Raw genomic sequence first — 70121 nt, 5'->3', positions numbered from 1 at the left:
TCTAATTTTGTGTCAAAAAGCAGTTTGGTCGTAGGTTGAGTGGAAAGGGGAATTAGGCCCTGTTTCTGAGGTGCATTTTTGCCATTGGCGTACATTGGCTTCCTGCAAGGTAGCTGTATTGCATGTTTTTGGGAAGCTATTTGGGGGTATTTTCGATATTTGGGAGTGGGTTTAGGGGTCTGGGAGCACTGCTGGGAAGGTCTAATTTTGTGTCAAAAAGCAGTGTGGTCGTAGGTTGAGGAGAAAGGGGAATTAGGCCCTGTTTCAGAGGTGCATTTTTGCCATTGGCTTACATTGGCGGCCTGCAAGGTAGCTGTATTGCATGTTTTTAGGAAGCTATTTGGGGGTGTTTTAGATATTTGGGAGTGGTTTTATGGGTCGGGGAGCACTGATGGGAAGGTCTAATTTTGTGTCAAAAAGCAGTTTGGTCGTAGGTTGAGGTGAAAGGGGAATTAGGCCCTGTTTCAGCTGTGCATTTTTGCCATTGGATTAAATTGGCGGCCTGCAAGGTAGCTGTATTGCATGTTTTTGGGACGCTATTTGTGGGTGTTCTAGATTTATGGGAGTGGGTTTAGGGGTCTGGGAGCACTGCTGTGAAGGTCTAATTTTGTGTCAAAAAGCAGTTTGATGGTAGGTTGAGGGGAAAGGGGAATTAGGCCATGTTTCTGAGGTGCATTTTTGCCATTGGCTTACATTGACGGCCTGCAAGGTAGCTGTATTGCGTGTTTTTTGGGGCTATTTGGGGGTGTTTTATATTTTTGGGGTGGGTTTACGGGTCTGGGAGCACTTCTGGGAAGGTCTAATTTTGTGTCAAAAATCAGTTTGGTCGTAGGTTGAGAAGAAAAGGGAATTAGGCCATGTTTCTGAGGTGCATTTTTGCCATTGGATTACATTGGTGGCCTGCAAGGTAGCTGTATTGCATGTTTTTGGGACGCTATTTGGGGGTGATCTAGATTTATGGGAGTGGGTTTAGGGGTCTGGGAGTACTGCTGGGAAGGTCTAATTTTGTGTCAAAAAGCAGTTTGGTCATAGGTTGAGTGGAAAGGGGAATTAGGCCCTGTTTCTGAGGTGCATTTTTGCCTTTGGCGTACATTGGCTTCCTGCAAGGTAGCTGTATTGCAAGTTTTTGGGAAGCTATTTGGGGGTATTTTCGATATTTGGGAGTGGGTTTAGGGGTCTGGGAGCACTACTGGGAAGGTCTAATTTTGTGTCAAAAAGCAGTTTGGTCGTACATTGAGGGGAAAGGGGAATTAGGCCCTGTTTCTGAGGTGCTTTTTTGACATTGGCTTACAGTGGCGGCCTGCAAGGTAGCTGTATTGCATGTTTTTAGGAAGCTATTTGGGGGTGATCTAGATTTATGGGAGTGGGTTTAGGGGTCTGGGAGCACTCCTGGGAAGGTCTGATTTTGTGTCAAAAAGCAGTTTGGTCCTAGGTTGAGGGCAAAGGGGAATTAGTCCCTGTTTCTGAGGTGCATTTTTGCCACTGGATTACATTGGCGGCCTGCAAGGTAGCTGTATTGCATGTTTTTGTGACGCTATTTGGGGGTGTTCTAGATTTATGGGAGTGGGTTTAGGGGTCTGGGAGCACTTCTGGGAAGGACTAATTTGGGGTCAAAAAGCAGTTTGGTCGTAGGTTGAGGAGAAAGGGGAATTAGGCCCTGTTTCAGAGGTGCATTTTTGCCATTGGATTAAATTGGCGGCCTGCAAGGTAGCTGTATTGCATGTTTTTGGGAAGCTACTTCGGGGTAATCTAGATATTTGGGAGTGGGTTTAGGCATCTGGGAGCACTGCTGGGAAGGTCTAATTTTATGTCAAAAAGCAGTTTGGTCGTAGGTTGAGGAGAAAGGGGAATTAGGCTCTGTTTCTGAGGTGCATTTTTTCTATTGGCTTACATTGGCGGCCTGCATGGTAGCAGTATTGCGTGTTTTTTGGGGCTATTTGGGGGTGTTCTATATTTTTGGGGTGGGTTTACGGGTCTGGGAGCACTTCTGGGAAGGTCTAATTTTGTGTCAAAAATCAGTTTGGTCGTAGGTTGAGAAGAAAAGGGAATTAGGCCATGTTTCTGAGGTGCATTTTTGCCATTGGATTACATTGGTGGCCTGCAAGGTAGCTGTATTGCATGTTTTTGGGACGCTATTTGGGGGTGTTCTAGATTTATGGGAGTGGGTTTAGGGGTCTGGGAGCACTGCTGGGAAGGTCTAATTTTGTGTCAATAAGCAGTTTGGTCGTAGGTTGAGTGGAAAGGGGAATTAGGCCCTGTTTCTGAGGTGCATTTTTGCCATTGGCGTACATTGGCTTCCTGCAAGGTAGCTGTATTGCATGTTTTTGGGAAGCTATTTGGGGGTATTTTCGATATTTGGGAGTGGGTTTAGGGGTCTGGGAGCACTGCTGGGAAGGTCTAATTTTGTGTCAAAAAGCAGTGTGGTCGTAGGTTGAGGAGAAAGGGGAATTAGGCCCTGTTTCAGAGGTGCATTTTTGCCATTGGCTTACATTGGCGGCAAGCAAGGTAGCTGTATTGCATGTTTTTAGGAAGCTATTTGGGGGTGTTTTAGATATTTGGGAGTGGGTTTATGGGTCTGGGAGCACTGATGGGAAGGTCTAATTTTGTGTCAAAAAGCAGTTTGGTCGTAGGTTGAGGTGAAAGGGGAATTAGGCCCTGTTTCAACTGTGCATTTTTGCCATTGGATTAAATTGGCGGCCTGCAAGGTAGCTGTATTGCATGTTTTTGGGACGCTATTTGTGGGTGTTCTAGATTTATAGAAGTGGGTTTAGGGGTCTGGGAGCACTGCTGTGAAGGCCTAATTTTGTGTCAAAAAGCAGTTTGGTGGTAGGTTGAGGGGAAAGGGGAATTAGGCCCTATTTCTGAGGTGCATTTTTGCCATTGGCTTACATTGACGGCCTGCAAGGTAGCTGTATTGCGTGTTTTGGGGCTATTTGGGGGTGTTTTATATTTTTGGGGTGGGTTTACGGGTCTGGGAGCCCTTCTAGGAAGGTCTAATTTTGTGTCAAAAATCAGTTTGGTCGTAGGTTGAGAAGAAAAGGGAATTAGGCCATGTTTCTGAGGTGCATTTTTGCCATTGGATTACATTGGTGGCCTGCAAGGTAGCTGTATTGCATGTTTTTGGGACGCTATTTGGGGGTGTTCTAGATTTATGGGAGTGGGTTTAGGGGTCTGGGAGTACTGCTGGGAAGGTCTAATTTTGTGTCAAAAAGCAGTTTGGTCGTAGGTTGAGTGGAAAGGGGAATTAGGCCCTGTTTCTGAGGTGCATTTTTGCCATTGGCGTACATTGGCTTCCTGCAAGGTAGCTGTATTGCATGTTTTTGGGAAGCTATTTGGGGGTATTTTCGATATTTGGGAGTGGGTTTAGGGGTCTGGGAGCACTGCTGGGAAGGTCTAATTTTGTGTCAATAAGCAGTTTGGTCGTAGGTTGAGTGGAAAGGGGAATTAGGCCCTGTTTCTGAGGTGCATTTTTGCCATTGGCGTACATTGGCTTCCTGCAAGGTAGCTGTATTGCATGTTTTTGGGAAGCTATTTGGGGGTATTTTCGATATTTGGGAGTGGGTTTAGGGGTCTGGGAGCACTGCTGGGAAGGTCTAATTTTGTGTCAAAAAGCAGTGTGGTCGTAGGTTGAGGAGAAAGGGGAATTAGGCCCTGTTTCAGAGGTGCATTTTTGCCATTGGCTTACATTGGCGGCAAGCAAGGTAGCTGTATTGCATGTTTTTAGGAAGCTATTTGGGGGTGTTTTAGATATTTGGGAGTGGGTTTATGGGTCTGGGAGCACTGATGGGAAGGTCTAATTTTGTGTCAAAAAGCAGTTTGGTCGTAGGTTGAGGTGAAAGGGGAATTAGGCCCTGTTTCAACTGTGCATTTTTGCCATTGGATTAAATTGGCGGCCTGCAAGGTAGCTGTATTGCATGTTTTTGGGACGCTATTTGTGGGTGTTCTAGATTTATAGAAGTGGGTTTAGGGGTCTGGGAGCACTGCTGTGAAGGCCTAATTTTGTGTCAAAAAGCAGTTTGGTGGTAGGTTGAGGGGAAAGGGGAATTAGGCCCTATTTCTGAGGTGCATTTTTGCCATTGGCTTACATTGACGGCCTGCAAGGTAGCTGTATTGCGTGTTTTGGGGCTATTTGGGGGTGTTTTATATTTTTGGGGTGGGTTTACGGGTCTGGGAGCCCTTCTAGGAAGGTCTAATTTTGTGTCAAAAATCAGTTTGGTCGTAGGTTGAGAAGAAAAGGGAATTAGGCCATGTTTCTGAGGTGCATTTTTGCCATTGGATTACATTGGTGGCCTGCAAGGTAGCTGTATTGCATGTTTTTGGGACGCTATTTGGGGGTGTTCTAGATTTATGGGAGTGGGTTTAGGGGTCTGGGAGTACTGCTGGGAAGGTCTAATTTTGTGTCAAAAAGCAGTTTGGTCGTAGGTTGAGTGGAAAGGGGAATTAGGCCCTGTTTCTGAGGTGCATTTTTGCCATTGGCGTACATTGGCTTCCTGCAAGGTAGCTGTATTGCATGTTTTTGGGAAGCTATTTGGGGGTATTTTCGATATTTGGGAGTGGGTTTAGGGGTCTGGGAGCACTGCTGGGAAGGTCTAATTTTGTGTCAAAAAGCAGTGTGGTCGTAGGTGGAGGAGAAAGGGGAATTAGGCCCTGTTTCAGAGGTGCATTTTTGCCATTGGCTTACATTGGCGGTCTGCAAGGTAGCTGTATTGCATGTTTTTAGGAAGCTATTTGGGGGTGTTTTAGATATTTGGGAGTGGGTTTATGGGTCTGGGAGCACTGATGGGAAGGTCTAATTTTGTGTCAAAAAGCAGTTTGGTCGTAGGTTGAGGAGAAAGGGGAATTAGGCCCTGTTTCTCAGGTGCATTTTTTCTATTGGCTTACATTGGCGGCCTGCATGGTAGCAGTATTGCGTGTTTTTTGGGGCTATTTGGGGGTGTTCTATATTTTTGGGGTGGGTTTACAGGTCTGGGAGCCCTTCTGGGAAGGTCTAATTTTGTGTCAAAAAGCAGTTTGGTCGTAGGTTGAGGGGAAAGGGGAATTAGGCCATGTTTCTGAGGTGCATTTTTGCCATTGGATTACATTGGTGGCCTGCAAGGTAGCTATATTGCATGTTTTTGGGACGCTATTTGGGGGTGTTCTAGATTTATGGGAGTGGGTTTAGGGGTCTGGGAGTACTGCTGGGAAGGTCTAATTTTGTGTCAAAAAGCAGTTTGGTCGTAGGTTGAGTGGAAAGGGGAATTAGGCCCTGTTTCTGAGGTGCATTTTTGCCATTGGCGTACATTGGCTTCCTGCAAGGTAGCTGTATTGCATGTTTTTGGGAAGCTATTTGGGGGTATTTTCGATATTTGGGAGTGGGTTTAGGGGTCTGGGAGCACTGCTGGGAAGGTATAATTTTGTGTCAAAAAGCAGTGTGGTCGTAGGTGGAGGAGAAAGGGGAATTAGGACCTGTTTCAGAGGTGCATTTTTGCCATTGGCTTACATTGGCGGTCTGCAAGGTAGCTGTATTGCATGTTTTTAGGAAGCTATTTGGGGGTGTTTTAGATATTTGGGAGTGGGTTTATGGGTCTGGGAGCACTGATGGGAAGGTCTAATTTTGTGTCAAAAAGCAGTTTGGTCGTAGGTTGAGGAGAAAGGGGAATTAGGCCCTGTTTCTGAGGTGCATTTTTTCTATTGGCTTACATTGGCGGCCTGCATGGTAGCAGTATTGCATGTTTTTGGGACGCTATTTGGGGGTGTTCTAGATTTATGGGAGTGGGTTTAGGGGTCTGGCAGCACTGCTGGGAAGGTCTAATTTTGTGTCAAAAAGCAGTTTGGTCGTAGGTTGAGTGGAAAGGGGAATTAGGCCCTGTTTCTGAGGTGCATTTTTGCCATTGGCGTACATTGGCTTCCTGCAAGGTAGCTGTATTGCATGTTTTTGGGAAGCTATTTGGGGGTATTTTCGATATTTGGGAGTGGGTTTAGGGGTCTGGGAGCACTGCTGGGAAGGTCTAATTTTGTGTCAAAAAGCAGTGTGGTCGTAGGTTGAGGAGAAAGGGGAATTAGGCCCTGTTTCAGAGGTGCATTTTTGCCATTTGCTTACATTGGCGGCCTGCAAGGTAGCTGTATTGCATGTTTTTAGGAAGCTATTTGGGGGTGTTTTAGATATTTGGGAGTGGTTTTATGGGTCGGGGAGCACTGATGGGAAGGTCTAATTTTGTGTCAAAAAGCAGTTTGGTCGTAGGTTGAGGTGAAAGGGGAATTAGGCCCTGTTTCAGCTGTGCATTTTTGCCATTGGATTAAATTGGCGGCCTGCAAGGTAGCTGTATTGCATGTTTTTGGGACGCTATTTGTGGGTGTTCTAGATTTATGGGAGTGGGTTTAGGGGTCTGGGAGCACTGCTGTGAAGGTCTAATTTTGTGTCAAAAAGCAGTTTGATGGTAGGTTGAGGGGAAAGGGGAATTAGGCCATGTTTCTGAGGTGCATTTTTGCCATTGGCTTACATTGACGGCCTACAAGGTAGCTGTATTGCGTGTTTTTTGGGGCTATTTGGGGGTGTTTTATATTTTTGGGGTGGGTTTACGGGTCTGGGAGCACTTCTGGGAAGGTCTAATTTTGTGTCAAAAATCAGTTTTGTCCTAGGTTGAGAAGAAAAGGGAATTAGGCCATGTTTCTGAGGTGCATTTTTGCCATTGGATTACATTGGTGGCCTGCAAGGTAGCTGTATTGCATGTTTTTGGGACGCTATTTGGGGGTGTTCTAGATTTATGGGAGTGGGTTTAGGGGTCTGGGAGTACTGCTGGGAAGGTCTAATCTTGTGTCAAAAAGCAGTTTGGTCGTAGGTTGAGTGGAAAGGGGAATTAGGCCCTGTTTCTGAGGTGCATTTTTGCCATTGGCGTACATTGGCTTCCTGCAAGGTAGCTGTATTGCATGTTTTTGGGAAGCTATTTGGGAGTATTTTCGATATTTGGGAGTGGGTTTCGGGGCCAGGGAGCACTGCTGGGAAGGTCTAATTTTGTGTCAAAAAGCAGTGTGGTCGTAGGTGGAGGAGAAAGGGGAATTAGGCCCTGTTTCAGAGGTGCATTTTTGCCATTGGCTTACATTGGCGGTCTGCAAGGTAGCTGTATTGCATGTTTTTAGGAAGCTATTTGGGGGTGTTTTAGATATTTGGGAGTGGGTTTATGGGTCTGGGAGCACTGATGGGAAGGTCTAATTTTGTGTCAAAAAGCAGTTTGGTCGTAGGTTGAGGAGAAAGGGGAATTAGGCCCTGTTTCTGAGGTGCATTTTTGCCATTGGCTTACATTGACGGCCTGCAAAGTAGCTGTATTGCATGTTTTTTGGGGCTATTTGGGGGTGTTCTATATTTTTGGGGTGGGTTTACAGGTCTGGGAGCCCTTGTGGGAAGGTCTAATTTTGTGTCAAAAAGCAGTTTGGTCGTAGGTTGAGGGGAAAGGGGAATTAGGCCCTGTTTCTGAGGTGCATTTTTGCCATTGGCTTACATTGACGGCCTGCAAGGTAGCTGTATTGCATGTTTTTTGGGGCTATTTGGGGGTGTTTTATATTTTTGGGGTGGGTTTACGGGTCTGGGAGCACTTCTGGGAAGGTCTAATTTTGTGTCAAAAATCAGTTTGGTCGTAGGTTGAGAAGAAAAGGGAATTAGCCCATGTTTCTGAGGTGCATTTTTGCCATTGGATTACATTGGTGGCCTGCAAGGTAGCTGTATTGCATGTTTTTGGGAAGCTATTTGGGTGTATTTTCGATATTTGGGAGTGGGTTTAGGGGTCTGGGAGCACTGCTGGGAAGGTCTAATTTTGTGTCAAAAAGCAGTGTGGTCGTAGGTGGAGGAGAAAGGGGAATTAGGACCTGTTTCAGAGGTGCATTTTTGCCATTAGCTTACATTGGCGGTCTGCAAGGTAGCTGTATTGCATGTTTTTAGGAAGCTATTTGGGGGTGTTTTAGATATTTGGGAGTGGGTTTATGGGTCTGGGAGCACTGATGGGAAGGTCTAATTTTGTGTCAAAAAGCAGTTTGGTCGCAGGTTGAGGAGAAAGGGGAATTAGGCCCTGTTTCTGAGGTGCATTTTTTCTATTGGCTTACATTGGCGGCCTGCATGGTAGCAGTATTGCGTGTTTTTTGGGGCTATTTGGGGGTGTTCTATAGTTTTGGGGTGGGTTTACAGGTCTGGGAGCCCTTCTGGGAAGGTCTAATTTTGTGTCAAAAAGCAGTTTGGTCTTAGGTTGAGGTGAAAGGGGAATTAGGCCCTGTTTCTGCTGTGCATTTTTGCCATTGGATTACATTGACGGCCTGCAAGGTAGCTGTATTGCATGTTTTTGGCAACATATTTGGAGATGTTATAGATTTTTGGGAGTGGGTTTATGGGTCTGGGAGCACTGCTGGGAAGGTCTAATTTTGTGTCAGAAAGCAGTTTGGTTGTAGGTTGAGGGGAAAGGGGAATTAGGCCCTGTTTCTGAGGTGCATTTTTGCCATTGGATTACATTTAGTGGCCTGCAAAGTAGCTGTATTGCATGTTTTTGGAAAGCAATTTGGGGGTGTTCTAGACTTTTGGGAGTGGATTTATGGATCTGGGAGTACTGCTGAGAAGGTCTAATTTTGTGTCAAAAAGCAGTTTGGTCGTAGGTTGAGGGGAAAGGGGAAATAGGCCCTGTTTCTGAGGTGCATGTTTGCCATTGACTAACATTGGCGTCATGCATGGTACCAGTATTGCATGTTTTTGGGAAGCTATTTGGGGGTGTTCTAGATTTTTGGGAGTGGGTTTATGGGTCTGGGAGCACTGCTGGGAAGGTCTAATTTTGTGTCAAAAAGCAGTGTGGTCGTAGGTTGAGGGGAAAGGGGAATTAGGCCTTGTTTCTGAGGTGCATTTTTGCCATTGGCTTACATTGACGGCCTGCAAGGTAGCTGTATTGCATGTTTTTGGCAAGATATTTGGAGATGTTATAGATTTTTGGGAGTGGGTTTATGGGTCTGGGAGCACTGCTGGGAAGGTCTAATTTTGTGTCAGAAAGCAGTTTGGTTGTAGGTTGAGGGGAAAGGGGAATTAGGCCCTGTTTCTGAGGTGCATTTTTGCCATTGGATTACATTTAGTGGCCTGCAAAGTAGCTGTATTGCATGTTTTTGGAAAGCAATTTGGGGGTGTTCTAGATTTATGGGAGTGGGTTTAGGGGTCTGGGAGCACTGCTGGGAAGGTCTAATTTTGTGTCAAAAAGCAGTTTGGTGGTAGGTTGAGGGGAAAGGGGAATTAGGCCCTGTTTCTGAGGTGCATTTTTGCCATTGGCTTACATTGACGGCCTGCAAGGTAGCTGTATTGCGTGTTTTTTGGGGCTATTTGGGGGTGTTCTATAGTTTTTGGGGTGGGTTTACGGTCTGGGAGCACTTCTGGGAAGGTCTAATTTTGTGTCAGAAAGCAGTTTGGTTGTAGGTTGTGGGGAAAGGGGAATTAGGCCCTGTTTCTGAGGTGCATTTTTGCCACTGGATTACATTTAGTGGCCTGCAAGGTAGCTGTATTGCATGTTTTTGGGACGCTATTTGGGGGTGTTCTAGATTTATGGGAGTGGGTATAGGGGTCTGGGAGCACTGCTGGGAAGGTCTAATTTTGTGTCAAAAATCAGTTTGGTCGTAGGTTGAGGGGAAAGGGGAATTAGGCCCTGTTTCTGAGGTGCATTTTTGCCACTGGATTACATTGGCGGCCTGCAAGGTAGCTGTATTGCATGTTTTTGGGACGCTATTTGGGGGTGTTCTAGATTTATGGGAGTGGGTTTAGCGGTCTGGGAGCACTTCTGGGAAGGACTAATTTGGGGTCAAAAAGCAGTTTGGTCGTAGGTTGAGGAGAAAGGGGAATTAGGCCCTGTTTCTGAGGTGCATTTTTTTTATTGGCTTACATTGGCGGCCTGCATGGTAGAAGTATTACATGTTTTTTGGGGCTATTTGGGGGTGTTCTATATTTTTGGGATGGGTTTACGGGTCTGGGAGCACTTCTGGGAAGGTCTAATTTTGTGTCAAAAAGCAGTTTGGTCGTAGGTTGAGGGGAAAGGGGATTTAGACCCTGTTTCTGAGGTGCATTTTTGCCATTGGCGTACATTGGCGGCCTGCAAGGTAGCTGTATTGCATGTTTTTGGGAAGCTACTTGGGGGTGTTTTAGATATTTGGGAGTGGGTTTAGGCATCTGGGAGCACTGCTGGGAAGGTCTAATTTTGTGTCAAAAAGCAGTGTGGTTGTAGGTTGAGGAGAAAGGGGAATTAGGCCCTGTTTCAGAGGTGCATTTTTGCCATTGGCTTACATTGGCGGCCTGCAAGGTAGCTGTATTGCATGTTTTTAGGAAGCTATTTGGGGGTGTTTTAGATATTTGGGAGTGGGTTTATGGGTCTGGGAGCACTGATGGGAAGGTCTAATTTTGTGTCAAAAAGCAGTTTGGTCGTAGGTTGAGGTGAAAGGGGAATTAGGCCCTGTTTCAGCTGTGCATTTTTGCCATTGGATTAAATTGGCGGCCTGCAAGGTAGCTGTATTGCATGTTTTTGGGACGCTATTTGTGGGTGTTCTAGATTTATGGGAGTGGGTTTATTGGTCTGGGAGCACTGCTGGGAAGGTCTAATTTTGTGTCAAAAAGCAGTGTGGTTGTAGGTTGAGGAGAAAGGGGAATTAGTCCCTGTTTCTGAGGTGCTATTTGTGGGTGTTCTAGATTTATGGGAGTGGGTTTAGGGGTCTGGGAGCACTGATGGGAAGGTCTAATTTTGTGTCAAAAAGCAGTGTGGTTGTAGGTTGAGGAGAAAGGGGAATTAGGCCCTGTTTCAGAGGTGCATTTTTGCCATTGGCTTACATTGGCGGCCTGCAAGGTAGCTGTATTGCATGTTTTTAGGAAGCTATTTGGGGGTGTTTTAGATATTTGGGAGTGGGTTTATGGGTCTGGGAGCACTGATGGGAAGGTCTAATTTTGTGTCAAAAAGCAGTTTGGTCGTAGGTTGAGTGGAAAGGGGAATTAGTCCCTGTTTCTGAGGTGCATTTTTGCCACTGGATTACATTGGCGGCCTGCAAGGTAGCTGTATTGCATGTTTTTGGGACGCTATTTGGGGGTGTTCTAGATTTATGGGAGTGGGTTTAGGGGTCTGGGAGCACTTCTGGGAAGGACTAATTTGGGGTCAAAAAGCAGTTTGATCGTAGGTTGAGGAGAAAGGGGAATTAGGCCCTGTTTCTGAGGTGCATTTTTTCTATTGGCTTACATTGGCGGCCTGCATGGTAGAAGTATTACATGTTTTTTGGGGCTATTTGGGGGTGATCTAGATTTATGGGAGTGGGTTTAGGGGTCTGGGAGCACTGCTGGGAAGGTCTGATTTTGTGTCAAAAAGCAGTTTGGTCCTAGGTTGAGGGCAAAGGGGAATTAGTCCCTGTTTCTGAGGTGCATTTTTGCCACTGGATTACATTGGCGGCCTGCAAGGTAGCTGTATTGCATGTTTTTGTGACGCTATTTGGGGGTGTTCTAGATTTATGGGAGTGGGTTTAGGGGTCTGGGAGCACTTCTGGGAAGGACTAATTTGGGGTCAAAAAGCAGTTTGGTCGTAGGTTGAGGAGAAAGGGGAATTAGGCCCTGTTTCAGAGGTGCATTTTTGCCATTGGATTAAATTGGCGGCCTGCAAGGTAGCTGTATTGCATGTTTTTGGGAAGCTACTTGGGGGTGTTCTAGATATTTGGGAGTGGGTTTAGGCATCTGGGAGCACTGCTGGGAAGGTCTAATTTTATGTCAAAAAGCAGTTTGGTCGTAGGTTGAGGAGAAAGGGGAATTAGGCTCTGTTTCTGAGGTGCATTTTTTCTATTGGCTTACATTGGCGGCCTGCATGGTAGCAGTATTGCGTGTTTTTTGGGGCTATTTGGGGGTGTTCTATATTTTTGGGGTGGGTTTACGGGTCTGGGAGCACTTCTGGGAAGGTCTAATTTTGTGTCAAAAATCAGTTTGGTCGTAGGTTGAGAAGAAAAGGGAATTAGGCCATGTTTCTGAGGTGCATTTTTGCCATTGGATTACATTGGTGGCCTGCAAGGTAGCTGTATTGCATGTTTTTGGGACGCTATTTGGGGGTGTTCTAGATTTATGGGAGTGGGTTTAGGGGTCTGGGAGCACTGCTGGGAAGGTCTAATTTTGTGTCAATAAGCAGTTTGGTCGTAGGTTGAGTGGAAAGGGGAATTAGGCCCTGTTTCTGAGGTGCATTTTTGCCATTGGCGTACATTGGCTTCCTGCAAGGTAGCTGTATTGCATGTTTTTGGGAAGCTATTTGGGGGTATTTTCGATATTTGGGAGTGGGTTTAGGGGTCTGGGAGCACTGCTGGGAAGGTCTAATTTTGTGTCAAAAAGCAGTTTGGTCGTAGGTTGAGGAGAAAGGGGAATTAGGCCCTGTTTCTGAGGTGCATTTTTTCTATTGGCTTACATTGGCGGCCTGCATGGTAGCAGTATTGCATGTTTTTGGGACGCTATTTGGGGGTGTTCTAGATTTATGGGAGTGGGTTTAGGGGTCTGGCAGCACTGCTGGGAAGGTCTAATTTTGTGTCAAAAAGCAGTTTGGTCGTAGGTTGAGTGGAAAGGGGAATTAGGCCCTGTTTCTGAGGTGCATTTTTGCCATTGGCGTACATTGGCTTCCTGCAAGGTAGCTGTATTGCATGTTTTTGGGAAGCTATTTGGGGGTATTTTCGATATTTGGGAGTGGGTTTAGGGGTCTGGGAGCACTGCTGGGAAGGTCTAATTTTGTGTCAAAAAGCAGTGTGGTCGTAGGTTGAGGAGAAAGGGGAATTAGGCCCTGTTTCAGAGGTGCATTTTTGCCATTTGCTTACATTGGCGGCCTGCAAGGTAGCTGTATTGCATGTTTTTAGGAAGCTATTTGGGGGTGTTTTAGATATTTGGGAGTGGTTTTATGGGTCGGGGAGCACTGATGGGAAGGTCTAATTTTGTGTCAAAAAGCAGTTTGGTCGTAGGTTGAGGTGAAAGGGGAATTAGGCCCTGTTTCAGCTGTGCATTTTTGCCATTGGATTAAATTGGCGGCCTGCAAGGTAGCTGTATTGCATGTTTTTGGGACGCTATTTGTGGGTGTTCTAGATTTATGGGAGTGGGTTTAGGGGTCTGGGAGCACTGCTGTGAAGGTCTAATTTTGTGTCAAAAAGCAGTTTGATGGTAGGTTGAGGGGAAAGGGGAATTAGGCCATGTTTCTGAGGTGCATTTTTGCCATTGGCTTACATTGACGGCCTACAAGGTAGCTGTATTGCGTGTTTTTTGGGGCTATTTGGGGGTGTTTTATATTTTTGGGGTGGGTTTACGGGTCTGGGAGCACTTCTGGGAAGGTCTAATTTTGTGTCAAAAATCAGTTTTGTCCTAGGTTGAGAAGAAAAGGGAATTAGGCCATGTTTCTGAGGTGCATTTTTGCCATTGGATTACATTGGTGGCCTGCAAGGTAGCTGTATTGCATGTTTTTGGGACGCTATTTGGGGGTGTTCTAGATTTATGGGAGTGGGTTTAGGGGTCTGGGAGTACTGCTGGGAAGGTCTAATCTTGTGTCAAAAAGCAGTTTGGTCGTAGGTTGAGTGGAAACGGGAATTAGGCCCTGTTTCTGAGGTGCATTTTTGCCATTGGCGTACATTGGCTTCCTGCAAGGTAGCTGTATTGCATGTTTTTGGGAAGCTATTTGGGAGTATTTTCGATATTTGGGAGTGGGTTTCGGGGCCAGGGAGCACTGCTGGGAAGGTCTAATTTTGTGTCAAAAAGCAGTGTGGTCGTAGGTGGAGGAGAAAGGGGAATTAGGCCCTGTTTCAGAGGTGCATTTTTGCCATTGGCTTACATTGGCGGTCTGCAAGGTAGCTGTATTGCATGTTTTTAGGAAGCTATTTGGGGGTGTTTTAGATATTTGGGAGTGGGTTTATGGGTCTGGGAGCACTGATGGGAAGGTCTAATTTTGTGTCAAAAAGCAGTTTGGTCGTAGGTTGAGGAGAAAGGGGAATTAGGCCCTGTTTCTGAGGTGCATTTTTGCCATTGGCTTACATTGACGGCCTGCAAAGTAGCTGTATTGCATGTTTTTTGGGGCTATTTGGGGGTGTTCTATATTTTTGGGGTGGGTTTACAGGTCTGGGAGCCCTTGTGGGAAGGTCTAATTTTGTGTCAAAAAGCAGTTTGGTCGTAGGTTGAGGGGAAAGGGGAATTAGGCCCTGTTTCTGAGGTGCATTTTTGCCATTGGCTTACATTGACGGCCTGCAAGGTAGCTGTATTGCATGTTTTTTGGGGCTATTTGGGGGTGTTTTATATTTTTGGGGTGGGTTTACGGGTCTGGGAGCACTTCTGGGAAGGTCTAATTTTGTGTCAAAAAGCAGTTTGGTCGTAGGTTGAGGGGAAAGGGGAATTAGGCCCTGTTTCTGAGGTGCATTTTTGCCATTGGATTACATTGGTGGCCTGCAAGGTAGCTGTATTGCATGTTTTTGGGAAGCTATTTGGGTGTATTTTCGATATTTGGGAGTGGGTTTAGGGGTCTGGGAGCACTGCTGGGAAGGTCTAATTTTGTGTCAAAAAGCAGTGTGGTCGTAGGTGGAGGAGAAAGGGGAATTAGGACCTGTTTCAGAGGTGCATTTTTGCCATTAGCTTACATTGGCGGTCTGCAAGGTAGCTGTATTGCATGTTTTTAGGAAGCTATTTGGGGGTGTTTTAGATATTTGGGAGTGGGTTTATGGGTCTGGGAGCACTGATGGGAAGGTCTAATTTTGTGTCAAAAAGCAGTTTGGTCGCAGGTTGAGGAGAAAGGGGAATTAGGCCCTGTTTCTGAGGTGCATTTTTTCTATTGGCTTACATTGGCGGCCTGCATGGTAGCAGTATTGCGTGTTTTTTGGGGCTATTTGGGGGTGTTATATAGTTTTGGGGTGGGTTTACAGGTCTGGGAGCCCTTCTGGGAAGGTCTAATTTTGTGTCAAAAAGCAGTTTGGTCTTAGGTTGAGGTGAAAGGGGAATTAGGCCCTGTTTCTGCTGTGCATTTTTGCCATTGGATTACATTGACGGCCTGCAAGGTAGCTGTATTGCATGTTTTTGGCAAGATATTTGGAGATGTTATAGATTTTTGGGAGTGGGTTTATGGGTCTGGGAGCACTGCTGGGAAGGTCTAATTTTGTGTCAGAAAGCAGTTTGGTTGTAGGTTGAGGGGAAAGGGGAATTAGGCCCTGTTTCTGAGGTGCATTTTTGCCATTGGATTACATTTAGTGGCCTGCAAAGTAGCTGTATTGCATGTTTTTGGAAAGCAATTTGGGGGTGTTCTAGACTTTTGGGAGTGGATTTATGGATCTGGGAGTACTGCTGAGAAGGTCTAATTTTGTGTCAAAAAGCAGTTTGGTCGTAGGTTGAGGGGAAAGGGGAAATAGGCCCTGTTTCTGAGGTGCATGTTTGCCATTGACTAACATTGGCGTCATGCATGGTACCAGTATTGCATGTTTTTGGGAAGCTATTTGGGGGTGTTCTAGATTTTTGGGAGTGGGTTTATGGGTCTGGGAGCACTGCTGGGAAGGTCTAATTTTGTGTCAAAAAGCAGTGTGGTCGTAGGTTGAGGGGAAAGGGGAATTAGGCCTTGTTTCTGAGGTGCATTTTTGCCATTGGCTTACATTGACGGCCTGCAAGGTAGCTGTATTGCATGTTTTTGGCAAGATATTTGGAGATGTTATAGATTTTTGGGAGTGGGTTTATGGGTCTGGGAGCACTGCTGGGAAGGTCTAATTTTGTGTCAGAAAGCAGTTTGGTTGTAGGTTGAGGGGAAAGGGGAATTAGGCCCTGTTTCTGAGGTGCATTTTTGCCATTGGATTACATTTAGTGGCCTGCAAAGTAGCTGTATTGCATGTTTTTGGAAAGCAATTTGGGGGTGTTCTAGATTTATGGGAGTGGGTTTAGGGGTCTGGGAGCACTGCTGGGAAGGTCTAATTTTGTGTCAAAAAGCAGTTTGGTGGTAGGTTGAGGGGAAAGGGGAATTAGGCCCTGTTTCTGAGGTGCATTTTTGCCATTGGCTTACATTGACGGCCTGCAAGGTAGCTGTATTGCGTGTTTTTTGGGGCTATTTGGGGGTGTTCTATAGTTTTTGGGGTGGGTTTACGGTCTGGGAGCACTTCTGGGAAGGTCTAATTTTGTGTCAGAAAGCAGTTTGGTTGTAGGTTGTGGGGAAAGGGGAATTAGGCCCTGTTTCTGAGGTGCATTTTTGCCACTGGATTACATTTAGTGGCCTGCAAGGTAGCTGTATTGCATGTTTTTGGGACGCTATTTGGGGGTGTTCTAGATTTATGGGAGTGGGTATAGGGGTCTGGGAGCACTGCTGGGAAGGTCTAATTTTGTGTCAAAAATCAGTTTGGTCGTAGGTTGAGGGGAAAGGGGAATTAGGCCCTGTTTCTGAGGTGCATTTTTGCCACTGGATTACATTGGCGGCCTGCAAGGTAGCTGTATTGCATGTTTTTGGGACGCTATTTGGGGGTGTTCTAGATTTATGGGAGTGGGTTTAGCGGTCTGGGAGCACTTCTGGGAAGGACTAATTTGGGGTCAAAAAGCAGTTTGGTCGTAGGTTGAGGAGAAAGGGGAATTAGGCCCTGTTTCTGAGGTGCATTTTTTTTATTGGCTTACATTGGCGGCCTGCATGGTAGAAGTATTACATGTTTTTTGGGGCTATTTGGGGGTGTTCTATATTTTTGGGATGGGTTTACGGGTCTGGGAGCACTTCTGGGAAGGTCTAATTTTGTGTCAAAAAGCAGTTTGGTCGTAGGTTGAGGGGAAAGGGGATTTAGACCCTGTTTCTGAGGTGCATTTTTGCCATTGGCGTACATTGGCGGCCTGCAAGGTAGCTGTATTGCATGTTTTTGGGAAGCTACTTGGGGGTGTTTTAGATATTTGGGAGTGGGTTTAGGCATCTGGGAGCACTGCTGGGAAGGTCTAATTTTGTGTCAAAAAGCAGTGTGGTTGTAGGTTGAGGAGAAAGGGGAATTAGGCCCTGTTTCAGAGGTGCATTTTTGCCATTGGCTTACATTGGCGGCCTGCAAGGTAGCTGTATTGCATGTTTTTAGGAAGCTATTTGGGGGTGTTTTAGATATTTGGGAGTGGGTTTATGGGTCTGGGAGCACTGATGGGAAGGTCTAATTTTGTGTCAAAAAGCAGTTTGGTCGTAGGTTGAGTGGAAAGGGGAATTAGTCCCTGTTTCTGAGGTGCATTTTTGCCACTGGATTACATTGGCGGCCTGCAAGGTAGCTGTATTGCATGTTTTTGGGACGCTATTTGGGGGTGTTCTAGATTTATGGGAGTGGGTTTAGGGGTCTGGGAGCACTTCTGGGAAGGACTAATTTGGGGTCAAAAAGCAGTTTGATCGTAGGTTGAGGAGAAAGGGGAATTAGGCCCTGTTTCTGAGGTGCATTTTTTCTATTGGCTTACATTGGCGGCCTGCATGGTAGAAGTATTACATGTTTTTTGGGGCTATTTGGGGGTGATCTAGATTTATGGGAGTGGGTTTAGGGGTCTGGGAGCACTGCTGGGAAGGTCTGATTTTGTGTCAAAAAGCAGTTTGGTCCTAGGTTGAGGGCAAAGGGGAATTAGTCCCTGTTTCTGAGGTGCATTTTTGCCACTGGATTACATTGGCGGCCTGCAAGGTAGCTGTATTGCATGTTTTTGTGACGCTATTTGGGGGTGTTCTAGATTTATGGGAGTGGGTTTAGGGGTCTGGGAGCACTTCTGGGAAGGACTAATTTGGGGTCAAAAAGCAGTTTGGTCGTAGGTTGAGGAGAAAGGGGAATTAGGCCCTGTTTCAGAGGTGCATTTTTGCCATTGGATTAAATTGGCGGCCTGCAAGGTAGCTGTATTGCATGTTTTTGGGAAGCTACTTGGGGGTGTTCTAGATATTTGGGAGTGGGTTTAGGCATCTGGGAGCACTGCTGGGAAGGTCTAATTTTATGTCAAAAAGCAGTTTGGTCGTAGGTTGAGGAGAAAGGGGAATTAGGCTCTGTTTCTGAGGTGCATTTTTTCTATTGGCTTACATTGGCGGCCTGCATGGTAGCAGTATTGCGTGTTTTTTGGGGCTATTTGGGGGTGTTCTATATTTTTGGGGTGGGTTTACGGGTCTGGGAGCACTTCTGGGAAGGTCTAATTTTGTGTCAAAAATCAGTTTGGTCGTAGGTTGAGAAGAAAAGGGAATTAGGCCATGTTTCTGAGGTGCATTTTTGCCATTGGATTACATTGGTGGCCTGCAAGGTAGCTGTATTGCATGTTTTTGGGACGCTATTTGGGGGTGTTCTAGATTTATGGGAGTGGGTTTAGGGGTCTGGGAGCACTGCTGGGAAGGTCTAATTTTGTGTCAATAAGCAGTTTGGTCGTAGGTTGAGTGGAAAGGGGAATTAGGCCCTGTTTCTGAGGTGCATTTTTGCCATTGGCGTACATTGGCTTCCTGCAAGGTAGCTGTATTGCATGTTTTTGGGAAGCTATTTGGGGGTATTTTCGATATTTGGGAGTGGGTTTAGGGGTCTGGGAGCACTGCTGGGAAGGTCTAATTTTGTGTCAAAAAGCAGTGTGGTCGTAGGTTGAGGAGAAAGGGGAATTAGGCCCTGTTTCAGAGGTGCATTTTTGCCATTGGCTTACATTGGCGGCAAGCAAGGTAGCTGTATTGCATGTTTTTAGGAAGCTATTTGGGGGTGTTTTAGATATTTGGGAGTGGGTTTATGGGTCTGGGAGCACTGATGGGAAGGTCTAATTTTGTGTCAAAAAGCAGTTTGGTCGTAGGTTGAGGTGAAAGGGGAATTAGGCCCTGTTTCAGCTGTGCATTTTTGCCATTGGATTAAATTGGCGGCCTGCAAGGTAGCTGTATTGCATGTTTTTGGGACGCTATTTGTGGGTGTTCTAGATTTATGGGAGTGGGTTTAGGGGTCTGGGAGCACTGCTGTGAAGGTCTAATTTTGTGTCAAAAAGCAGTTTGGTGGTAGGTTGAGGGGAAAGGGGAATTAGGCCCTATTTCTGAGGTGCATTTTTGCCATTGGCTTATATTGACGGCCTGCAAGGTAGCTGTATTGCGTGTTTTGGGGCTATTTGGGGGTGTTTTATATTTTTGGGGTGGGTTTACGGGTCTGGGAGCACTTCTAGGAAGGTCTAATTTTGTGTCAAAAATCAGTTTGGTCGTAGGTTGAGAAGAAAAGGGAATTAGGCCATGTTTCTGAGGTGCATTTTTGCCATTGGATTACATTGGTGGCCTGCAAGGTAGCTGTATTGCATGTTTTTGGGACGCTATTTGGGGGTGTTCTAGATTTATGGGAGTGGGTTTAGGGGTCTGGGAGTACTGCTGGGAAGGTCTAATTTTGTGTCAAAAAGCAGTTTGGTCGTAGGTTGAGTGGAAAGGGGAATTAGGCCCTGTTTCTGAGGTGCATTTTTGCCATTGGATTACATTGGTGGCCTGCAAGGTAGCTGTATTGCATGTTTTTGGGAAGCTATTTGGGGGTATTTTCGATATTTGGGAGTGGGTTTAGGGGTCTGGGAGCACTGCTGGGAAGGTCTAATTTTGTGTCAAAAAGCAGTGTGGTCGTAGGTGGAGGAGAAAGGGGAATTAGGACCTGTTTCAGAGGTGAATTTTTGCCATTAGCTTACATTGGCGGTCTGCAAGGTAGCTGTATTGCATGTTTTTAGGAAGCTATTTGGGGGTGTTTTAGATATTTGGGAGTGGGTTTATGGGTCTGGGAGCACTGATGGGAAGGTCTAATTTTGTGTCAAAAAGCAGTTTGGTCGAAGGTTGAGGAGAAAGGGGAATTAGGCCCTGTTTCTGAGGTGCATTTTTGCCATTGGCTTACATTGACGGCCTGCAAGGTAGCTGTATTGCATGTTTTTTGGGGCTATTTGGGGGTGTTCTATATTTTTGGGGTGGGTTTACAGGTCTGGGAGCCCTTCTGGGAAGGTCTAATTTTGTGTCAAAAAGCAGTTTGGTCGTAGGTTGAGGGGAAAGGGGAATTAGGCCCTGTTTCTGAGGTGCATTTTTGCCATTGGCTTACATTGACGGCCTGCAAGGTAGCTGTATTGCATGTTTTTTGGGGCTATTTGGGGGTGTTCTATATTTTTGGGGTGGGTTTACAGGTCCGGGAGCCCTTCTGGGAAGGTCTAATTTTGTGTCAAAAAGCAGTTTGGTGGTAGGTTGAGGGGAAAGGGGAATTAGGCCCTATTTCTGAGGTGCATTTTTGCCACTGGCTTACATTGACGGCCTGCAAGGTAGCTGTATTGCGTGTTTTGGGGCCATTTGGGGGTGTTTTATATTTTTGGGGTGGGTTTACGGGTCTGGGAGCACTTCTAGGAAGGTCTAATTTTGTGTCAAAAATCAGTTTGGTCGTAGGTTGAGAAGAAAAGGGAATTAGGCCATGTTTCTGAGGTGCATTTTTGCCATTGGATTACATTGGTGGCCTGCAAGGTAGCTGTATTGCATGTTTTTGGGACGCTATTTGGGGGTGTTCTAGATTTATGGGAGTGGGTTTAGGGGTCTGGGAGTACTGCTGGGAAGGTCTAATTTTGTGTCAAAAAGCAGTTTGGTCGTAGGTTGAGTGGAAAGGGGAATTAGGCCCTGTTTCTGAGGTGCATTTTTGCCATTGGCGTACATTGGCTTCCTGCAAGGTAGCTGTATTGCATGTTTTTGGGAAGCTATTTGGGGGTATTTTCGATATTTGGGAGTGGGTTTAGGGGTCTGGGAGCACTGCTGGGAAGGTCTAATTTTGTGTCAAAAAGCAGTGTGGTCGTAGGTGGAGGAGAAAGGGGAATTAGGCCCTGTTTCAGAGGTGCATTTTTGCCATTGGCTTACATTGGCGGTCTGCAAGGTAGCTGTATTGCATGTTTTTAGGAAGCTATTTGGGGGTGTTTTAGATATTTGGGAGTGGGTTTATGGGTCTGGGAGCACTGATGGGAAGGTCTAATTTTGTGTCAAAAAGCAGTTTGGTCGTAGGTTGAGGAGAAAGGGGAATTAGGCCCTGTTTCTGGGGTGCATTTTTTCTATTGGCTTACATTGGCGGCCTGCATGGTAGCAGTATTGCGTGTTTTTTGGGGCTATTTGGGGGTGTTCTATATTTTTGGGGTGGGTTTACAGGTGTGGGAGCCCTTCTGGGAAGGTCTAATTTTGTGTCAAAAAGCAGTTTGGTCGTAGGTTGAGGGGAAAGGGGAATTAGGCCATGTTTCTGAGGTGCATTTTTGCCATTGGATTACATTGGTGGCCTGCAAGGTAGCTATATTGCATGTTTTTGGGACGCTATTTGGGGGTGTTCTAGATTTATGGGAGTGGGTTTAGGGGTCTGGGAGTACTGCTGGGAAGGTCTAATTTTGTGTCAAAAAGCAGTTTGGTCGTAGGTTGAGTGGAAAGGGGAATTAGGCCCTGTTTCTGAGGTGCATTTTTGCCATTGGATTACATTGGTGGCCTGCAAGGTAGCTGTATTGCATGTTTTTGGGAAGCTATTTGGGGGTATTTTCGATATTTGGGAGTGGGTTTAGGGGTCTGGGAGCACTGCTGGGAAGGTCTAATTTTGTGTCAAAAAGCAGTGTGGTCGTAGGTGGAGGAGAAAGGGGAATTAGGACCTGTTTCAGAGGTGAATTTTTGCCATTAGCTTACATTGGCGGTCTGCAAGGTAGCTGTATTGCATGTTTTTAGGAAGCTATTTGGGGGTGTTTTAGATATTTGGGAGTGGGTTTATGGGTCTGGGAGCACTGATGGGAAGGTCTAATTTTGTGTCAAAAAGCAGTTTGGTCGAAGGTTGAGGAGAAAGGGGAATTAGGCCCTGTTTCTGAGGTGCATTTTTGCCATTGGCTTACATTGACGGCCTGCAAGGTAGCTGTATTGCATGTTTTTTGGGGCTATTTGGGGGTGTTCTATATTTTTGGGGTGGGTTTACAGGTCTGGGAGCCCTTCTGGGAAGGTCTAATTTTGTGTCAAAAAGCAGTTTGGTCGTAGGTTGAGGGGAAAGGGGAATTAGGCCCTGTTTCTGAGGTGCATTTTTGCCATTGGCTTACATTGACGGCCTGCAAGGTAGCTGTATTGCATGTTTTTTGGGGCTATTTGGGGGTGTTCTATATTTTTGGGGTGGGTTTACAGGTCCGGGAGCCCTTCTGGGAAGGTCTAATTTTGTGTCAAAAAGCAGTTTGGTGGTAGGTTGAGGGGAAAGGGGAATTAGGCCCTATTTCTGAGGTGCATTTTTGCCACTGGCTTACATTGACGGCCTGCAAGGTAGCTGTATTGCGTGTTTTGGGGCCATTTGGGGGTGTTTTATATTTTTGGGGTGGGTTTACGGGTCTGGGAGCACTTCTAGGAAGGTCTAATTTTGTGTCAAAAATCAGTTTGGTCGTAGGTTGAGAAGAAAAGGGAATTAGGCCATGTTTCTGAGGTGCATTTTTGCCATTGGATTACATTGGTGGCCTGCAAGGTAGCTCTATTGCATGTTTTTGGGACGCTATTTGGGGGTGTTCTAGATTTATGGGAGTGGGTTTAGGGGTCTGGGAGTACTGCTGGGAAGGTCTAATTTTGTGTCAAAAAGCAGTTTGGTCGTAGGTTGAGTGGAAAGGGGAATTAGGCCCTGTTTCTGAGGTGCATTTTTGCCATTGGCGTACATTGGCTTCCTGCAAGGTAGCTGTATTGCATGTTTTTGGGAAGCTATTTGGGGGTATTTTCGATATTTGGGAGTGGGTTTAGGGGTCTGGGAGCACTGCTGGGAAGGTCTAATTTTGTGTCAAAAAGCAGTGTGGTCGTAGGTGGAGGAGAAAGGGGAATTAGGCCCTGTTTCAGAGGTGCATTTTTGCCATTGGCTTACATTGGCGGTCTGCAAGGTAGCTGTATTGCATGTTTTTAGGAAGCTATTTGGGGGTGTTTTAGATATTTGGGAGTGGGTTTATGGGTCTGGGAGCACTGATGGGAAGGTCTAATTTTGTGTCAAAAAGCAGTTTGGTCGTAGGTTGAGGAGAAAGGGGAATTAGGCCCTGTTTCTGGGGTGCATTTTTTCTATTGGCTTACATTGGCGGCCTGCATGGTAGCAGTATTGCGTGTTTTTTGGGGCTATTTGGGGGTGTTCTATATTTTTGGGGTGGGTTTACAGGTGTGGGAGCCCTTCTGGGAAGGTCTAATTTTGTGTCAAAAAGCAGTTTGGTCGTAGGTTGAGGGGAAAGGGGAATTAGGCCATGTTTCTGAGGTGCATTTTTGCCATTGGATTACATTGGTGGCCTGCAAGGTAGCTATATTGCATGTTTTTGGGACGCTATTTGGGGGTGTTCTAGATTTATGGGAGTGGGTTTAGGGGTCTGGGAGTACTGCTGGGAAGGTCTAATTTTGTGTCAAAAAGCAGTTTGGTCGTAGGTTGAGTGGAAAGGGGAATTAGGCCCTGTTTCTGAGGTGCATTTTTGCCATTGGCGTACATTGGCTTCCTGCAAGGTAGCTGTATTGCATGTTTTTGGGAAGCTATTTGGGGGTATTTTCGATATTTGGGAGTGGGTTTAGGGGTCTGGGAGCACTGCTGGGAAGGTATAATTTTGTGTCAAAAAGCAGTGTGGTCGTAGGTGGAGGAGAAAGGGGAATTAGGACCTGTTTCAGAGGTGCATTTTTGCCATTGGCTTACATTGGCGGTCTGCAAGGTAGCTGTATTGCATGTTTTTAGGAAGCTATTTGGGGGTGTTTTAGATATTTGGGAGTGGGTTTATGGGTCTGGGAGCACTGATGGGAAGGTCTAATTTTGTGTCAAAAAGCAGTTTGGTCGTAGGTTGAGGAGAAAGGGGAATTAGGCCCTGTTTCTGAGGTGCATTTTTTCTATTGGCTTACATTGGCGGCCTGCATGGTAGCAGTATTGCGTGTTTTTTGGGGCTATTTGGGGGTGTTCTATATTTTTGGGGTGGGTTTACGGGTCTGGGAGCACTTCTGGGAAGGTCTAATTTTGTGTCAAAAATCAGTTTGGTCGTAGGTTGAGAAGAAAAGGGAATTAGGCCATGTTTCTGAGGTGCATTTTTGCCATTGGATTACATTGGTGGCCTGCAAGGTAGCTGTATTGCATGTTTTTGGGACGCTATTTGGGGGTGTTCTAGATTTATGGGAGTGGGTTTAGGGGTCTGGCAGCACTGCTGGGAAGGTCTAATTTTGTGTCAAAAAGCAGTTTGGTCGTAGGTTGAGTGGAAAGGGGAATTAGGCCCTGTTTCTGAGGTGCATTTTTGCCATTGGCGTACATTGGCTTCCTGCAAGGTAGCTGTATTGCATGTTTTTGGGAAGCTAATTGGGGGTATTTTCGATATTTGGGAGTGGGTTTAGGGGTCTGGGAGCACTGCTGGGAAGGTCTAATTTTGTGTCAAAAAGCAGTGTGGTCGTAGGTTGAGGAGAAAGGGGAATTAGGCCCTGTTTCAGAGGTGCATTTTTGCCATTGGCTTACATTGGCGGCCTGCAAGGTAGCTGTATTGCATGTTTTTAGGAAGCTATTTGGGGGTGTTTTAGATATTTGGGAGTGGTTTTATGGGTCGGGGAGCACTGATGGGAAGGTCTAATTTTGTGTCAAAAAGCAGTTTGGTCGTAGGTTGAGGTGAAAGGGGAATTAGGCCCTGTTTCAGCTGTGCATTTTTGCCATTGGATTAAATTGGCGGCCTGCAAGGTAGCTGTATTGCATGTTTTTGGGACGCTATTTGTGGGTGTTCTAGATTTATGGGAGTGGGTTTAGGGGTCTGGGAGCACTGCTGTGAAGGTCTAATTTTGTGTCAAAAAGCAGTTTGATGGTAGGTTGAGGGGAAAGGGGAATTAGGCCATGTTTCTGAGGTGCATTTTTGCCATTGGCTTACATTGACGGCCTACAAGGTAGCTGTATTGCGTGTTTTTTGGGGCTATTTGGGGGTGTTTTATATTTTTGGGGTGGGTTTACGGGTCTGGGAGCACTTCTGGGAAGGTCTAATTTTGTGTCCAAAATCAGTTTGGTCGTAGGTTGAGAAGAAAAGGGAATTAGGCCATGTTTCTGAGGTGCATTTTTGCCATTGGATTACATTGGTGGCCTGCAAGGTAGCTGTATTGCATGTTTTTGGGACGCTATTTGGGGGTGTTCTAGATTTATGGGAGTGGGTTTAGGGGTCTGGGAGTACTGCTGGGAAGGTCTAATCTTGTGTCAAAAAGCAGTTTGGTCGTAGGTTGAGTGGAAAGGGGAATTAGGCCCTGTTTCTGAGGTGCATTTTTGCCATTGGCGTACATTGGCTTCCTGCAAGGTAGCTGTATTGCATGTTTTTGGGAAGCTATTTGGGAGTATTTTCGATATTTGGGAGTGGGTTTAGGGGCCTGGGAGCACTTCTGGGAAGGTCTAATTTTGTGTCAAAAATCAGTTTGGTCGTAGGTTGAGAAGAAAAGGGAATTAGGCCATGTTTCTGAGGTGCATTTTTGCCATTGGATTACATTGGTGGCCTGCAAGGTAGCTGTATTGCATGTTTTTGGGACGCTATTTGGGGGTGTTCTAGATTTATGGGAGTGGGTTTAGGGGTCTGGGAGTACTGCTGGGAAGGTCTAATCTTGTGTCAAAAAGCAGTTTGGTCGTAGGTTGAGTGGAAAGGGGAATTAGGCCCTGTTTCTGAGGTGCATTTTTGCCATTGGCGTACATTGGCTTCCTGCAAGGTAGCTGTATTGCATGTTTTTGGGAAGCTATTTGGGAGTATTTTCGATATTTGGGAGTGGGTTTAGGGGCCAGGGAGCACTGCTGGGAAGGTCTAATTTTGTGTCAAAAAGCTGTGTGGTCGTAGGTGGAGGAGAAAGGGGAATTAGGCCCTGTTTCAGAGGTGCATTTTTGCCATTGGCTTACATTGGCGGTCTGCAAGGTAGCTGTATTGCATGTTTTTAGGAAGCTATTTGGGGGTGTTTTAGATATTTGGGAGTGGGTTTATGGGTCTGGGAGCACTGATGGGAAGGTCTAATTTTGTGTCAAAAAGCAGTTTGGTCGTAGGTTGAGGAGAAAGGGTAATTAGGCCCTGTTTCTGAGGTGCATTTTTGCCATTGGCTTACATTGACGGCCTGCAAGGTAGCTGTATTGCATGTTTTTTGGGGCTATTTGGGGGTGTTCTATATTTTTGGGGTGGGTTTACAGGTCTGGGAGCCCTTCTGGGAAGGTCTAATTTTGTGTCAAAAAGCAGTTTGGTCGTAGGTTGAGGGGAAAGGGGAATTAGGCCCTGTTTCTGAGGTGCATTTTTGCCATTGGCTTACATTGACGGCCTGCAAGGTAGCTGTATTGCATGTTTTTTGGGGCTATTTGGGGGTGTTTTATATTTTTGGGGTGGGTTTACGGGTCTGGGAGCACTTCTGGGAAGGTCTAATTTTGTGTCAAAAATCAGTTTGGTCGTAGGTTGAGAAGAAAAGGGAATTAGGCCATGTTTCTGAGGTGCATTTTTGCCATTGGATTACATTGGTGGCCTGCAAGGTAGCTGTATTGCATGTTTTTGGGAAGCTATTTGGGGGTATTTTCGATATTTGGGAGTGGGTTTAGGGGAAAGGGGAATTAGGCCATGTTTCTGAGGTGCATTTTTGCCATTGGATTACATTGGTGGCCTGCAAGGTAGCTATATTGCATGTTTTTGGGACGCTATTTGGGGGTGTTCTAGATTTATGGGAGTGGGTTTAGGGGTCTGGGAGTACTGCTGGGAAGGTCTAATTTTGTGTCAAAAAGCAGTTTGGTCGTAGGTTGAGTGGAAAGGGGAATTAGGCCCTGTTTCTGAGGTGCATTTTTGCCATTGGCATACATTGGCTTCCTGCAAGGTAGCTGTATTGCATGTTTTTGGGAAGCTATTTGGGGGTATTTTCGATTTTTGGGAGTGGGTTTAGGGGTCTGGGAGCACTGCTGGGAAGGTATCATTTTGTGTCAAAAAGCAGTGTGGTCGTAGGTGGAGGAGAAAGGGGAATTAGGACCTGTTTCAGAGGTGCATTTTTGCCATTGGCTTACATTGGCGGTCTGCAAGGTAGCTGTATTGCATGTTTTTAGGAAGCTATTTGGGGGTGTTTTAGATATTTGGGAGTGGGTTTATGGGTCTGGGAGCACTGATGGGAAGGTCTAATTTTGTGTCAAAAAGCAGTTTGGTCGTAGGTTGAGGAGAAAGGGGAATTAGGCCCTGTTTCTGAGGTGCATTTTTTCTATTGGCTTACATTGGCGGCCTGCATGGTAGCAGTATTGCGTGTTTTTTGGGGCTATTTGGGGGTGTTCTATATTTTTGGGGTGGGTTTACGGGTCTGGGAGCACTTCTGGGAAGGTCTAATTTTGTGTCAAAAATTAGTTTGGTCGTAGGTTGAGAAGAAAAGGGAATTAGGCCATGTTTCTGAGGTGCATTTTTGCCATTGGATTACATTGGTGGCCTGCAAGGTAGCTGTATTGCATGTTTTTGGGACGCTATTTGGGGGTGTTCTAGATTTATGGGAGTGGGTTTAGGGGTCTGGCAGCACTGCTGGGAAGGTCTAATTTTGTGTCAAAAAGCAGTTTGGTCGTAGGTTGAGTGGAAAGGGGAATTAGGCCCTGTTTCTGAGGTGCATTTTTGCCATTGGCGTACATTGGCTTCCTGCAAGGTAGCTGTATTGCATGTTTTTGGGAAGCTATTTGGGGGTATTTTCGATATTTGGGAGTGGGTTTAGGGGTCTGGGAGCACTGCTGGGAAGGTCTAATTTTGTGTCAAAAAGCAGTGTGGTCGTAGGTTGAGGAGGAAGGGGAATTAGGCCCTGTTTCAGAGGTGCATTTTTGCCATTGGCTTACATTGGCGGCCTGCAAGGTAGCTGTATTGCATGTTTTTGGGACGCTATTTGTGGGTGTTCTAGATTTATGGGAGTGGGTTTAGGGGTCTGGGAGCACTGCTGTGAAGGTCTAATTTTGTGTCAAAAAGCAGTTTGATGGTAGGTTGAGGGGAAAGGGGAATTAGGCCATGTTTCTGAGGTGCATTTTTGCCATTGGCTTACATTGACGGCCTACAAGGTAGCTGTATTGCGTGTTTTTTGGGGCTATTTGGGTGTGTTTTATATTTTTGGGGTGGGTTTACGGGTCTGGGAGCACTTCTGGGAAGGTCTAATTTTGTGTCCAAAATCAGTTTGGTCGTAGGTTGAGAAGAAAAGGGAATTAGGCCATGTTTCTGAGGTGCATTTTTGCCATTGGATTACATTGGTGGCCTGCAAGGTAGCTGTATTGCATGTTTTTGGGACGCTATTTGGGGGTGTTCTAGATTTATGGGAGTGGGTTTAGGGGTCTGGGAGTACTGCTGGGAAGGTCTAATCTTGTGTCAAAAAGCAGTTTGGTCGTAGGTTGAGTGGAAAGGGGAATTAGGCCCTGTTTCTGAGGTGCATTTTTGCCATTGGCGTACATTGGCTTCCTGCAAGGTAGCTGTATTGCATGTTTTTGGGAAGCTATTTGGGAGTATTTTCGATATTTGGGAGTGGGTTTAGGGGCCTGGGAGCACTTCTGGGAAGGTCTAATTTTGTGTCAAAAATCAGTTTGGTCGTAGGTTGAGAAGAAAAGGGAATTAGGCCATGTTTCTGAGGTGCATTTTTGCCATTGGATTACATTGGTGGCCTGCAAGGTAGCTGTATTGCATGTTTTTGGGACGCTATTTGGGGGTGTTCTAGATTTATGGGAGTGGGTTTAGGGGTCTGGGAGTACTGCTGGGAAGGTCTAATCTTGTGTCAAAAAGCAGTTTGGTCGTAGGTTGAGTGGAAAGGGGAATTAGGCCCTGTTTCTGAGGTGCATTTTTGCCATTGGCGTACATTGGCTTCCTGCAAGGTAGCTGTATTGCATGTTTTTGGGAAGCTATTTGGGAGTATTTTCGATATTTGGGAGTGGGTTTAGGGGCCAGGGAGCACTGCTGGGAAGGTCTAATTTTGTGTCAAAAAGCTGTGTGGTCGTAGGTGGAGGAGAAAGGGGAATTAGGCCCTGTTTCAGAGGTGCATTTTTGCCATTGGCTTACATTGGCGGTCTGCAAGGTAGCTGTATTGCATGTTTTTAGGAAGCTATTTGGGGGTGTTTTAGATATTTGGGAGTGGGTTTATGGGTCTGGGAGCACTGATGGGAAGGTCTAATTTTGTGTCAAAAAGCAGTTTGGTCGTAGGTTGAGGAGAAAGGGTAATTAGGCCCTGTTTCTGAGGTGCATTTTTGCCATTGGCTTACATTGACGGCCTGCAAGGTAGCTGTATTGCATGTTTTTTGGGGCTATTTGGGGGTGTTCTATATTTTTGGGGTGGGTTTACAGGTCTGGGAGCCCTTCTGGGAAGGTCTAATTTTGTGTCAAAAAGCAGTTTGGTCGTAGGTTGAGGGGAAAGGGGAATTAGGCCCTGTTTCTGAGGTGCATTTTTGCCATTGGCTTACATTGACGGCCTGCAAGGTAGCTGTATTGCATGTTTTTTGGGGCTATTTGGGGGTGTTTTATATTTTTGGGGTGGGTTTACGGGTCTGGGAGCACTTCTGGGAAGGTCTAATTTTGTGTCAAAAATCAGTTTGGTCGTAGGTTGAGAAGAAAAGGGAATTAGGCCATGTTTCTGAGGTGCATTTTTGCCATTGGATTACATTGGTGGCCTGCAAGGTAGCTGTATTGCATGTTTTTGGGAAGCTATTTGGGGGTATTTTCGATATTTGGGAGTGGGTTTAGGGGAAAGGGGAATTAGGCCATGTTTCTGAGGTGCATTTTTGCCATTGGATTACATTGGTGGCCTGCAAGGTAGCTATATTGCATGTTTTTGGGACGCTATTTGGGGGTGTTCTAGATTTATGGGAGTGGGTTTAGGGGTCTGGGAGTACTGCTGGGAAGGTCTAATTTTGTGTCAAAAAGCAGTTTGGTCGTAGGTTGAGTGGAAAGGGGAATTAGGCCCTGTTTCTGAGGTGCATTTTTGCCATTGGCATACATTGGCTTCCTGCAAGGTAGCTGTATTGCATGTTTTTGGGAAGCTATTTGGGGGTATTTTCGATTTTTGGGAGTGGGTTTAGGGGTCTGGGAGCACTGCTGGGAAGGTATCATTTTGTGTCAAAAAGCAGTGTGGTCGTAGGTGGAGGAGAAAGGGGAATTAGGACCTGTTTCAGAGGTGCATTTTTGCCATTGGCTTACATTGGCGGTCTGCAAGGTAGCTGTATTGCATGTTTTTAGGAAGCTATTTGGGGGTGTTTTAGATATTTGGGAGTGGGTTTATGGGTCTGGGAGCACTGATGGGAAGGTCTAATTTTGTGTCAAAAAGCAGTTTGGTCGTAGGTTGAGGAGAAAGGGGAATTAGGCCCTGTTTCTGAGGTGCATTTTTTCTATTGGCTTACATTGGCGGCCTGCATGGTAGCAGTATTGCGTGTTTTTTGGGGCTATTTGGGGGTGTTCTATATTTTTGGGGTGGGTTTACGGGTCTGGGAGCACTTCTGGGAAGGTCTAATTTTGTGTCAAAAATTAGTTTGGTCGTAGGTTGAGAAGAAAAGGGAATTAGGCCATGTTTCTGAGGTGCATTTTTGCCATTGGATTACATTGGTGGCCTGCAAGGTAGCTGTATTGCATGTTTTTGGGACGCTATTTGGGGGTGTTCTAGATTTATGGGAGTGGGTTTAGGGGTCTGGCAGCACTGCTGGGAAGGTCTAATTTTGTGTCAAAAAGCAGTTTGGTCGTAGGTTGAGTGGAAAGGGGAATTAGGCCCTGTTTCTGAGGTGCATTTTTGCCATTGGCGTACATTGGCTTCCTGCAAGGTAGCTGTATTGCATGTTTTTGGGAAGCTATTTGGGGGTATTTTCGATATTTGGGAGTGGGTTTAGGGGTCTGGGAGCACTGCTGGGAAGGTCTAATTTTGTGTCAAAAAGCAGTGTGGTCGTAGGTTGAGGAGGAAGGGGAATTAGGCCCTGTTTCAGAGGTGCATTTTTGCCATTGGCTTACATTGGCGGCCTGCAAGGTAGCTGTATTGCATGTTTTTAGGAAGCTATTTGGGGGTGTTTTAGATATTTGGGAGTGGTTTTATGGGTCGGGGAGCACTGATGGGAAGGTCTAATTTTGTGTCAAAAAGCAGTTTGGTCGTAGGTTGAGGTGAAAGGGGAATTAGGCCCTGTTTCAGCTGTGCATTTTTGCCATTGGATTAAATTGGCGGCCTGCAAGGTAGCTGTATTGCATGTTTTTGGGACGCTATTTGTGGGTGTTCTAGATTTATGGGAGTGGGTTTAGGGGTCTGGGAGCACTGCTGTGAAGGTCTAATTTTGTGTCAAAAAGCAGTTTGATGGTAGGTTGAGGGGAAAGGGGAATTAGGCCATGTTTCTGAGGTGCATTTTTGCCATTGGCTTACATTGACGGCCTACAAGGTAGCTGTATTGCGTGTTTTTTGGGGCTATTTTCGGGGTGTTTTATATTTTTGGGGTGGGTTTACGGGTCTGGGAGCACTTCTGGGAAGGTCTAATTTTGTGTCAAAAATCAGTTTGGTCGTAGGTTGAGAAGAAAAGGGAATTAGACCATGTTTCTGAGGTGCATTTTTGCCATTGGATTACATTGGTGGCCTGCAAGGTAGCTGTATTGCATGTTTTTGGGACGCTATTTGGGGGTGTTCTAGATTTATGGGAGTGGGTTTAGGGGTCTGGGAGTACTGCTGGGAAGGTCTAATCTTGTGTCAAAAAGCAGTTTGGTCGTAGGTTGAGTGGAAAGGGGAATTAGGCCCTGTTTCTGAGGTGCATTTTTGCCATTGGCGTACATTGGCTTCCTGCAAGGTAGCTGTATTGCATGTTTTTGGGAAGCTATTTGGGAGTATTTTCGATATTTGGGAGTGGGTTTAGGGGCCAGGGAGCACTGCTGGGAAGGTCTAATTTTGTGTCAAAAAGCTGTGTGGTCGTAGGTGGAGGAGAAAGGGGAATTAGGCCCTGTTTCAGAGGTGCATTTTTGCCATTGGCTTACATTGGCGGTCTGCAAGGTAGCTGTATTGCATGTTTTTAGGAAGCTATTTGGGGGTGTTTTAGATATTTGGGAGTGGGTTTATGGGTCTGGGAGCACTGATGGGAAGGTCTAATTTTGTGTCAAAAAGCAGTTTGGTCGTAGGTTGAGGAGAAAGGGTAATTAGGCCCTGTTTCTGAGGTGCATTTTTGCCATTGGCTTACATTGACGGCCTGCAAGGTAGCTGTATTGCATGTTTTTTGGGGCTATTTGGGGGTGTTCTATATTTTTGGGGTGGGTTTACAGGTCTGGGAGCCCTTCTGGGAAGGTCTAATTTTGTGTCAAAAAGCAGTTTGGTCGTAGGTTGAGGGGAAAGGGGAATTAGGCCCTGTTTCTGAGGTGCATTTTTGCCATTGGCTTACATTGACGGCCTGCAAGGTAGCTGTATTGCATGTATTTTGGGGCTATTTGGGGGTGTTTTATATTTTTGGGGTGGGTTTACGGGTCGGGGAGCACTTCTGGGAAGGTCTAATTTTGTGTCAAAAATCAGTTTGGTCGTAGGTTGAGAAGAAAAGGGAATTAGGCCATGTTTCTGAGGTGCATTTTTGCCATTGGATTACATTGGTGGCCTGCAAGGTAGCTGTATTGCATGTTTTTGGGAAGCTATTTGGGGGTATTTTCGATATTTGGGAGTGGGTTTAGGGGTCTGGGAGCACTGCTGGGAAGGTCTAATTTTATGTCAAAAAGCAGTGTGGTCGTAGGTGGAGGAGAAAGGGGAATTAGGACCTGTTTCAGAGGTGCATTTTTGCCATTAGCTTACATTGGCGGTCTGCAAGGTAGCTGTATTGCATGTTTTTAGGAAGATATTTGGGGGTGTTTTAGATATTTGGGAGTGGGTTTATGGGTCTGGGAGCACTGATGGGAAGGTCTAATTTTGTGTCAAAAAGCAGTTTGGTCGCAGGTTGAGGAGAAAGGGGAATTAGGCCCTGTTTCTGAGGTGCATTTTTTCTATTGGCTTACATTGGCGGCCTGCATGGTAGCAGTATTGCGTGTTTTTTGGGGCTATTTGGGGGTGTTCTATAGTTTTGGGGTGAGTTTACAGGTCTGGGAGCCCTTCTGGGAAGGTCTAATTTTGTGTCAAAAAGCAGTTTGGTCTTAGGTTGAGGTGAAAGGGGAATTAGGCCCTGTTTCTGCTGTGCATTTTTGCCATTGGATTACATTGACGGCCTGCAAGGTAGCTGTATTGCATGTTTTTGGCAAGATATTTGGAGATGTTATAGATTTTTGGGAGTGGGTTTAGGGGTCTGGGAGCACTGCTGTGAAGGTCTAATTTTGTGTCAAAAAGCAGTTTGATGGTAGGTTGAGGGGAAAGGGGAATTAGGCCATGTTTCTGAGGTGCATTTTTGCCATTGGCTTACATTGACGGCCTACAAGGTAGCTGTATTGCGTGTTTTTTGGGGCTATTTGGGGGTGTTTTATATTTTTGGGGTGGGTTTACGGGTCTGGGATCACTTCTGGGAAGGTCTAATTTTGTGTCAAAAATCAGTTTGGTCGTAGGTTGAGAAGAAAAGGGAATTAGGCCATGTTTCTGAGGTGCATTTTTGCCATTGGATTACATTGGTGGCCTGCAAGGTAGCTGTATTGCATGTTTTTGGGACGCTATTTGGGGGTGTTCTAGATTTATGGGAGTGGGTTTAGGGGTCTGGGAGTACTGCTGGGAAGGTCTAATCTTGTGTCAAAAAGCAGTTTGGTCGTAGGTTGAGTGGAAAGGGGAATTAGGCCCTGTTTCTGAGGTGCATTTTTGCCATTGGCGTACATTGGCTTCCTGCAAGGTAGCTGTATTGCATGTTTTTGGGAAGCTATTTGGGAGTATTTTCGATATTTGGGAGTGGGTTTAGGGGCCAGGGAGCACTGCTGGGAAGGTCTAATTTTGTGTCAAAAAGCTGTGTGGTCGTAGGTGGAGGAGAAAGGGGAATTAGGCCCTGTTTCAGAGGTGCATTTTTGCCATTGGCTTACATTGGCGGTCTGCAAGGTAGCTGTATTGCATGTTTTTAGGAAGCTATTTGGGGGTGTTTTAGATATTTGGGAGTGGGTTTATGGGTCTGGGAGCACTGATGGGAAGGTCTAATTTTGTGTCAAAAAGCAGTTTGGTCGTAGGTTGAGGAGAAAGGGGAATTAGGCCCTGTTTCTGAGGTGCATTTTTGCCATTGGCTTACATTGACGGCCTGCAAGGTAGCTGTATTGCATGTTTTTTGGGGCTATTTGGGGGTGTTCTATATTTTTGGGGTGGGTTTACAGGTCTGGGAGCCCTTCTGGGAAGGTCTAATTTTGTGTCAAAAAGCAGTTTGGTCGTAGGTTGAGGGGAAAGGGGAATTAGGCCCTGTTTCTGAGGTGCATTTTTGCCATTGGCTTACATTGACGGCCTGCAAGGTAGCTGTATTGCATGTTTTTTGGGGCTATTTGGGGGTGTTTTATATTTTTGGGGTGGGTTTACGGGTCTGGGAGCACTTCTGGGAAGGTCTAATTTTGTGTCAAAAATCAGTTTGGTCGTAGGTTGAGAAGAAAAGGGAATTAGGCCATGTTTCTGAGGTGCATTTTTGCCATTGGATTACATTGGTGGCCTGCAAGGTAGCTGTATTGCATGTTTTTGGGAAGCTATTTGGGGGTATTTTCGATATTTGGGAGTGGGTTTAGGGGTCTGGGAGCACTGCTGGGAAGGTCTAATTTTATGTCAAAAAGCAGTGTGGTCGTAGGTGGAGGAGAAAGGGGAATTAGGACCTGTTTCAGAGGTGCATTTTTGCCATTAGCTTACATTGGCGGTCTGCAAGGTAGCTGTATTGCATGTTTTTAGGAAGCTATTTGGGGGTGTTTTAGATATTTGGGAGTGGGTTTATGGGTCTGGGAGCACTGATGGGAAGGTCTAATTTTGTGTCAAAAAGCAGTTTGGTCGCAGGTTGAGGAGAAAGGGGAATTAGGCCCTGTTTCTGAGGTGCATTTTTTCTATTGGCTTACATTGGCGGCCTGCATGGTAGCAGTATTGCGTGTTTTTTGGGGCTATTTGGGGGTGTTCTATAGTTTTGGGGTGAGTTTACAGGTCTGGGAGCCCTTCTGGGAAGGTCTAATTTTGTGTCAAAAAGCAGTTTGGTCTTAGGTTGAGGTGAAAGGGGAATTAGGCCCTGTTTCTGCTGTGCATTTTTGCCATTGGATTACATTGACGGCCTGCAAGGTAGCTGTATTGCATGTTTTTGGCAAGATATTTGGAGATGTTATAGATTTTTGGGAGTGGGTTTATGGGTCTGGGAGCACTGCTGGGAAGGTCTAATTTTGTGTCAGAAACCAGTTTGGTTGTAGGTTGAGGGGAAAGGGGAATTAGGCCCTGTTTCTGAGGTGCATTTTTGCCATTGGATTACATTTAGTGGCCTGCAAAGTAGCTGTATTGCATGTTTTTGGAAAGCAATTTGGGGGTGTTCTAGATTTTTGGGAGTGGGTTTAGGGGTCTGGGAGCACTGCTGGGAATGTCTAATTTTGTGTCAAAAAGCAGTCTGGTCGTAGGTTGGGGGAAAGGAGAATTAGGCCCTGTTTCTAAGGTGCATTTTTGCAATTGGCTTACATTGGCGGCCTGCAAGGTAGCTGTATTGCATGTTTTTGGGAAGCTATTTGGGGGTGTTCTAGATTTTTGGGAGTGGGTTTATGGGTCTGGGAGTACTGCTGAGAAGGTCTAATTTTGTGTCAAAAAGCAGTTTGGTCGTAGGTTGAGGGGAAAGGGGAAATAGGCCCTGTTTCTGAGGTGCATGTTTGCCATTGACTAACATTGGCGTCATGCATGGTACCAGTATTGCATGTTTTTGGGAAGCTATTTGGGGGTGTTCTAGATTTTTGGGAGTGGGTTTAGGGGTCTGGGAGCACTGCTGGGAAGGTCTAATTTTGTGTCAAAAAGCAGTTTGGTCGTAGGTTGAGGGGAAAGGGGAATTAGGCCTTGTTTCTGCGGTGCATTTTTGCCATTGGATTACATTAGCGGCCTGCAAGGTAGCTGTATTGTATGTTTTTGGGAAGCTATTTGGGGGTGTTCTAGATTTTTGGGAGTGGGTTTAGGGGTCTGGGAGCACTGCTGGGAATGTCTAATTTTGTGTCAAAAAGCAGTCTGGTCGTAGGTTGGGGGAAAGGAGAATTAGGCCCTGTTTCTAAGGTGCATTTTTGCAATTGGCTTACATTGGCGGCCTGCAAGGTAGCTGTATTGCATATTTTTGGGAAGCTATTTGGGGGTTTTCTAGATTTTTGGGAGTGGGTTTACGGGTCCTGGAGTACTGCTGGGAAGGTCTAATTTTGTGTCAGAAAGCAGTTTTGTCGTAGGTTGAGGGGAAAGGGGAATTAGTCCCTGTTTCTGAGGTGCATTTTTGCCACTGGATTAAATTGGCGGACTGCAAGTTAGCTGTATTGCATGTTTTTGGGACGCTATTTGGGGGTGTTCTAGATTTATGGGAGTGGGTATAGGGGTCTGGGAGCACTTTTGGGAAGGTCTAATTTTGTGTCAAAAATCAGTTTGGTCGTAGGTTGAGGGGAAAGGGGAATTAGGCCCTGTTTCTGAGGTGCTTTTTTGAAATTGGCTTACAGTGGCGGCCTGCAAGGTAGCTGTATTGCATGTTTTTAGGAAGCTATTTGGGGGTGTTCTAGATTCATGGGAGTGGGTTTAGGGGTCTGGGAGCACTGCTGGGAAGGTCTGATTTTGTGTCAAAAAGCTGTTTGGTCGTAGGTTGAGGGGAAAGGGGAAATAGGCCCTGTTTCTGAGGTGCATGTTTGCCATTGACTAACATTGGCGTCATGCATGGTACCAGTATTGCATGTTTTTGGGAAGCTATTTGGGGGTGTTCTAGATTTTTGGGAGTGGGTTTAGGGGTCTGGGAGCACTGCTGGGAAGGTCTAATTTTGTGTCAGAAAGCAGTTTTGTAGTAGGTTGAGGGAAAACGGGATGTAGTCCCTGTTTCTGAGGTGAATTTTTGTTATTGGATTACATTGGCGGCCTGCAAGGTAGCTGTATTGCATGTTTTTGGGAAGCTATTTGGGGGTGTTCTAGATATTTGGGAGTGGGTTTAGGGGTCTGGTATCAGTGCTGGGAAGGTCTAATTTTGTGTCAAAAAGCAGTTTGGTCGTAGGTTGAGGGGAAAGGGGAATTAGGCCTTGTTTCTGCGGTGCATTTTTGCCATTGGATTGCATTGGCGGCCTGCAAGGTAGCTGTATTGTATGTTTTTGGGAAGCTATTTGGGGGTGTTCTAGATTTTTGGGAGTGGGTTTAGGGGTCTGGGAGCACTGCTGGTAATGTCTAATTTTGTGTCAAAAAGCAGTCTGATCGTAGGTTGGGGAAAAGGAGAATTAGGCCCTGTTTCTAAGGTGCATTTTTGCAATTGGCTTACATTGGCGGCCTGCAAGGTAGCTGTATTGCATATTTTTGGGAAGCTATTTGGGGGTTTTCTAGATTTTTGGGAGTGGGTTTACGGGTCCTGGAGCACTGCTGGGAAGGTCTAATTTTGTGTCAGAAAGCAGTTTTGTCGTAGGTTGAGGGGAAAGGGGAATTAGTCCCTGTTTCTGAGGTGCATTTTTGCCATTGGATTAAATTGGCGGCCTGCAAGGTAGCTGTATTGCATGTTTTTGGGACGCTATTTGGGGGTGTTCTAGATTTATGGGAGTGGGTATAGGGGTCTGGGAGCACTTTTGGGAAGGTCTAATTTTGTGTCAAAAATCAGTTTGGTCGTAGGTTGAGGGGAAAGGGGAATTAGGCCCTGTTTCTGAGGTGCTTTTTTGACATTGGCTTACAGTGGCGGCCTGCAAGGTAGCTGTATTGCATGTTTTTAGGAAGCTATTTGGGGGTGTTCTAGATTTATGGGAGTGGGTTTAGGGGTCTGGGAGCACTGCTGGGAAGGTCTGATTTTGTGTCAAAAAGTAGTTTGGTCGTAGGTTGAGGGGAAAGGGGAATTAGGCCGTTTCTGAGGTGCATTTTTTCTATTGGCTTACATTGGCGGCCTGCATGGTAGAAGTATTACATGTTTTTTGGGGCTATTTGGGGGTGTTCTATATTTTTGGGGTGGGTTTACGGGTCTGGGAGCACTTCTGGGAAGGTCTAATTTTGTGTCAAAAAGCAGTTTGGTCGTAGGTTGAGGGGAAAGGGGATTTAGACCCTGTTTCTGAGGTGCATTTTTGCCATTGGCGTCCTGCAAGGTAGCTGTATTGCATGTTTTTGGGAAGCTACTTGGGGGTGTTCTAGATATTTGGGAGTGGGTTTAGGTATCTGGGAGCACTGCTGGGAAGGTCTAATTTTATGTCAAAAAGCAGTTTGGTCGTAGGTTGAGGAGAAAGGGGAATTAGGCCCTGTTTCTGAGGTGCATTTTTTCTATTGGCTTACATTGGCGGCCTGCATGGTAGCAGTATTGCGTGTTTTTTGGGGCTATTTGGGGGGTGTTCTATATTTTTGGGGTGGGTTTACGGGTCTGGGAGCACTTCTGGGAAGGTGTAATTTTGTGTCAAAAATCAGTTTGGTCGTAGGTTGAGAACAAAATGGAATTAGGCCATGTTTCTGAGGTGCATTTTTGCCATTGGATTACATTGGTGGCCTGCAAGGTAGCTGTATTGCATGTTTTTGGGACGCTATTTGGGGGAGTTCTAGATTTATGGGAGTGGGTTTAGGGGTCTGGGAGCACTGCTGGGAAGGTCTAATTTTGTGTCAAAAAGCAGTTTGGTCGTAGGTTGAGTGGAAAGGGGAATTAGGCCCTGTTTCTGAGGTGCATTTTTGCCATTGGCGTACATTGGCTTCCTGCAAGGTAGCTGTATTGCATGTTTTTGGGAAGCTATTTGGGGGTATTTTCGATATTTGGGAGTGGGTTTAGGGGTCTGGGAGCACTGCTGGGAAGGTCTAATTTTGTGTCAAAAAGCAGCGTGGTCGTAGGTTGAGGAGAAAGGGGAATTAGGCCCTGTTTCAGAGGTGCATTTTTGCCATTGGCTTACATTGGCGGCCTTCAAGGTAGCTGTATTACATGTTTTTGGGAAGCTATTTGTGGGTGTTCTAGATTTATGGGAGTGGGTTTAGGGGTCTGGGAGCACTGCTGGGAAGGTCTAATTTTGTGTCAAAAAGCAGTTTGGTGGTAGGTTGAGGGGAAAGGGGAATTAGGCCCTGTTTCTGAGGTGCATTTTTGCCATTGGCTTACATTGACGGCCTGCAAGGTAGCTGTATTGCGTGTTTTTTGGGGCTATTTGGGGGTGTTCTATAGTTTTTGGGGTGGGTTTACGTCTGGGAGCACTTCTGGGAAGGTCTAATTTTGTGTCAGAAAGCAGTTTGGTTGTAGGTTGTGGGGAAAGGGGAATTAGGCCCTGTTTCTGAGGTGCATTTTTGCCACTGGATTACATTTAGTGGCCTGCAAGGTAGCTGTATTGCATGTTTTTGGGACGCTATTTGGGGGTGTTCTAGATTTATGGGAGTGGGTATAGGGGTCTGGGAGCACTGCTGGGAAGGTCTAATTTTGTGTCAAAAATCAGTTTGGTCGTAGGTTGAGGGGAAAGGGGAATTAGGCCCTGTTTCTGAGGTGCATTTTTGCCACTGGATTACATTGGCGGCCTGCAAGGTAGCTGTATTGCATGTTTTTGGGACGCTATTTGGGGGTGTTCTAGATTTATGGGAGTGGGTTTAGCGGTCTGGGAGCACTTCTGGGAAGGACTAATTTGGGGTCAAAAAGCAGTTTGGTCGTAGGTTGAGGAGAAAGGGGAATTAGGCCCTGTTTCTGAGGTGCATTTTTTTTATTGGCTTACATTGGCGGCCTGCATGGTAGAAGTATTACATGTTTTTTGGGGCTATTTGGGGGTGTTCTATATTTTTGGGATGGGTTTACGGGTCTGGGAGCACTTCTGGGAAGGTCTAATTTTGTGTCAAAAAGCAGTTTGGTCGTAGGTTGAGGGGAAAGGGGATTTAGACCCTGTTTCTGAGGTGCATTTTTGCCATTGGCGTACATTGGCGGCCTGCAAGGTAGCTGTATTGCATGTTTTTGGGAAGCTACTTGGGGGTGTTTTAGATATTTGGGAGTGGGTTTAGGCATCTGGGAGCACTGCTGGGAAGGTCTAATTTTGTGTCAAAAAGCAGTGTGGTTGTAGGTTGAGGAGAAAGGGGAATTAGGCCCTGTTTCAGAGGTGCATTTTTGCCATTGGCTTACATTGGCGGCCTGCAAGGTAGCTGTATTGCATGTTTTTAGGAAGCTATTTGGGGGTGTTTTAGATATTTGGGAGTGGGTTTATGGGTCTGGGAGCACTGATGGGAAGGTCTAATTTTGTGTCAAAAAGCAGTTTGGTCGTAGGTTGAGGTGAAAGGGGAATTAGGCCCTGTTTCAGCTGTGCATTTTTGCCATTGGATTAAATTGGCGGCCTGCAAGGTAGCTGTATTGCGTGTTTTTTGGGGCTATTTGGGGGTGTTCTATATTTTTGGGGTGGGTTTACGGGTCTGGGAGCACTTCTGGGAAGGTCTAATTTTGTGTCAAAAATCAGTTTGGTCGTAGGTTGAGAAGAAAAGGGAATTAGGCCATGTTTCTGAGGTGCATTTCTGCCATTGGATTACATTGGTGGCCTGCAAGGTAGCTGTATTGCATGTTTTTGGGACGCTATTTGGGGGTGTTCTAGATTTATGGGAGTGGGTTTAGGGGTCTGGGAGCACTGCTGGGAAGGTCTAATTTTGTGTCAGAAAGCAGTTTTGTCGTAGGTTTAGGGGAAACGGGATGTAGTCCCTGTTTCTGAGGTGAATTTTTGTTATTGGATTACTTTGGCGGCCTGCAAGGTAGCTGTATTGCATGTTTTTGGGAAGCTATTTGGGGGTGTTCTAGATATTTGGGAGTGGGTTTAGGGGTCTGGGATCAGTGCTGGGAAGGTCTAATTTTGTGTCAAAAAGCAGTTTGGTCGTAGATTGAGGGGAAAGGGGAATTAGGCCTTGTTTCTGTGGTGCATTTTTGCCATTGGATTACATTGGCGGCCTGCAAGGTAGCTGTATTGCATGTTTTTGGGACGCTATTTGTGGGTGTTCTAGATATTTGGGAGTGGGTTTAGGGGTCTGGGATCAGTGCTGGGAAGGTCTAATTTTGTGTCAGAAAGCAGTTTTGTCGTAGGTTGAGGGGAAACGGGATGTAGTCCCTGTTTCTTAGGTGAATTTTTGTGATTGGATTACATTGGCGGCCTGCAAGGTAGCTGTATTGCATGTTTTTGGGAAGCTATTTGGGGGTGTTCTAGATATTTGGGAGTGGGTTTAGGGGTCTGGGATCAGTGCTGGGAAGGTCTAATTTTGGGTCAAAAATCAGTTTGGTCGTAGGTTGAGAAGAAAAGGGAATTAGGCCATGTTTCTGAGGTGCATTTCTGCCATTGGATTACATTGGTGGCCTGCAAGGTAGCTGTATTGCATGTTTTTGGGACGCTATTTGGGGGTGTTCTAGATTTATGGGAGTGGGTTTAGGGGTCTGGGAGTACTGCTGGGACGGTCTAATTTTGTGTCAAAAAGCAGTTTGGTCGTAGGTTGAGTGGAAAGGGGAATTAGGCCCTGTTTCTGAGGTGCATTTTTGCCATTGGCGTACATTGGCTTCCTGCAAGGTAGCTGTATTGCATGTTTTTGGGAAGCTATTTGGGGGTATTTTCAATATTTGGGAGTGGGTTTAGGGGTCTAGGAGTACTGCTGGGAAGGTCTAATTTTGTGTCAAAAAGCAGTTTGGTCGTAGGTTGAGGGGAAAGGGGAAATATGCCCTGTTTCTGAGGTGCATGTTTGCCATTGACTAACATTGGCGTCATGCATGGTACCAGTATTGCATGTTTTTGGGAAGCTATTTGGGGGTGTTCTAGATTTTTGGGAGTGGGTTTAGGGGTCTGGGAGCACTGCTGGGAAGGTCTAATTTTGTGTCAGAAAGCAGTTTTGTCGTAGGTTGAGGGGAAACGGGATGTAGTCCCTGTTTCTTAGGTGAATTTTTGTGATTGGATTACATTGGCGGCCTGCAAGGTAGCTGTATTGCATGTTTTTGGGAAGCTATTTGGGGGTGTTCTAGATATTTGGGAGTGGGTTTAGGGGTCTGGGATCAGTGCTGGGAAGGTCTAATTTTGGGTCAAAAAGCAGTTTGGTCGTAGATTGAGGGGAAAGGGGAATTAGGCCTTGTTTCTGTGGTGCATTTTTGCCATTGGATTACATTGGCGGCCTGCAAAGTAGCTGTATTGTATGTTTTTGGGAAGCTATTTGGGGGTGTTCTAGATTTTTGGGAGTGGGTTTAGGGGTCTGGGAGCACTGCTGGGAATGTCTAATTTTGTGTCAAAAAGCAGTCTGGTCGTAGGTTGGGTGAAAGGAGAATTAGGCCCCAATTGGCTTACATTGGCGGCCTGCAAGGTAGCTGTATTGCATATTTTTGGGAAGCTATTTGGGGGGTTTTCTAGATTTTTGGGAGTGGGTTTACGGGTCTGGGAGCACTGCTGGGAAGGTCTAATTTTGTGTCAGAAAGCAGTTTTATCGTAGGTTGAGGGGAAAGGGGAATTAGTCCCTGTTTCCTAGGTGCATTTTTGCCACTGGATTAAATTGGCGGCCTGCAAGGTAGCTGTATTGCATGTTTTTGGAACGCTTTTTGGGGGTGTTCTAGATTTATGGGAGTGGGTATAGGGGTCTGGGAGCACTTTTGGGAAGGTCTAATTTTGTGTCTAAAATCAGTTTGGTCGTAGGTTGAGGGGAAAGGGGAATTAGGCCCTGTTTCTGAGGTGCTTTTTTGACATTGGCTTACAGTGGCGGCCTGCAAGGTAGCTGTATTGCATGTTTTTAGGAAGCTATTTGGGGGTGTTCTAGATTTATGGGAGTGGGTTTAGGGGTCTGGGAGCACTGCTGGGAAGGTCTGATTTTGTATCAAAAAGCAGTTTGGTCGTAGGTTGAGGGGAAAGGGGAATTAGTCCCTGTTTCTGAGGTGCATTTTTGCCACTGGATTACATTGGCGGCCTGCAAGGTAGCTGTATTGCATGTTTTTGGAACGCTTTTTGGGGGTGTTCTAGATTTATGGGAGTGGGTATAGGGGTCTGGGAGCACTTTTGGGAAGGTCTAATTTTGTGTCTAAAATCAGTTTGGTCGTAGGTTGAGGGGAAAGGGGAATTAGGCCCTGTTTCTGAGGTGCTTTTTTGACATTGGCTTACAGTGGGGGCCTGCAAGGTAGCTGTATTGCATGTTTTTAGGTAGCTATTTGGGGGTGTTCTAGATTTATGGGAGTGGGTATAGGGGTCTGGGAGCACTGCTGGGAAGGTCTGATTTTGTTTCAAAAAGCAGTTTGGTCGTAGGTTGAGGGGAAAGTGGAATTAGTCCCTGTTTCTGAGGTGCATTTTTGCCACTGGATTACATTGGCGGCCTGCAAGGTAGCTGTATTGCATGTTTTTGGGACGCTATTTGGGGGGGTTTCTAGATTTATGGGAGTGGGTTTAGGGGTCTGGGAGCACTTCTGGGAAGGACTAATTTGGGGTCAAAAAGCAGTTTGGTCGTAGGTTGAGGAGAAAGGGGAATTAGACCCTGTTTCTGAGGTGCATTTTTTCTTTTGGCTTACATTGGTGGCCTGCATGGTAGAAGTATTACATGTTTTTTGGGGCTATTTGGGGGTGTTCTATATTTTTGGGGTGGGTTTACGGGTCTGGGAGTACTTCTGGGAAGGTCTAATTTTGTGTCAAAAAGCAGTTTGGTCGTAGGTTGAGGGGAAAGGGGATTTAGACCCTGTTTCTGAGGTGCATTTTTGCCATTGGCGTACATTGGCGGCCTGCAAGGTAGCTGTATTGCATGTTTTTGGGAAGCTACTTGGGGGTGTTCTAGATATTTGGTAGTGGGTTTAGGCATCTGGGAGCACTGCTGGGAAGGTCTAATTTTATGTCAAAGAGCAGTTTGGTCGTAGGTTGAGGAGAAAGGGACATTAGGCCCTGTTTCTGAGGTGCATTTTTCTATTAGCTTACATTGGCGGCCTGCATGGTAGCAGTATTGCGTGTTTTTTGGGGGTATTTGGGGGTGTTCTATATTTGTGGGGTGGGTTTACGGGTCTGGGAGCACTTCTGGGAAGGTCTAATTTTGTGTCAAAAATCAGTTTGGTTGTAGGTTGAGAAGAAAAGGGAATTAGGCCATGTTTCTGAGGTGCATTTTTGCCATTGGATAACTTTGTTGGCCTGAATGGTAGCTGTATTGCATGTTTTTGGGACTCTATTTGGGGGTGTTCTAGATTTATGGGAGTGGGTTTAGGGGTCTGGGAGCACTGCTGGGAAGGTTTAATTTTGTGTCTAAAAGCAGTTTGGTCGTAGGTTGAGTGGAAAGGGGAATTAGGCCCTGTTTCTGAGGTGCATTTTTGCCATTGGCGTACATTGGCTTCCTGCAAGGTAGCTGTATTGCATGTTTTTGGGAAGCTATTTAGGGGTATTTTTGATATTTGGGAGTGGGTTTAGGGGTCTGGGAGCACTGCTGGGAAGGTCTAATTTTGTGTCAAAAAGCAGTGTGGTCGTAGGTTGAGGAGAAAGGGGAATTAGGCCCTGTTTCAGCTGTGCATTTTTGCCATTGGATTAAATTGGCGGCCTGCAAGGTAGCTGTATTGCATGTTTTTGGGACGCTATTTGTGGGTGTTCTAGATTTGTGGGAATGGGTTTAGGGGTCTGGAAGTACTGCTGGGAAGGTCTAATTTTGTGTCAAAAAGCAGTTTGGTGGTAGGTTGAGGGGAAAGGGGAATTAGGCCCTGTTTCTGAGGTGCATTTTTGCCATTGGCTTACATTGACGGCCTGCAAGGTAGCTGTATTGCGTGTTTTTTGGGGCTATTTGGGGGTGTTTTATATTTTTGGGGTGGGTTTACGGGTCTGGGAGCACTTCTGGGAAGGTCTAATTTTGTGTCAAAAATCAGTTTGGTCGTAGGTTGAGAAGAAAAGGGAATTAGGCCATGTTTCTGAGGTGCATTTTTGCCATTGGATAACATTGGTGGCCAGCAAGGTAGCTGTATTGCATGTTTTTGGGACGCTATTTGTGGGTGTTCTAGATTTATGGGAGTGGGTTTAGGGGTCTGGGAGTACTGCTGGGAAGGTCTAATTTTGTGTCAAAAAGCAGTGTGGTCGTAGGTGGAGGAGAAAGGGGAATTAGGCCCTGTTTCAGAGGTGCATTTTTGCCATTGGCTTACATTGGCGGTCTGCAAGGTAGCTGTATTGCATGTTTTTAGGAAGCTATTTGGGGGTGTTTTAGATATTTGGGAGTGGGTTTATGGGTCTGGGAGCACTGATGGGAAGGTCTAATTTTGTGTCAAAAAGCAGTTTGGTCGTAGGTTGAGGAGAAAGGGGAATTAGGCCCTGTTTCTGAGGTGCATTTTTTCTATTGGCTTACATTGGCTTCCTGCATGGTAGCTGTATTGCATGTTTTTGGGAAGCTATTTGGGGGTATTTTCGATATTTGGGAGTGGGTTTAGGGTCTGGGAGCACTGCTGGGAAGGTCTAATTTTGTGTCAAAAAGCAGTGTGGTCGTAGGTGGAGGAGAAAGGGGAATTAGGCCCTGTTTCAGAGGTGCATTTTTGCCATTGGCTTACATTGGCGGTCTGCAAGGTAGCTGTATTGCATGTTTTTAGGAAGCTATTTGGGGGTGTTTTAGATATTTGGGAGTGGGTTTATGGGTCTGGGAGCACTGATGGGAAGGTCTAATTTTGTGTCAAAAAGCAGTTTGGTCGTAGGTTGAGGAGAAAGGGGAATTAGGCCCTGTTTCCGAGGTGCATTTTTTCTATTGGCTTACATTGGCGGCCTGCATGGTAGCAGTATTGCGTGTTTTTTGGGGCTATTTGGGGGTGTTCTATATTTTTGGGGTTGGTTTACAGGTCTGGGAGCCCTTCTGGGAAGGTCTAATTTTGTGTCAAAAAGCAGTTCGGTCGTAGGTTGAGGGGAAAGGGGAATTAGGCCCTGTTTCTGAGGTGCATTTTTGCCATTGGATTACATTGGTGGCCTGCAAGGTAGCTGTATTGCATGTTTTTGGGACGCTATTTGAGGGTGTTCTAGATATATGGGAGTGGGTTTAGGGGTCTGGGAGCACTGCTGGGAAGGTCTAATTTTGTGTCAAAAAGCAGTGTGGTCGTAGGTTGAGGGGAAAGGGGAATTAGGCCCTATTTCTGAGGTGCATTTTTGCCATTGGCTTATATTGACGGCCTGCAAGGTAGCTGTATTGCATGTTTTTGGCAAGATATTTGGAGGTGTTATAGATTTTTGGGAGTGGGTTTATGGGTCTGGGAGCACTGCTGGGAAGGTCTAATTTTGTGTCAAAAAGCAGTTTGGTCGTAGGTTGAGGGGAAAGGGTAAATAGGCCCTGTTTCTGAGGTGCATGTTTGCCATTGACTAACATTGGCGTCATGCATGGTACCAGTATTGCATGTTTTTGGGAAGCTATTTGGGGGTGTTCTAGATTTTTGGGAGTGGGTTTCGGAGTCTGGGAGCACTGCTGGGAAGGTCTAATTTTGTGTCAGAAAGCAGTTTTGTCGTAGGTTGAGGGGAAACGGGATGTAGTCCCTGTTTCTGAGGTGAATTTTTGTTATTGGATTACATTGGCGGCCTGCAAGGTAGCTGTATTGCATGTTTTTGGGAAGCTATTTGGGGGTGTTCTAGATATTTGGGAGTGGGTTTAGGGGTCTGGGATCAGTGCTGGGTAGGTCTAATTTTGTGTCAGAAAGCAGTTTTGTCGTAGGTTGAGGGGAAAGGGGAATTAGTCCCAGTTTCTGAGGTGCATTTTTGCCACTGGATTAAATTGGCGGCCTGCAAGGTAGCTGTATTGCATGTTTTTGGGACGCTATTTGGAGGTGTTCTAGATTTATGGGAGTGGGTATAGGGGTCTGGGAGCACTTTTGGGAAGGTCTAATTTTGTGTCAAAAATCAGTTTGGTCGTAGGTTGAGGGGAAAGGGGAATTAGGCCCTGTTTCTGAGGTGCTTTTTTGACATTGGCTTACAGTGGCGGCCTGCAATGTAGCTGTATTGCATGTTTTTGGGAAGCTATTTGGGGGTGTTCTAGATATTTGGGAGTGGGTTTAGGGGTCTGGGATCAGTGCTGGGTAGGTCTAATTTTGTGTCAGAAAGCAGTTTTGTCGTAGGTTGAGGGGAAAGGGGAATTAGTCCCTGTTTCTGAGGTGCATTTTTGCCACTGGATTAAATTGGCGGCCTGCAAGGTAGCTGTATTGCATGTTTTTGGGACGCTATTTGGAGGTGTTCTAGATTTATGGGAGTGGGTATAGGGGTCTGGGAGCACTTTTGGGAAGGTCTAATTTTGTGTCAAAAATCAGTTTGGTCGTAGGTTGAGGGGAAAGGGGAATTAGGCCCTGTTTCTGAGGTGCATTTTTGCCATTGGCTTACATTGACGGCCTGCAAGGTAGCTGTATTGCGTGTTTTTTGGGGCTATTTGGGGGTGTTTTATATTTTGGGGTGGGTTTACGGGTCTGGGAGCACTTCTGGGAAGGTCTAATTTTGTGTCAAAAATCAGTTTGGTCGTAGGTTGAGAAGAAAAGGGAATTAGGCCATGTTTCTGAGGTGCATTTTTGCCATTGGATTACATTGGTGGCCAGCAAGGTAGCTGTATTGCATGTTTTTGGGACGCTATTTGTGGGTGTTCTAGATTTATGGGAGTGGGTTTAGGGGTCTGGGAGTACTGCTGGGAAGGTCTAATGTTGTGTCAAAAAGCAGTGTGGTCGTAGGTGGAGGAGAAAGGGGAATTAGGCCCTGTTTCAGAGGTGCATTTTTGCCATTGGCTTACATTGGCGGTCTGCAAGGTAGCTGTATTGCATGTTTTTAGGAAGCTATTTGGGGGTGTTTTAGATATTTGGGAGTGGGTTTATGGGTCTGGGAGCACTGATGGGAAGGTCTAATTTTGTGTCAAAAAGCAGTTTGGTCGTAGGTTGAGGAGAAAGGGGAATTAGGCCCTGTTTCTGAGGTGCATTTTTTCTATTGGCTTACATTGGCTTCCTGCATGGTAGCTGTATTGCATGTTTTTGGGAAGCTATTTGGGGGTATTTTCAATATTTGGGAGTGGGTTTAGGGGTCTGGGAGCACTGCTGGGAAGGTCTAATTTTGTGACAAAAAGCAGTGTGGTCGTAGGTGGAGGAGAAAGGGGAATTAGGCCCTGTTTCAGAGGTGCATTTTTGCCATTGGCTTACATTGGCGGTCTGCAAGGTAGCTGTATTGCATGTTTTTAGGAAGCTATTTGGGGGTGTTTTAGATATTTGGGAGTGGGTTTATGGGTCTGGGAGCACTGATGGGAAGGTCTAATTTTGTGTCAAAAAGCAGTTTGGTCGTAGGTTGAGGAGAAAGGGGAATTAGGCCCTGTTTCCGAGGTGCATTTTTTCTATTGGCTTACATTGGCGGCCTGCATGGTAGCAGTATTGCGTGTTTTTTGGGGCTATTTGGGGGTGTTCTATATTTTTGGGGTTGGTTTACAGGTCTGGGAGCCCTTCTGGGAAGGTCTAATTTTGTGTCAAAAAGCAGTTCGGTCGTAGGTTGAGGGGAAAGGGGAATTAGGCCCTGTTTCTGAGGTGCATTTTTGCCATTGGATTACATTGGTGGCCTGCAAGGTAGCTGTATTGCATGTTTTTGGGACGCTATTTGGGGGTGTTCTAGATATATGGGAGTGGGTTTAGGGGTCTGGGAGCACTGCTGGGAAGGTCTAATTTTGTGTCAAAAAGCAGTGTGGTCGTAGGTTGAGGGGAAAGGGGAATTAGGCCCTATTTCTGAGGTGCATTTTTGCCATTGGCTTACATTGACGGCCTGCAAGGTAGCTGTATTGCATGTTTTTGGCAAGATATTTGGAGGTGTTATAGATTTTTGGGAGTGGGTTTATGGGTCTGGGAGCACTGCTGGGAAGGTCTAATTTTGTGTCAAAAAGCAGTTTGGTCGTAGGTTGAGGGGAAAGGGGAAATAGGCCCTGTTTCTGAGGTGCATGTTTGCCATTGACTAACATTGGCGTCATGCATGGTACCAGTATTGCATGTTTTTGGGAAGCTATTTGGGGGTGTTCTAGATTTTTGGGAGTGGGTTTCGGAGTCTGGGAGCACTGCTGGGAAGGTCTAATTTTGTGTCAGAAAGCAGTTTTGTCGTAGGTTGAGGGGAAACGGGATGTAGTCCCTGTTTCTGAGGTGAATTTTTGTTATTGGATTACATTGGCGGCCTGCAAGGTAGCTGTATTGCATGTTTTTGGGAAGCTATTTGGGGGTGTTCTAGATATTTGGGAGTGGGTTTAGGGGTCTGGGATCAGTGCTGGGTAGGTCTAATTTTGTGTCAGAAAGCAGTTTTGTCGTAGGTTGAGGGGAAAGGGGAATTAGTCCCAGTTTCTGAGGTGCATTTTTGCCACTGGATTAAATTGGCGGCCTGCAAGGTAGCTGTATTGCATGTTTTTGGGACGCTATTTGGAGGTGTTCTAGATTTATGGGAGTGGGTATAGGGGTCTGGGAGCACTTTTGGGAAGGTCTAATTTTGTGTCAAAAATCAGTTTGGTCGTAGGTTGAGGGGAAAGGGGAATTAGGCCCTGTTTCTGAGGTGCTTTTTTGACATTGGATTACAGTGGCGGCCTGCAAGGTAGCTGTATTGCATGTTTTTGGGAAGCTATTTGGGGGTGTTCTAGATATTTGGGAGTGGGTTTAGGGGTCTGGGATCAGTGCTGGGTAGGTCTAATTTTGTGTCAGAAAGCAGTTTTGTCGTAGGTTGAGGGGAAAGGGGAATTAGTCCCTGTTTCTGAGGTGCATTTTTGCCACTGGATTAAATTGGCGGCCTGCAAGGTAGCTGTATTGCATGTTTTTGGGACGCTATTTGGAGGTGTTCTAGATTTATGGGAGTGGGTATAGGGGTCTGGGAGCACTTTTGGGAAGGTCTAATTTTGTGTCAAAAATCAGTTTGGTCGTAGGTTGAGGGGAAAGGGGAATTAGGCCCTGTTTCTGAGGTGCATTTTTGCCATTGGCTTACATTGACGGCCTGCAAGGTAGCTGTATTGCGTGTTTTTTGGGGCTATTTGGGGGTGTTTTATATTTTTGGGGTGGGTTTACGGGTCTGGGAGCACTTCTGGGAAGGTCTAATTTTGTGTCAAAAATCAGTTTGGTCGTAGGTTGAGAAGAAAAGGGAATTAGGCCATGTTTCTGAGGTGCATTTTTGCCATTGGATTACATTGGTGACCAGCAAGGTAGCTGTATTGCATGTTTTTGGGACGCTATTTGTGGGTGTTCTAGATTTATGGGAGTGGGTTTAGGGGTCTGGGAGTACTGCTGGGAAGGTCTAATTTTGTGTCAAAAAGCAGTGTGGTCGTAGGTGGAGGAGAAAGGGGAATTAGGCCCTGTTTCAGAGGTGCATTTTTGCCATTGGCTTACATTGGCGGTCTGCAAGGTAGCTGTATTGCATGTTTTTAGGAAGCTATTTGGGGGTGTTTTAGATATTTGGGAGTGGGTTTATGGGTCTGGGAGCACTGATGGGAAGGTCTAATTTTGTGTCAAAAAGCAGTTTGGTCGTAGGTTGAGGAGAAAGGGGAATTAGGCCCTGTTTCTGAGGTGCATTTTTTCTATTGGCTTACATTGGCTTCCTGCATGGTAGCTGTATTGCATGTTTTTGGGAAGCTATTTGGGGGTATTTTCAATATTTGGGAGTGGGTTTAGGGGTCTGGGAGCACTGCTGGGAAGGTCTAATTTTGTGACAAAAAGCAGTGTGGTCGTAGGTGGAGGAGAAAGGGGAATTAGGCCCTGTTTCAGAGGTGCATTTTTGCCATTGGCTTACATTGGCGGTCTGCAAGGTAGCTGTATTGCATGTTTTTAGGAAGCTATTTGGGGGTGTTTTAGATATTTGGGAGTGGGTTTATGGGTCTGGGAGCACTGATGGGAAGGTCTAATTTTGTGTCAAAAAGCAGTTTGGTCGTAGGTTGAGGAGAAAGGGGAATTAGGCCCTGTTTCCGAGGTGCATATTTTCTATTGGCTTACATTGGCGGCCTGCATGGTAGCAGTATTGCGTGTTTTTTGGGGCTATTTGGGGGTGTTCTATATTTTTGGGGTTGGTTTACAGGTCTGGGAGCCCTTCTGGGAAGGTCTAATTTTGTGTCAAAAAGCAGTTCGGTCGTAGGTTGAGGGGAAAGGGGAATTAGGCCCTGTTTCTGAGGTGCATTTTTGCCATTGGATTACATTGGTGGCCTGCAAGGTAGCTGTATTGCATGTTTTTGGGACGCTATTTGGGGGTGTTCTAGATATATGGGAGTGGGTTTAGGGGTCTGGGAGCACTGCTGGGAAGGTCTAATTTTGTGTCAAAAAGCAGTGTGGTCGTAGGTTGAGGGGAAAGGGGAATTAGGCCCTGTTTCTGAGGTGCATTTTTGCCATTGGCTTACATTGACGGCCTGCAAGGTAGCTGTATTGCATGTTTTTGGCAAGATATTTGGAGGTGTTATAGATTTTTGGGAGTGGGTTTATGGGTCTGGGACCACTGCTGGGAAGGTCTAATTTTGTGTCAAAAAGCAGTTTGGTCGTAGGTTGAGGGGAAAGGGGAAATAGGCCCTGTTTCTGAGGTGCATGTTTGCCATTGACTAACATTGGCGTCATGCATGGTACCAGTATTGCATGTTTTTGGGAAGCTATTTGGGGGTGTTCTAGATTTTTGGGAGTGGGTTTCGGAGTCTGGGAGCACTGCTGGGAAGGTCTAATTTTGTGTCAGAAAGCAGTTTTGTTGTAGGTTGAGGGGAAACGGGATGTAGTCCCTGTTTCTGAGGTGAATTTTTGTTATTGGATTACATTGGCGGCCTGCAAGGTAGCTGTATTGCATGTTTTTGGGAAGCTATTTGGGGGTGTTCTAGATATTTGGGAGTGGGTTTAGGGGTCTGGGATCAGTGCTGGGTAGGTCTAATTTTGTGTCAGAAAGCAGTTTTGTCGTAGGTTGAGGGGAAAGGGGAATTAGTCCCAGTTTCTGAGGTGCATTTTTGCCACTGGATTAAATTGGCGGCCTGCAAGGTAGCTGTATTGCATGTTTTTGGGACGCTATTTGGAGGTGTTCTAGATTTATGGGAGTGGGTATAGGGGTCTGGGAGCACTTTTGGGAAGGTCTAATTTTGTGTCAAAAATCAGTTTGGTCGTAGGTTGAGGGGAAAGGGGAATTAGGCCCTGTTTCTGAGGTGCTTTTTTGACATTGGCTTACAGTGGCGGCCTGCAAGGTAGCTGTATTGCATGTTTTTGGGAAGCTATTTGGGGGTGTTCTAGATATTTGGGAGTGGGTTTAGGGGTCTGGGATCAGTGCTGGGTAGGTCTAATTTTGTGTCAGAAAGCAGTTTTGTCGTAGGTTGAGGGGAAAGGGGAATTAGTCCCTGTTTCTGAGGTGCCTTTTTGCCACTGGATTAAATTGGCGGCCTGCAAGGTAGCTGTATTGCATGTTTTTGGGACGCTATTTGGAGGTGTTCTAGATTTATGGGAGTGGGTATAGGGGTCTGGGAGCACTTTTGGGAAGGTCTAATTTTGTGTCAAAAATCAGTTTGGTCGTAGGTTGAGGGGAAAGGGGAATTAGGCCCTGTTTCTGAGGTGCATTTTTGCCATTGGCTTACATTGACGGCCTGCAAGGTAGCTGTATTGCGTGTTTTTTGGGGCTATTTGGGGGTGTTATATATTTTTGGGGTGGGTTTACGGGTCTGGGAGCACTTCTGGGAAGGTCTAATTTTGTGTCAAAAATCAGTTTGGTCGTAGGTTGAGAAGAAAAGGGAATTAGGCCATGTTTCTGAGGTGCATTTTTGCCATTGGATTACATTGGTGGCCAGCAAGGTAGCTGTATTGCATGTTTTTGGGACGCTATTTGTGGGTGTTCTAGATTTATGGGAGTGGGTTTAGGGGTCTGGGAGTACTGCTGGGAAGGTCTAATTTTGTGTCAAAAAGCAGTGTGGTCGTAGGTGGAGGAGAAAGGGGAATTAGGCCCTGTTTCAGAGGTGCATTTTTGCCATTGGCTTACATTGGCGGTCTGCAAGGTAGCTGTATTGCATGTTTTTAGGAAGCTATTTGGGGGTGTTTTAGATATTTGGGAGTGGGTTTATGGGTCTGGGAGCACTGATGGGAAGGTCTAATTTTGTGTCAAAAAGCAGTTTGGTCGTAGGTTGAGGAGAAAGGGGAATTAGGCCCTGTTTCTGAGGTGCATTTTTTCTATTGGCTTACATTGGCTTCCTGCATGGTAGCTGTATTGCATGTTTTTGGGAAGCTATTTGGGGGTATTTTCGATATTTGGGAGTGGGTTTAGGGGTCTGGGACCACTGCTGGGAAGGTCTAATTTTGTGTCAAAAAGCAGTTTGGTCGTAGGTTGAGGGGAAAGGGGAAATAGGCCCTGTTTCTGAGGTGCATGTTTGCCATTGACTAACATTGGCGTCATGCATGGTACCAGTATTGCATGTTTTTGGGAAGCTATTTGGGGGTGTTCTAGATTTTTGGGAGTGGGTTTCGGAGTCTGGGAGCACTGCTGGGAAGGTCTAATTTTGTGTCAGAAAGCAGTTTTGTCGTAGGTTGAGGGGAAACGGGATGTAGTCCCTGTTTCTGAGGTGAATTTTTGTTATTGGATTACATTGGCGGCCTGCAAGGTAGCTGTATTGCATGTTTTTGGGAAGCTATTTGGGGGTGTTCTAGATATTTGGGAGTGGGTTTAGGGGTCTGGGATCAGTGCTGGGTAGGTCTAATTTTGTGTCAGAAAGCAGTTTTGTCGTAGGTTGAGGGGAAAGGGGAATTAGTCCCAGTTTCTGAGGTGCATTTTTGCCACTGGATTAAATTGGCGGCCTGCAAGGTAGCTGTATTGCATGTTTTTGGGACGCTATTTGGAGGTGTTCTAGATTTATGGGAGTGGGTATAGGGGTCTGGGAGCACTTTTGGGAAGGTCTAATTTTGTGTCAAAAATCAGTTTGGTCGTAGGTTGAGGGGAAAGGGGAATTAGGCCCTGTTTCTGAGGTGCTTTTTTGACATTGGCTTACAGTGGCGGCCTGCAAGGTAGCTGTATTGCATGTTTTTGGGAAGCTATTTGGGGGTGTTCTAGATATTTGGGAGTGGGTTTAGGGGTCTGGGATCAGTGCTGGGTAGGTCTAATTTTGTGTCAGAAAGCAGTTTTGTCGTAGGTTGAGGGGAAAGGGGAATTAGTCCCTGTTTCTGAGGTGCCTTTTTGCCACTGGATTAAATTGGCGGCCTGCAAGGTAGCTGTATTGCATGTTTTTGGGACGCTATTTGGAGGTGTTCTAGATTTATGGGAGTGGGTATAGGGGTCTGGGAGCACTTTTGGGAAGGTCTAATTTTGTGTCAAAAATCAGTTTGGTCGTAGGTTGAGGGGAAAGGGGAATTAGGCCCTGTTTCTGAGGTGCATTTTTGCCATTGGCTTACATTGACGGCCTGCAAGGTAGCTGTATTGCGTGTTTTTTGGGGCTATTTGGGGGTGTTATATATTTTTGGGGTGGGTTTACGGGTCTGGGAGCACTTCTGGGAAGGTCTAATTTTGTGTCAAAAATCAGTTTGGTCGTAGGTTGAGAAGAAAAGGGAATTAGGCCATGTTTCTGAGGTGCATTTTTGCCATTGGATTACATTGGTGGCCAGCAAGGTAGCTGTATTGCATGTTTTTGGGACGCTATTTGTGGGTGTTCTAGATTTATGGGAGTGGGTTTAGGGGTCTGGGAGTACTGCTGGGAAGGTCTAATTTTGTGTCAAAAAGCAGTGTGGTCGTAGGTGGAGGAGAAAGGGGAATTAGGCCCTGTTTCAGAGGTGCATTTTTGCCATTGGCTTACATTGGCGGTCTGCAAGGTAGCTGTATTGCATGTTTTTAGGAAGCTATTTGGGGGTGTTTTAGATATTTGGGAGTGGGTTTATGGGTCTGGGAGCACTGATGGGAAGGTCTAATTTTGTGTCAAAAAGCAGTTTGGTCGTAGGTTGAGGAGAAAGGGGAATTAGGCCCTGTTTCTGAGGTGCATTTTTTCTTTTGGCTTACATTGGCTTCCTGCATGGTAGCTGTATTGCATGTTTTTGGGAAGCTATTTGGGGGTATTTTCGATATTTGGGAGTGGGTTTAGGGGTCTGGGAGCACTGCTGGGAAGGTCTAATTTTGTGTCAAAAAGCAGTGTGGTCGTAGGTGGAGGAGAAAAGGGAATTAGGCCCTGTTTCAGAGGTGCATTTTTGCCATTGGCTTACATTGGCGGTCTGCAAGGTAGCTGTATTGCATGTTTTTAGGAAGCTATTTGGGGGTGTTTTAGATATTTGGGAGTGGGTTTATGGGTCTGGGAGCACTGATGGGAAGGTCTAATTTTGTGTCAAAAAGCAGTTTGGTCGTAGGTTGAGGAGAAAGGGGAATTAGGCCCTGTTTCTGAGGTGCATTTTTTCTATTGGCTTACATTGGCGGCCTGCATGGTAGCAGTATTGCGTGTTTTTTGGGGCTATTTGGGGGTGTTCTATATTTTTGGGGTTGGTTTACAGGTCTGGGAGCCCTTCTGGGAAGGTCTAATTTTGTGTCAAAAAGCAGTTCGGTCGTAGGTTGAGGGGAAAGGGGAATTAGGCCCTGTTTCTGAGGTGCATTTTTGCCATTGGATTACATTGGTGGCCTGCAAGGTAGCTGTATTGCATGTTTTTGGGACGCTATTTGGGGGTGTTCTAGATATATGGGAGTGGGTTTAGGGGTCTGGGAGCACTGCTGGGAAGGTCTAATTTTGTGTCAAAAAGCAGTGTGGTCGTAGGTTGAGGGGAAAGGGGAATTAGGCCCTGTTTCTGAGGTGCATTTTTGCCATTGGCTTACATTGACGGCCTGCAAGGTAGCTGTATTGCATGTTTTTGGCAAGATATTTGGAGGTGTTATAGATTTTTGGGAGTGGGTTTATGGGTCTGGGAGCACTGCTGGGAAGGTCTAATTTTGTGTCAAAAAGCAGTTTGGTCGTAGGTTGAGGGGAAAGGGGAAATAGGCCCTGTTTCTGAGGTGCATGTTTGCCATTGACTAACATTGGCGTCATGCATGGTACCAGTATTGCATGTTTTTGGGAAGCTATTTGGGGGTGTTCTAGATTTTTGGGAGTGGGTTTCGGAGTCTGGGAGCACTGCTGGGAAGGTCTAATTTTGTGTCAGAAAGCAGTTTTGTCGTAGGTTGAGGGGAAACGGGATGTAGTCCCTGTTTCTGAGGTGAATTTTTGTTATTGGATTACATTGGCGGCCTGCAAGGTAGCTGTATTGCATGTTTTTGGGAAGCTATTTGGGGGTGTTCTAGATATTTGGGAGTGGGTTTAGGGGTCTGGGATCAGTGCTGGGTAGGTCTAATTTTGTGTCAGAAAGCAGTTTTGTCGTAGGTTGAGGGGAAAGGGGAATTAGTCCCTGTTTCTGAGGTGCATTTTTGCCACTGGATTAAATTGGCGGCCTGCAAGGTAGCTGTATTGCATGTTTTTGGGACGCTATTTGGAGGTGTTCTAGATTTATGGGAGTGGGTATAGGGGTCTGGGAGCACTTCTGGGAAGGTCTAATTTTGTGTAAAAATCAGTTTGGTCGTAGGTTGAGGGGAAAGGGGAATTAGGCCCTGTTTCTGAGGTGCTTTTTTGACATTGGCTTACAGTGGCGGCCTGCAAGGTAGCTGTATTGCATGTTTTTGGGAAGCTATTTGGGGGTATTTTCGATATTTGGGAGTGGGTTTAGGGGTCTGGGAGCACTGCTGGGAAGGTCTAATTTTGTGTCAAAAAGCAGTTTGGTGGTAGGTTTGTGGTTCTGAAATTCTGGACCCTACTGTTGTCCCCGACATCGAGGTCCGATACCCGTGTCCCGAAACATCAACGTACCATGACGAATTTGGTGTCGACGAACCGATAATGATTAGGACATCATTCCTATGCATTTGCGTCATGATCGAGGGATGCTAACACCCCTGAATCGTAGTTTCCGTCCCGACCCCTCAGACTCCATTTGTAAACGGTATCCATCTTGTGTCTTGCCCTCATGATAAGTCAATTAAAGGTCGAGCTTGATCTAAAAGGACACGTCCACCTTCCCTGACTTCCCCCTGACCTGTCCCAACTGACTCCCTTGCCTCCAGCCAAACCTGTTTGGGCAGCTCCTCGCCCATTTGCCAAACACTATAGCATCGATACACAACATACCACAAACCATTCACCGCGTACAGATCATGTTTTCTACACACACACACACCTGTCCGCGTTCCCTATTTAATGCCAGTTTTATGACTAGGAGGTGCCTTCTTTTATTGGGGTTTCATCGATATCTGATGGGAGTTCCGGGCCTGGCTAGGTAATCTATCACGAATTGGACATCTAAAATACGGGCTTGCCTACATGACTTCGCTCTTTTGTATTATTGTAGAAATATGTGTATAGCCATATCATAAACTCAAGAATTCTTGCTTGCAGCTATTATTTTTGTATATAAGGAGAAGGCTGGTTCTGTAAAAATGAACAGTCTCCTGAGAACACATGACCCGTGTTTGTCGTGCTTCTAGGACACCTGTTACTTGGTAGCTGCCAATAAAACTTGATCTCTGACTGCAACTAGAAGACTCCGTGTTTCTGTGGTCCGAAACAAGGGGGAACTCAGAGGTCTTCGGGTGTTATCCCCTGGCACCACCGGGCTCTTAAAACCCGGTACCTCAGTTGGCGCCCAACGTTGGGCGGTATCAAGCGGCGACGGTCCAAGCCAGATGTTCGTGAGGAGCTTCGTGTGAAAATTCCAGAGGACGGCCAGCCACTTTAGCGACCCCTGTATGTCGACGTGGTTCCGAAGGTCTTTGCTGCGAGGTTCCCCGCGTCCCGACGGCTACGAAGGACTGCTGCCCTGACTATCGCCTTGTTTTGGACCCAGTGATCCTTGGTAGAGCGAAACGATAGACGAGTCTTCTAGCGACGTCACCGATCTTCAAATACTTCAGTTAAGTATAAGTGGAGCGTCTCCCAGTCCTTAGTTTATCCTTAGTTTTTGGTATCCTTGAGATACGCTTTGATTTGGTACTTGCAAGCCCCAAAGCCGAAGGACTTGTGTATTCACGAGAAATATCGTAACCGATAATCCTTTGAAGTTTGAAGCTAGACTAGTGAGCGAAGATGCCTGGTTTTAGCAGACTTGGAAACTTGTTTTGTCTTGGTTATAGTAAGGACTCCCGATTAGAGGATTCCTGTCCGGTTCCTCCGATTGGAACTCCAACATACGAGCTCTATGTAAAGCACGGCGTAGGTCCTATCACATATAATGAAGTGTGGATAAAATACACCCGCAAGGATGGTGTTTTAAAATGGCCCCAATATGGTAGTTTCGACTCAGAAATATTAGATAACTTAGAGGTCAAATTATTCAAGAGAAAAGCCCGGCCGGCGATGTTTGACTCTTTTCGCCTATGGCGCAAAGAAGCCAAACAGAAAGAAATAAAATTAGCAAAAAGGAATAAAAGAGGTATGTCAATGGTGCAAGCTGCCGTTGCATACAGGGATAACGAGGAAGAGCAAGAAAGCGGACAAATACTTAGGAGCAAGAAACTAGCAGTAGATAAATGCTACCCGATGTTACCAAATAAGGGACAAGGTCAAGAGGAGAGATCCGAGAAAGATCCATTGATGTCCCACTTATTAAGCTCACCTCCACCGTATGCGTTAGACGCTACTACAATGCCAAAGCATTTTACTATACCGCGCCCCAGCGCACGAAACACAGCTCTTGCACACACGCCAGCTACTCTTCAGCTGGTTCCTACTTCTCCGGCGCAGCCTTCTCAAAGGCCGCCATCTTTGCTACATACTCCATCTACTTCTACGACTTTGCCTACAGCTCCAGCTATTGTCTATGATACTACGGCTGCTACTACTTCAACTTCCTCTGCTATTGCCTCTACTTCTTCTTTGCCTCAGCCTGTTTTTTCCGATGCACTTGCCCCTCCGCAAGCTTCTCCTTCTATTAGACAAAGAGTGACAGGTACCGTCACTGGTCTGCTTTCACCTTTCTTCAGGTCGCCTAAAACGACCCCTAAAACAGAACATAGACAGTTACGTAGTCAACTGCCTGATTACGAGGAAAGAAAAGTGCTGAATGAACTAGCACGCCAATGGATTACGGATACTGTTAGATATGATGTTCAGTCTGTTATGGAAGTTTTCCGTCAATGGAATGCACCCACTCAGAGATACGTATTCGAAGAGATGTGTGTATATCTGGGCGAAGATTTGGAGACGAATGATTCCAAATGCACAATGAACGAACTATGGCGTACACGCTTTAAGTTCTATGAAGGTATGATTATAGGTGCAGATGTTGAGAAAGCGATAGAGTTATTGCTCTCTTATAGGAGTAAGGGAAACGTCTCTACATCATGTCACGAAGACGATGCATCAGGTAGGAAAAGAGCGAGACAGTACCCCATGAGAGAGGTTCCTCCGGTTTGGAGGGAAGGTGATGCGAATGCGAATCCGCCAATTCTGCCCCATTTCCAGCGTGTATGGGTAAATGTCCCCTGGAAAAGATCCGATGTCTTAGCACTCAAACAGACACTGCCTGATCCTCGTAAAAACCCGACTGGGTATTATAAGGAGTTAACGCAAACTGCAAGCTCATGTATAATGAACTTAGCGGATATAGACATGTTGTTTGGGAACGTTGTTCCACATCCTCTATGGAGCAAAATACGTCATACGAACCATGACCAAGAACTAGGTGACTCATGGGCGAACCTTACAGCTATAGATGCTAGACAAATTGGTGGTTCTAAACCTGAGCAGTTAATAGCCGAACTTCCCGGTAGAATTATCGCGTACATGAAGACAATAATGCCTGAAGTACGCGTAAACTGGGACAAGCTATCTGCGTGCAAGCAGAAGAAAGATGAGAATGTGTCTGACTTTTTCACAAGATTTGAGGAGACTTTCACCGATCATAGTGGTCAGGATATGGCTACCGAGGGTGGTCAAAGATTGTTTGTAGACAAATTCGTACATAATTTAATCCCTGAACTGTGTAATAAACTGAAAGATTCAGAGAGTGCTTGGGCTGTCTCTACGTCAGCGCAAATTTTAGCTACAGCCCAGTACTATGAAAATAGGTGCCAAGACGAGCTAGATAAAGTCGACAAAAAGACAAAAGATTTAAAAACTAAAGTTCTTCTCCAGCAAGCCTATCCGCGTCGTACGGCTAGTCAGCCCAATTATCAACAACAACAGCAGTATTCGAGAAACGCGCAAGGAAACGAGTTTTCCCATCAGCGTATTGCTTATGGCCCGAATCAATGTGCGTATTGCAAAGAAGAGGGTCACTTTAAAGGTAATTGTCCGGCTCTTGCGCGACGTTTGAGCGGTGCTTCAGGTGTAAGAGGAAGAGGTGTTCAACATGCTCCTAGAGGTAGGGGCCTTGGAAATTTCACCCAGAATACCACTTCTTTTCCGCCTCAGAATTCGATGAACAGCTTTGACCAACAGAATAATGCGTCGTCTAGGTCAGCCCAGTACTATACTGACGACTATTACACCGAACACGAAAATGAGGGTAATGATTGCTAGGACAGCCATGGACAAAGAGAGGGAGTTGTTTCAGTTCCAGTAGATCAGAATGGACCTTATGTCGAGGTAATTACCTCAGGAGTGTCAGAGCCATTTCTGCTGGATACTGGTGCTACAAAAAGTTCTATCATGCACCTGAAACTTCCTGGCGCACCTTTGTCTGGCGAAATGAATGTTTCAGTAGGTTTCTCTGGCGCCCCTGTTAGAAACCCGATCTCTAGTCCCATATCTCTTTCTATTGGTCCGTGCGATTTAGAAGCACCCCTCATTTTGACAACAGGTTGCGGTGAAAATTTGTTAGGTTTGGATTTGCTAAAAAGGTTGTATGCGACTCTGTACTGTTCACCGTTGGGAGTACAACTTACTTTAGGTAAGAAAGTCATTTCTCCAATGTATGTGTCAAAAGAAAATATTGCAACTGAATTGTCGTGTCTTCCTGATGTACTCTGGGCAAACGGTTCTAATGATGTAGGTCGTTTGGAGATAGCACCTTATGTCATAACATTGAAAGCCAACGTTAGGTTGCCACGTATTCCCCAATACAAAATATCTAGCGAATGTGAAAAGGCGTTATTGACGATTGTTTATGACCTGATTGATAAGGACGTCATCGAAGAAACAACAGGAAATGTTTGTAACAGTCCAGTCTTACCGGTCTTAAAGCGCACCGATCCTTCACAGCCCCCTGTGTATAGGTTCGTGATCGACCTCAGAGAAGTGAACAAGGTAGTTATCCCACAGTTTCCAGTTGTCCCCGACATTACTGCTTTATTGACGATGGTTCCAGCTTCAGCAAATTGGTTCTCGGTGATCGACCTGAAGAACGCTTTCTTCAGCATCCCGATTGCTGAGGAGAGTAGGGATATTTTTGGATTCAATTTAGGAGGACGAAGTTTCCGCTTCAAGTGCGCTCCTCAAGGCTACTGCGAAAGCCCATCAATATTCAGTCAGGCCCTGAAAACACAACTAGACACGATTGTTCTACCGAATGGTTCAACTCTGATTCAGTACGTAGACGATCTGCTGATCGCTGCAGACACTGAAGAGATTTGCAAGAAAGCTACGTTATCATTATTACGTAACTTATGTGACATGAAGCACAAAGTCTCTCTCTCCAAACTACAATTTTGCCGACAAGAGGTAACCTACCTAGGTCACATCTTGTCGAAGGAGGGAAGGAGACTGACACCAGAAAGAATACAGGCAATTGCAGAACTGAGTGCCCCAAGGACACAGAGAGAGGTTCGAGCCTTCTTGGGCATTACATCGTACTGTAGACAATGGATACCGAATTTCTCACTACTAGCCAAACCCTTGCTGGCACTACTCTGTAAAGACACGCCAAATCCTATGCCCTGGTCTGAAGATTGTCAGACGAGTTTCCACGAGTTGCGTGATGCATTGTGTTCGGCTCCTGTGTTGGGAAACCCCAACTACAGTAAGCCTTTTACATTATATGTCCATGAGAAGGAAGGTTGTGCATTATCAGTTTTAACACAACATTTTGGGGACAGACAGCGCCCATGCGCGTATTTTTCGGCAACTCTAGACCCTGTGGCTAAAGCCCTTCCAAGTTGTCTGAGGGCTACCGCCGCAGCAGCTGTCTGCATTCGACAATCCGCTGGATTAGTCATGAATAATACTCTGATCGTTATGGTTCCGCATGCAGTAGACATTTTACTAAACAGGACGAAGACACAACACCTTACCAGCGCTCGACTATCCAGTTACGAACTTACACTGCTAGCAAGTCACATCCACATAAAGAGGTGCGATACACTGAACCCCGCAACGTTACTACCCATTCCGACAGAAACAGACAAGATTGATAACCATGACTGCTGTTTTAGGACAGAGGAAGAGACAAAAGGGAGAGTAGACTTACAGGACACTCCCCTTCCTGAATGCAACGATACTTTATGGGTTGATGGTTCATGTTTCAAGCTGCCGAATGGTGATACTACTGCAGCATATGCCGTAACAACATTACACACCATTATAGAAACCACGCGCATTTCCCATAATTCTGCACAAGCTGCAGAGCTAATTGCGCTTACCAGAGCATGTGTGTTAGCGATAGGAAAGCGAGTGAATGTGCACACTGACAGCCAATACGCCTTTGGCGTGGCTCACAGTTTTGGGAGATTGTGGCGTGAACGTGGATTTCTTACGTCACATGGTGCAAAGATACAACATGGTCAGTTGGTTAATGAACTCCTCGAGTCACTGACCTTGCCACTACAAGTTGCCATTGTAAAATGCAGTGCACACAGAAAGATTCAAGACGATGTTGGCCTCGGGAATGCATTTGCAGACGAGGTTGCAAAAGAGACTGCAAGGAACACAATGAGTCGGATGTATGTTGTAGGTCCCGCTAGATGGATTACGGATGTGGGAATGTGTGAGGACACCATTGAAAGCGTAAAATCTATACAAGCCGAGGCAACTGAGAAAGAGGTAAACGAATGGAGAGAAAGTAAAGGTAGATTAGACGTGAATGGTTGTTGGGTCGAATTGTCAGAACACCAGCGATGGCTATTACCTAACGCATATGTACTTGCAGTAGTAACAATGGCTCATGGATTTGCGCACATCAGTTCGAAAGGAATCTGTAAAGTATTGGCCCCAGTATGGCAAAATAGCAATATCCCAAAATATGCAGAGAATGTGGTCAGAAATTGTATGGTGTGTTTGAAGTACAATCCCGGTAGGGGAACCCCAACTCCAGCTGGTCATTTTGCGCCTCCAACGTATCCGTTCGAGGTTTTGCAGCTCGATTTTATTCACATGGAGAGATGCAACAATCTGAAGTATGTGCTCGTTGTTATTTGCGCTTTCTCCAGGTGGGTGGAAGCGTACCCCCTTAAGGACAATACTGCCTTGTCAACTGCCAAAGCCCTTGTCAAAGAGTTCTTCCCGAGATTTGGCATGCCTAGAATCGTCTGGAGTGATAATGGAAGTGAATTCGTAGGACGCGTGATGAAGAGAGTATGTGAGTGTTTAGGCATACAACAAAAGTTTCACTCTGCGAATCACCCCCAATCAGCTGGATTAGTAGAGTGCTACAATGGCACTTTAAAGCTCAAATTAGCCAAGATCCAAGCCTGTACAGGTCTTAAGTGGCCTGACGCCTTGCCCCTAGCACTCTTGTCAACCAGAATGACAGTCCATTCCAGGTTAGGACTTAGCCCCCATGAGATAGTGTTTGGCCGCCCAGCCAACGTCTGGGGCGTGCCAAGACCAAACAAACTCAGCGAAATAGAACACCCCGTACTGCTTGACTATTTGTGCGAATTGACAACTAAATTGCGTGTTTTTCACCAACACGTTCACAGTTCCTCTCCGCCAGCCTCTGACGATCCAGGTCACTCCATCAAACCCGGCACGTGGGTCTTGGTGCGGAATTTCCAGCGCACAAACAACGGACAGCCGAGGTGGACCGGACCTTACCTGGTACTTCTTTCCACGAGGTCAGCTGTTCGGGTGGAAGGCAAAAAGAACTGGGTGCACGGGACCCATTGTAAACGGGTCCCTCTGCCCCTTCCATACGACTGGTGGGTCAACGAAGGAATTGCCGACTCCGAGACAGAATCCATACCTCGCTTCATCCCTTTCAGCGATGCACGTTTAAAAGAAACTGGTACCGAAAAGGAGAGTGATCATATTTTACAAGGATTTGTGCCACCGTCAATGCAGTTGGACACTTCAGAACCTAAGACATTGTTTGAAGACCACACCGTACCTGGGAAACAACAATATAATTTAAGGTCGAGACAAAGAGACTAATAAAAAAAGCAAACTAATGTGATTTCCCTTCCCCCAAGAACTATTTTTGATTTTTCAGCTCTCTCACTCTCAGGAAACTTGCTCATTTTTGATTTTCGAACCGCCATCCGGTTCTGCTGCTAGGGTCGCGGTTGAAGTCTGGGGAGTGCAGCTGGGGACGTTTAGGTCAACGGTTCTGGTTGGTCCAAGGGAGTTACCCTGGACTGAACAGAGCGCACTCCCTGGCAGAACCAACCTACCACCGCGGGCAGCAACTAGAGGATGGAGTTTCCTAGGGTAAAGAGACCTACCAGACTCACGAACATTGAAAGACAACTATGCACTGTACTGGCCAAAAGAAGGTTTTTGATAACATGTATTTTAATGTTGTGTAGCATAACGATGTTTTTGACTGGTTATACTCTATTCGTATTCCAAGTTACTTTTTCAAATGATACCCGGCCACAGCCTCCTCCTACTATCTCTCCACACTATTTTCACCCTTTACCTGAACACGAGTCTGCCAGAAGATTCGAATTTGTAAATAACTCATTCATTCAACTTCTACACCAACACCAGTCCATAATGAACACATCGAACTGTTGGATATGTGGACTCATGCCACACACAACGGATAAGGGTATCCCATACTTCATCCTGCCTTTCAGTTATTATGGTTCTCTGTGGGCTTTTCAGACAATGTTCCTATTCGCCCTAGAACCATACCCGACCCGTTCTACTGAGAGTGATTCCAGTAACAAGGCACTAGTAGCAGAGATCAGAAATATGAGTAGAGAGTTCGACACATATCTAACGATTCCCAAAGATGAACTCACTCCGTACACTCGTTGGAACGTAACTAAATATGGGGTTTACCTGAGTAAGAGCCAGACAGCAAAGAAATCCCGCCCAGTTTGGATAGTACCCAACCGAGGTCACTTATGTTTACAAGGTATCGGCAGGGATCCCAAAGCACAATTAGGAAAGAGTATATGCACGGAAACCTATGTGTTCGCTTCCCGAACTTCCCCTATACTATTAGCAGCCAAAGGCACGTATTTCGTCTGCCACGACCAAGCCTACACCTGGTTGCCCCCTGACTTCTCAGGTACATGCTTTATCTCGTTTCTGCTGCCTCCCACCTACACGGCCAGAGCTGATTACCATCGGACAAGGACAGCTAGAGGAGTCGTGAGTAAACACGACACCGCGGGTCAGGAATTCGCTGACTTCGCAAAGGGTTTTCTGCCATTTTGGGGGCCTATGGTGAACAGCAGGAATATTCGCCAGTTATCGAGGATAGTTGAATCCGCCGTGATTACAACGGCCGGAGCCCTTGGCAATTTGACGACCGAACTTTAGTCGGATCGACTTATGACCCTTCAGAACCGAGTTCCCTAGATATCATACTCGCCGATCGTGGTGGTATGTGTAGAGTGATCCAATCCAGTTGTTGCATTTTCATCCCTGATAACGCACCGACAGTGTACCAGGCCATCTCTAAGCTACACGAGATATCTGGTTCCCTTCACGTAGAAAAAGGGGACTGGTCCTTACTAGGGTGGTTCTGGGAACTGATCGCTACCTGGGGATGGAAAACACTGATCTTCATTGGGATGATCTTAGCACTTCTGTTTATGTTCTGCCTGTGTGTACAGTGCGCTCCTGCACTATGTGGCCTCTGTGCTACCTCATGTGTACGGAAGCCTGTGTCAAGGGACGAACTGAGCAACAGAATGATGCTACAGCAGCATCTCCACGAATTCCTTCATACAGATTTAGACTCAGATTAACATGAATTATTGCCTTATATGAGGGCAAAAGGAGGGTCTGTGGTTCTGAAATTCTGGACCCTACTGTTGTCCCCGACATCGAGGTCCGATACCCGTGTCCCGAAACATCAACGTACCATGATGAATTTGGTGTCGACGAACCGATAATGATTAGGACATCATTCCTATGCATTTGCGTCATGATCGAGGGATGCTAACACCCCTGAATCGTAGTTTCCGTCCCGACCCCTCAGACTCCATTTGTAAACGGTATCCATCTTGTGTCTTGCCCTCATGATAAGTCAATTAAAGGTCGAGCTTGATCTAAAAGGACACGTCCACCTTCCCTGACTTCCCCCTGACCTGTCCCAACTGACTCCCTTGCCTCCAGCCAAACCTGTTTGGGTAGCTCCTCGCCCAGTGGCCAAACATGATAGCATCGATGCACAACATACCACAAACCATTCACCGCGTACAGATCATGTTTTCTACACACACACACACCTGTCCGCGTTCCCTATTTATGGCCAGTTTTATGACTAGGAGGTGCCTTCTTTTATTGGGGTTTCATCGATATCTGATGGGAGTTCCGGGCCTGGCTAGGTAATCTATCACGAATTGGACATCTAAAATACGGGCTTGCCTACATGACTTCGCTCTTTTGTATTATTGTAGAAATATGTGTATAGCCATATCATAAACTCAAGAATTCTTGCTTGCAGCTATTATTTTTGTATATAAGGAGAAGGATGGTTCTGTAAAAACGAACAGTCTCCTGAGAACACATGACCCATGTTTGTCGTGCTTCTAGGACACCTGTTACTTGGTAGCTGCCAATAAAACTTGATCTCTGACTGCGACTAGAAGACGCCGTGTTTCTGTGGTCCAAAACAAGGGGGAACTCAGAGGTCTTCGGGTGTTATCCCCTGGCACCACCGGGCTCTTAAAACCTGGTACCTCAGGTTGAGGGGAAAGGGGAATTAGGCCCTGTTTCTGAGGTGCATTTTTGCCATTGGCTTACATTGACGGCCTGTAAGGTAGCAGTATTGCATGTTTTTGGCAAGATATTTGGGGGTGTTATATATTTTTGGGAGTGGGTTTATGGGTCTGGGAGCACTGCTGGGAAGGTCTAATTTTGTTTCAGAAAGCAGTTTGGTTGTAGGTTGAGGGGAAAGGGGAATTAGGCCCTGTTTCTGAGGTGCATTTTTGCCATTGGATTACATTTAGTGGTCTGCAAGGTAGCTGTATTGCATGTTTTTGGGACGCTATTTTGGGCTGTTCTAGATTTATGGGAGCGGGTTTAGGGGTCTGGGAGCACTGCTGGGAAGGTCTAATTTTGTGTCAAAAAGCAGTTTGGTCGTAGGTTGAGGGGAAAGGGGAATTAGTCCCTGTTTCTGAGGTGCATTTTTGCCACTGGATTAAATTGCCGGCCTGCAAGGTAGCTGTATTGCATGTTTTTGGGACACTATGTGGGGGTGTTCTAGATTAATGGGAGTGGGTATAGGGGTCTGGGAGCACTTTTGGGAAGGTCTAATTTTGTGTCAAAAATCTGTTTGGTCGTAGGTTGAGGGGAAAGGGAATTAGGCCCTGTTTCTGAGGTGCTTTTTTGACATTGGCTTACAGTGGCGGCCTGCAAGGTAGCTGTATTGCATGTTTGTAGGAAGCTATTTGGGGGTGTTCTAGATTTATGGGAGTGGGTTTAGGGGTCTGGGAGCACTGCTGGGAAGGTCTGATTTTGTGTCAAAAAGCAGTTTGGTCGTAGGTTGAGGAGAAAGGGGAATTAGGCCCTGTTTCTGATGTGCATTTTTTCTATTGGCTTACATTGGCGGCCTGCATGGTAGAAGTATTACATGTTTTTTGGGGCTATTTGGGGGTGTTCTATATTTTTGGGGTGGGTTTACGGGTCTGGGAGCACTTCTGGGAAGGTCTAATTTTGTGTCAAAAATCAGTTTGGTCGTAGGTTGAGAAGAAAAGGGAATTAGGCCATGTTTCTGAGGTGCATTTTTGCCATTGGATTACAATGGTGGCCTGCAAGGTAGCTGTATTGCATGTTTTTGGGATGCTATTTGGGGGAGTTCTAGATTTATGGGAGTGGGTTTAGGGGTGTGGGAGCACTGCTGGGAAGGTCTAATTTTGTGTCAAAAAGCAGTTTGGTCGTAGGTTGAGTGGAAAGGGGAATTAGGCCCTGTTTCTGAGGTGCATTTTTGCCATTGGCTTACATTGGCGGCCTGCAAGGTAGCTGTATTGCATGTTTTTGGGAAGCTATTTGGGGGTATTTTCGATATTTGGGAGTGGGTTTAGGGGTCTGGGAGCACTGCTGGGAAGGTCTAATTTTGTGTCAAAAAGCAGTGTGGTCATAGGTTGAGGAGAAAGGGGAATTAGGCCCTGTTTCAGAGGTGCATTTTTGCCATTGGCTTACATTGGCGGCCTGCAAGGTAGCTGTATTGCATGTTTTTAGGAAGCTATTTGGGGGTGTTTTAGATATTTGGGAGTGGGTTTATGGGTCTGGGAGCACTGATGGGAAGGTCTAATTTTGTGTCAAAAAGCAGTTTGGTCGTAGGTTGAGGTGAAGGGGGAATTAGGCCCTGTTTCAGCTGTGCATTTTTGCCATTGGATTAAATTGGCGGCCTGCAAGGTAGCTGTATTGCATGTTTTTGGGACGCTATTTGTGGGTGTTCTAGATTTATGGGAGTGGGTTTAGGGGTCTGGGAGCACTGCTGGGAAGGTCTAATTTTGTGTCAAAAAGCAGTTTGGTGGTAGGTTGAGGGGAAAGTGTGGAAAATGACAATGTATATGTACATAAGCGGCGTTCATTTGTGTTCACCCTCGCCACTGTTGAAGGTAAAGCGAAAGTCACGAAACAGTGGCCCCGCCATCTTGTCCCCTTTTAGGCCCCATCACGAACATAGATAGTAGCCATTTTTGTGTCATGACCTCTCTGCCTACTGCCGATAGCCAGCGCGTCTCACCCCCTCACTCCCCGGCCTCGCAAGCACACCCCCCCCTTGACAGCCCCCGGTCTCTCCTGCTTGGGCCCTAAACGCATCTCCAGCGCGACCCTGCCTCCGAGCCACATCCCGTGCTGAACCCCCCACACCCTTTCATCTCATTCATAAAACAGGCCCTTTGATAACCTCTTCCTCCTTACCCGATTGTTCGGCCTGATCCCAGGCCATCACTTAGCCCAGCAGATGCAGTTTATTGCCCCTACAGTAGGACCTCGCCTCACTTCAAAGGAGCGGGGATTAATCAATGCCCTCACACCCCAGATCCGATCGATTACCCGCATTTCTGTTCCCAGCGGAATGTCCAGCTGCGCGATAGCCATCATGCTGAGATTAGGGGTGGGGACTCCTACTGTAGATATGTGTGGGAACGGGCCTGAACCGGGGATTCCAAAGATGCCTTTTCCGTACTTCAAAGCAATACCACGGATGTCACAAATGTAATAAAGCCATAAAACTGTGTATAAGAGGCCAGGCCTCAGAGATGCGGTTAGAGCACCTCGAAACGATACCTCGTTGTCTGATTTGATGTGTTCTGCTCCGTCGGAAATAAACTCCTGTTTCCTGCCTTCCAGTCTCCAGCGCCTGCCTCTTTATTTGATAATCGTGAGTTGGGTGAGAAACGGCTGACGCCGGGCAAACCTTGAAAGGGGTAATCGACCTGATCTGCCTGAACCCTTTGTTTAACAATTGGCGTCCCAAACGTGGGGCCCATCAGCGACACGTGGATCCAGTGGGAGAGGTCCCAACGACAGAGTGAACGACTGCAACGATCGGGAAGAGCTCCTGCCCGATAGACCCTTGTCTGGCAGCCGATCATCCAAACTTCACTCGTTCCGAGCAGACCTCTCTCGAGTGATCTACGGTCCTGACTGGGAACCATCAGGAGTGCCACAGCAATTATGGAGAATAGAGGACGATCGGGCGCTGGAAACGGAAGACGAGAAACTGTCCATGCGGTCCGGGTAAGGTCGTGTAACATGACAAATTGCAAATTGATTGTTTGATTGTCATTGGAAAATACTAGTATTACGCATTTGATTGTTGTGTTCTGAGAGATTCCCTGTCTGCAAACGGGGAAGGATAGGAGTATTCTCCCTTTGCAGATAGTGAAGGGTGGGTAGCGCAGGCTTTTGCCCCCGTTGTAACCCGTCGCGCCTACTTCCCTCTCCATTCGATTGATTGTTACCCAAGCATTTATTGTTTTGGAATTGGTTCTCTTTGGATCATTCTCTATTTGCAAACTAGCACGGAGTCACCATACTCTGTTTAGTCTTTGCAGATAGTGAAGGGTAGGTAACGCAGGCTTTTGC

The sequence above is a fragment of the Lissotriton helveticus genome, chromosome 8 (genome assembly GCF_964261635.1).
Source record: "Lissotriton helveticus chromosome 8, aLisHel1.1, whole genome shotgun sequence".
Classification (NCBI taxonomy): domain Eukaryota; kingdom Metazoa; phylum Chordata; class Amphibia; order Caudata; family Salamandridae; genus Lissotriton; species Lissotriton helveticus.
The sequence above is the reverse complement of the archived record's forward strand: the minus strand, read 5'-3'. Positions refer to the sequence as shown.